Source organism: Poecilia latipinna, unplaced genomic scaffold (assembly GCF_001443285.1).
Source record: "Poecilia latipinna isolate Pla-1442-1.1 unplaced genomic scaffold, P_latipinna-1.0 Scaffold197, whole genome shotgun sequence".
Taxonomy (NCBI): domain Eukaryota; kingdom Metazoa; phylum Chordata; class Actinopteri; order Cyprinodontiformes; family Poeciliidae; genus Poecilia; species Poecilia latipinna.
Genome location: NW_015112813.1, coordinates 780,029 through 852,117, shown reverse-complemented (window position 1 = coordinate 852,117; position 72,089 = coordinate 780,029). Strand labels below are relative to the sequence as shown.

The window sequence follows — 72,089 nt, the reverse complement described above, 5'->3', positions numbered from 1 at the left end:
CTACACCCTCAGAGTCAGTCATCTCCTGTGCTGTCTAGGAAGGACTGAGTAAGAAAAATGTTTGAATCAGAGTTCACTGCCGCAGAAATGCAGACATGACAGAAGAACGGCCAGCGAGTGTTCAGGAGTAATTACTATAAATGAAGTTTAAGTTATTAAAAGCAATCATCCCTTGAAGTGTTTTAGCTACAAACTGGTATCTAAATCACCTGAATCATTAGGCTTCCTTATCCATCGTATCAGGAGAGGGAAAAACAGACACACACAACCGTTAAGAAGAGCTACTTGCTGGCAGGAAGCTTGTGACAGCAGTTCAACAGCAATTATAAAGGTCACACATCCGATAACGTGGTTGCGACGTACTCCTTCTCTTCAACTTGATGGATCCTGGTTGTGGCAGGTGTGCAAGTTACTGAAGTATAATTCTGCAGAGTACCAGCTGGCCCGTTGGGTTTTTTTTTTTTTTTTTTTTTTTAAAAACAACATCCCGACATAAACAAATCTTTACCTCCTGCTCTCTGCAGAGAATCAGCGTTTTAACCGAGTCGTCTTACAGAAAAGTATTAAAAGTCGAGAGAAATGTGCAGCTTTTCCCAGGGTTATAAAAACCTATTTCACGAGCTGGGCTGGCATCGCAGCCCTGCTCCAGATCTGGGCTTTAGGGGTCAATAGGCAATCAATGAATTTCATTTTCTGACTTCAAAGCTCTGCAACAGAAACTGACCACAATTTATGAGCTCGGATAAGAACTGAGCAGATATAGTTGTTATTGATACAAATGTGTTTTTAAGGCAGTGGAGCTCATCACTCTGTACGCTTGTTTACGTGGAGGACCTCAGACATCTGTGGCTGGAGACGGGCAGTGAAATGTGCAAGAGTCTCTCGCATTAGCGTTGCACTTCGTTGAGCTTTCCACCGACTTGCAAAACTCTGCTACGCTTGGGATGCGCTGGCCTAAATCTCAATCATATCTTTACAGGGATTCAACCAAAAGGTTAAAATTTATTTAAAGTAACTTAACTTGCTGTTAGAAACTAGAAGAAAATATCTTTTTTGGTCGTTTCTCTAATGCTTGATGCTTATGTCTTATGTCAAGACGTCCACTCCAGGAAAAATGTGCAAGTCACTTGAAAAGTTTTCCAAAAGCAAACAATCTTTTCACTGTATGTCTATATACATTTAATCCAGGGAACATCGACATTCATCGCCCTTTTTATCACTTATTCTAAAAGCACATTACAGCGTTATGGTAGACTGAGCAGACTCACTCACGGGGCAGCCAATATCAGCATAGCTTATAAAACAGTGGTGTGCAAAATGAGATGCATATGTGAGGTGAGAACATACACAGACCACAGGGAAGTCCTGTTGCTTCATTTAGGATCTCAGCTTTTGCTGTAATTGTCCAACAACCCAAACTGAGCTAATCTTCCCTTGGTGTTGTACTACACATAATTAGGAAGTCTAATAATCACTTTATTTTCTAAAGGCTGCACATTTAGATCAAAGGCAAAGGGGAAAAAAAAAAAAAAACTTAATCTGCTGCCCTAGTTAAAGAAACTCGTATAAGCCCGCTGCCATTTCAAGCTGAAGGCATTGGCCGTCTTTGCACATAAAAAACAAACAAAAAAACCTTTTGAACTCCTCTCCTCCTCTTTATTTAACAGCTTCATTCAGGCAGCCAGAGAATCTATTTTAGCATGTTCCAGCTTGTGTTGTTCACACACAGCGAGCACATTGATCGCTTTGTTAGAGGACGTGTAATTGTAGGCCAGTGGTGAGCTCTGATTGCTTCTGGACTTCTTCAGGACCAATTTGTCTGCATGTCACTTGGGGCGGTGAGGCTCTGAGCTCTACGTGGGGCACGGAGAGGAGGAGACTAATGGGAAATGTGATCTCCTTCTGACGTGTGAAGTACTCTCTCTTTGTTTGTGAAGGTTTGTTTGCCGAGTCTATTATGTGTATATCTAGGCCCTCACGCCGGCTAGAGAGATCTCTTTGTTTGAGTTTCTGTTTGAAGAGTTGCACAGCATAGGGTAGGAATCAGGCTGCCAGGCATAAAAATTTCACTGTATATTATACATACGTATATATCCAGCTAATTATTTATACTTTAGAATGAACATTACATAATATCAGATTTTCACAACAGACAGCTCGAGATAATGGACGATGTTCTCGCACACAGAGCAGCTTCGACTCCATCAAGTACTCACTTCGCATCCGACCACAATATGTTTATTGGATTAGTCAGGACTCGGCCATTAGAAGACATTGATTTCTTCTTTAACAACTTCTTGGTGCAACAATGTGGCTTTTTAGGCTCATGTCCACACATTTTCCACTAACGACTTGTTGTTTAAAGTCCCGCTTCCTTCATTAACGATTCAAAGACATCCTGGTCGAGATGTGGCAGAAGAAACCAAAACTATGATACAACTATAACCCCCCCCCCAAGAGGCTGATATTTTTATGTTAAAATGCATCATTTATTATTTTTTTTTTATGCATGTTGATGAAAAGAAATAAAATAATTAAGTCTTTCAGAAGTTGAAAGACAACAGTTGTCACAAAGTGAACTGGTGGATCCGAAACTCTTTACAAATCGTTTGATGGCCATTTGATTCCTGAATGGCTACAGAAATGTGATTTTTAAATCTAGAAATTGTTGTTCTTTTCCATGAAGGTCAACATGAATGAAAATGGAAAATTAAAGCAGGAAATACCAACGCTACAAACGACTGGAGCTCCAAACTTCACACGTCATACTAAGAAAAACACATTCTTCCAGAGAAAAAGGTTACGCATTTGCAGATTAAAGGTCAGATCTAGAATAAAACATAAGGTAGACATAAGGTTGCCATTTATCTAAGCTTTGTTCAGACTCATTTGTGAATAATCCTCCCCTATAGTGGTATGATGGAGTTAAAATTTGGCAGAAATTCTCTTATAAAACTTCCCTGACTGACTGGCAACAGTCCTTAAATAATGATCATGTAATTTTAGAAGTACGAGAGTAAAGAGTCAATAGACTCTTCCTCAGTTTATTTTATTTATAGTCAGTAATCAACACAGATTGCAAACCTCACACCTCATCCAAACAAATAATCTGCATCAAACCAGCAGAGTCTTCTAAAAGTATCCGTCAATATGCCGATGCCAACCTTGCACTTCTGCACCGTGAAAAATCCATAAAGAGCTCATCTTTTGCAGGATAAATTAAATTTCGCACAGCCCATTGGTCTTTCTGTCCAATAAGAAACAACAACATTTAGAGGGGGTAATTTTCAGCGTGGCGGCACCTGAAAACGCATTCTTACAAAGGCTCATCCGAAAATACTGGGCAGTATCTTCAGGAGGGAAATCATCACCTCGGCTCTGCTGCATCGTGACTCTTAAGAGCATCTTGTGTGGCTGCTCCAGGGCCTGGATTTATCCAGCCATTATAGCACAGGGGCCATTTTTCATCTGTAATAGGGTCCTCCATTAAACATGAGCCTGGAGGTACTATCATTTAGCTTGGCGCCATCGCTTCCACAAACCAGCAGCAGATGTTGCAAAAGATACGGCCTCTGTGGAAATTTATGGCAAAAGGGTAAAGTTGCATTCTAAGAAAAAAAATAAATAAAAGCTTGAATAAAATGGCTGCTTATATTAAATCACAAGTATTTTACAGTGTTAGGCCCCAAAGCTGTGAAAGCAGTCAAGCTCGTATATTAGAACCGGTTTAACCAAAGACATCTTAAAACCTTACTGTAAAGGGAATTAAGAAACTGGATGGGCGCAACTTCTGAAGACAAACTAAAAACTAGGGATGCACCGATCCAGATATTTATTTTTTTTGTCACTCATAAAGACCAGGTTCATAAAGCTTAAGCAGCTACTAATTGAGTCTGTCTTAAACCTTTTGCTAAACGTTAGATCTGTTCAGCCTTGCAGTGATTGCATATAAATGCTCCGCAGCACAAGTTCAATGCTGTGCAACCTGCTATGATCGCTGCCTGCACAAGGATCAAGCCTCTGCCTTTGTTAGATCAAGGACCAAGGAGTAACAGGTCAGAGGTGGAAATCCAGATATCCCTCCTCTCTCCAGCTAGAAAGGATAAGATGTCTCCAGTCCGGTCCCAGTGAGGTGACCCTTAAAAACCTTTATAGGGAGGAACAGAGGTACATGCAGGCGGTTCGAGACATTTGTACTCAGCACCATATCTGGTTTTCAAAGCATTTGCACTTTTTTTTTTTTTGTAAAGCAACTATTGATGTATCTTATATGTTCATTGAAACTTACTTTGAAGTTAGCAGAACAGAGAACGTTAACATAAAAAAAAAAAAAAGAAAGAAAGGTACTGCTGCGTTTTTAAAATTACAATGCAGGAAACTCCAAGGTTTCAACTTGGGCTCAGATTATAAAAACAAGTCACCATAATTATGGTAACTTAGATAATACACACAGCTCCACATTAAAATCTCACCAATAATTGTTGAAAAGATGGACATGTGCCGTAATTTTTTCTTCAGTTTGCTGTGCGACAGCGTGTGGGAGTAAAACCTGACATTTGTCTGACGTATCCAGCAGGCATCTGTTTTGATTCACCTCAAGTACCCACGGACCTACGCAGTGTGAAGTAGAATGATATTAGACTTCAAGTAACTTCAAGAGATTATATAAAGCTTAAATTAGGCCTTTTAAATCAGACAATTTATTATTTCCCCCCCCCCTCCAAAATAGCAGCTTCTATATCCCTATGAACATTTCTAAAATATATCAAAGCTGGGTAGATATACTGAATATCACCATGAGGTCAAGCCGTCATACGTAACGTTAAACGTAAACTCATAATCGACAATGCCAATGTCCGACATGAAGTCCAGTCTCATTCTGTCCCATGATGAAATCGTACATCTTTGCCTCTCTCTCTCTCCATAACAGACAATATCAGCGGCCCTCAAGAGGACTTAATGCACTTCCCATCATCACAGTGTTTCAGCTCCAGCCAATGAAAGAACATCAGCATTTAATATGTGCTTTTTATGTATGAAGTCATCGCCCATCAGTCAGCCAGTGACAGACACTAAATCAAAAATCTAATCAAAGCGTGAAAAAAAAAAGAACTAATAAAAATTCATAAAAGGCTAATCTGCAGCCAGAGAAGTTAAAAGTGGGAAAGTAATGCTAACGTGATTGAAGCACCTTAATATATAATTTAAATTTAAAGTATTGTTCATTATTCTGCCGAGTAATAGCGGAGTCAGTCAAGTGCTTACATCAGACACATGCATAAACACGTGCAGTACTCTACATTATGGGCATTTATCATCAAGCAGCGTCAGGTAGGATTACTGGTATTCAAAAAAAAGAAATGTTATAACACAATATGTGACATGCAAACTTTGGGACAGATGGACACGGCATTATAAAGAAGGTTAATATCTAAAGTCACCAAGCCGCTGCACCCAAACTGAGACTTTGCTCCTGTTTATTTCTCAGTTAATATTGACCTTTTCATAGATAAATATTTATTCACTGAACAAATCAAGAAATGTGTCAAGCTCAGTTATTTAGGTGAAATGAACACAATTTTAGGACCTACTATAGTGCCAACATTTTCTTTAACATGACAAAAAAAGTTTGACAAAATCATATAATTTAGCAAAAAGGGGAAGATTCAAATCAAACAGAGAAATAATTAGTTAAAATGAGGGTTAGAAAAACAGGGAAGAAATTTAAATTACTTAAGCTCTTAAAATAAAACTATATCTAAACAAAATGCATCATCAACTAACCTGAACGCTGCCAGTGGTGCAGAGTTTTTAATTCCTGTTTTTGTAATGTATGTTCATTTTCCACTGTTGTGTATTACTAGCAGGTTGAAATTACCATAGAGTATTTTTAATTTCCTCTATAAAGTTACCGCTCCAATCTCCTCCTCACAGACAAGATATATCCAGTCTTCTGTAATTACCTCATAAATGTTTAATTTATGAACTCAAATCAAAGCTGGACACCTTCTTGGGTAAACATCGTTCTCTGCTTTGACACCAGAGGTTTGTGTTTCAAACAAAATGTCATCCCTTCTTGAACTTTTGATTGCTTTCTTGCCGTCTTTGTGCTGGTGTTTTTCCCCCCCCCTCACTTGTTTACATTTCACACATTTTCAAAATGTAACTATTTGCAGCCTGAAGATTTATAGAGGATCTTACAAACCTTCTAGATTCTGCTCTATATGAAACGTTATGTAGGATGTGAAACTTGTTTAAAAATGCTTTCAGTTTTATCTTTTTCTAGTTTGGCATTTATTAAATTATCTTTGGACCGTCCTTCCATCACTGCTTCTGTCTCCAAGGACTTTCTGCCATTATTAAATATCAGGATATCACATGAGACCCTATACTCAACTGTTAACTTTACAAAAAGAAACGGATGCCTGCTACTACAAAAGGGCAACTCTGAAAACAGCCTGCTGCCTCACACTGGTGAAACGAAACATTTCACAAAAAGAACAAGAACGGAAATAAAGGCTTTGCCTGTGTTTCTGCTTTTTCCACTCCAGTGATTCCATTCTGTTTACTCCAACAAAGCTCATTTACTCATTTCCCTCTTTTTTTTTTTACCATACATCTTTTTGTTCAATAACCACGTTGTCTCAGCACTTGTCTGTAAGAGATTAGAAGAATTTCCAAGGAAAATGCGATTCTCCACTAAATATGATATTTATCACTGTGGAGCATTTACCAGAGATGTTCTCCAAGTTCAATTTCCATCAGTTTCTTAGACTTCAGTCGTAACGAGCTGCCAAATTTGTTTTTGTCATTTTAGCTGTAATGTAGCATTTTGCCATTCAATTGGTTCATGGAGTCTCTAGCGTAAGCATGAAGCTATAGACCCGTCTACCAGGAATACCAAGGTTTTAAAATGTTTAGTCATTCTGTTCTTACAGTTCAAAGTTTGTCGTCCTACATTTTTATATAAAAAGATAGAAAAATATTCAAACAAAACCAAACTGAGCTTAGATTTGTCACACTTAAGCCCACAGAAGTGCATTTTGTACGTAAAATCATTTTTTTTTTCTTTTCTTCTTTTTATATCTCACCTATAGTGGTTAAATAATGCGGCCCATTGCACAGCACGTTTGACCTGCAAGTGATTTTGATCCAAGATTCTTGGATTCTTCATCATGCAGCTATAAGAACTGGTATTTTGAACTACAAAATTATGTTGATGCATTAAACAACTTGTGTTGCATGGATGTAAATGTAAAGAAATGAAGGCATTTTTGAGGACCTTAAGTTTGTGTCTCGAAAAAGTGAGATAAAAAAAAAAACATTTCTAGCTGAAGAGAAAGTTAGGACACTGTACTACCTAATTCTTGTAACTGCCTACTGGACTCTGACATCCATCAGAGGAAAGTTTTACTTTGGCAGTGAGATGTTTGATTTCTTTTCAGGTACAGCCCTTTTTATGTTACTGCACTAAATCTCAATGATCAAGATTTTCCATTCCTCACCTTTCATCTGGTCTTTGTGGACTCACCGGTACGTTTCTGGGCCGTTGTCATATTACAGTGTCCAGTTTAATAATAATTTCCTTATTGGATCATTGTCACACGGCGTGTTCGACCTTCAGCGCTCATGTGGCATTTTAATAAAACATCCACTCTAACCTTGCTTTGGTCTCAAATACATAATAAATTGACAGCTGAGTCTCATTTTGCTTCCTTCATGCGGCAATGAAATGTAAGGCAGATACACTACAGTGTGACAGGAATATAATCTCGCTGCTGAATCGCTGAACAAAACAAAAATCACTCCACCATCGTTCCTACTCATGGTATGAGAAGAAGTCAACAGTGGGCCATTTCTACAAAACTGCATTTTACTGCTTAACTAAAAAGTGATGGAGCAACTCCCAAACTGAACCAGACGTGTTTTGGTCGAGGTGACACATCACACTGTTTAGTTTTTGTCAAAGATCTCATTACAAAATTTCACACCACCTTCACACTGACCTGACCTGACCTGCAAGACTGTGGTCTAATCTGATGTGACAACAGCAATATGCAATGAAAGAAGACTTGCTGCTTACAGCTTCTTGCTTCAGGTGTTCAGGTGTGCCAATCCCACATGCAAAGACAGGTGAAAAGAATAAAAGATGGAGCAAAAGCCATGGATTTCCTTTGGAGGCACCATTTAATCACAGAATATGTCAGACAGAAAAATAGGCTGAGACACCTGAAAGGAAGAAGAAAACCGAAAGGGTGATCCATCCTTATTAGGTCGAGATCTATTATATTGAGCAGCAAGTCGGAGGCAATTGACTGGTCAGGGTGATCTGTGGTATGGTATAAAAGCAGATGGACATTTTCTATATGGGCCAAAGCTTGGCGGATTGCTGAGGCAGACCTACTGTAAATGACAAAAAAAAACAAAAAACTCCTGCTCTGTTGCTTTGCATTTAAATTGAATCTGCGATGGTTGCAGCGGTGCATAAAAAACAGCGTAGATAAAATTTCAAATGATACCTTGCTTCCATGGTGGATGCACTGCTGCTGCTCAGAGCATGACGCATCACTTCCAGTCCTCGTCGCTACATTAACGGCTTCAATCTGTTTTAAAATTATTTTCCCACCGTCATGCCCCGAGGGAGGCAGCTTGGCATCCTGCGGTACCAGCAAGATTGAGTGAAGAAGCAAAACAAGCAAAAGGTTTTGCACATTCTGAATTTAGGAGCAAACGTGGATTGATCTACAGCTTCGTACGGCATTCGGAGGACCAAATATTAAATGTTAAGTTGAACGCAATGCCAGGAGACAATACATTGTCTCTCTGATGGAACAGTCTGAGCAACACAGTGCAAGACAGATTCATTTCCTATAAAGAAATACAAATCATGAAAATGTATATCTATAGAAGCAATAAGGCAGATTTTTAGATACAGCAAATGTAAGCAATGCAACCTCAACTTTTTTTCGACTTAAAACCCACCTGTTCAGAGTTGCTTATGGCTAAATAAGGGTTAGAGTCCCAGTTAAACGGCGTTTCAACTAAAGTCCTAAGGGTTAGAGTCCCAGTTAAACGGCGTTTCAACTAAAGTCCTAAGGGTTAGAGTCCCAGTTAAACGGCGTTTCAACTAAAGTCCTAAGGGTTAGAGTCCCAGTTAAACGGCGTTTCAACTAAAGTCCTAAGGGTTAGAGTCCCAGTTAAACGGCGTTTCAACTAAAGTCCTAAAGAGTAGAAAAGAGGTGTGGGTTTTACTGTACTTTTATTATTGTTTATTCAATGTGATATGACTATGTTTTTGTTTTTAATGATGTAAAGCACTTTGAAATGCCTTGCTGCTGAAATGTGCTATACAAATAAAATTTGATTTTGAATTTGATAAGGAGTTCAAATCTGGATAATAGTGTTAGGAAGGGCACCAGACGTAAAACTTCAAAAATAACAAATATGCAAATTACAAAATAAACACCAGACCTCATTGGATGTATCCCGGGTTAAAAACAAACAGCACAACTATTGTTATTCGGCAGAGGAGAGATGGAAGGTGTGGAAAAGACAGGAAGTAGAACTGGAAGTTGTACAGTGTAAGATGTTGAGGTTCTTTGTGATGAGGATAAATGGATGAGAAATTAGTTAATTTGCATTGTTTTAATTAAGGCATTTGTGCTTCTGTAATAGGCTTCCACACTGACCGCAGATGATTCCCTCAGCGTTTACCTCCCTGGTGTGATGCGCAGAGCCAGCCATGTAAGAGATGAGGCCAAGGGTCGATGTGTGGAGAAATGGAGCTTTATTTCCCACACAGCCATTCAGGACAACCTCTGCAGGAGAGCGCGGGAGATTACACTGGTTTATAGCAAAGGTGTGAGGAGATGATGTTGTGCAGAAACATACTCCTGCAAATATGAGCCTACAGGGTTTTAGCGTCCTTGACTTAAAGCTTAAAATGTGGAGATCACGGATCAACCGAGAGAGGGTAGGAAGAAATATTCTGTTCACACAATTTATTTGCTTCACCCTCTCTCGGAGAGATAGCGCAATCAAACGGTTACATAGGGAGTTTATTTTCTCTGTTTGACCTCCGGAGCAGCTGCGGTTACTCAAATGCGATTACAATCAAGAGAATCATTTAATTACCGAGAGCAGAGTCGCACCTAAGCTAAAACACAAGGCAAGGCGCGACAAGAAAATCTATGCGCACATTCAAAATCTGAGATTACATTAGATCTTAACAGAACTGACACAGGGAGGAGCACACATGCTCCGTTTGTGACCAGCCTGCAAATCAAAACCGTTTCGCAGCATTTGGGTTCAGCTGCTTTCACTCTCATCCCTCCAAAATAAAATTTGGAGCGGCAAATTGTGTTCAGAAGACGTCCGATTTCATTCTGTGTCTAATTTGATCTCAGTATAACTCCGGCTGTTCTGTGAAGGCACCCTGAGGTTGGTTAGAGAATGCTAAATGCATTAACAAATAGCATCACGAAGAGCAAGGAGCACAGCAGACATGTCAGAGATGAAGTTGTGGAGACGTTTAAGGCAGGGCTAGATTTACAATCAATATCTCAAGCTTTGAACATAAATGCTGTTCAAGGCGTCATCATAAAGTTTAACAGGCACAGCACAACTCCAAAATCTACAAAGACATCCACCTGGCTTCTGGCAGTGTAGGCGTTCATTAGAGAAGCAGCCAAGAGGCCCTGCAGTAACTCTGGAGAAGCTGCAGAGATCCACAGATTAGATGGCAGAATCTACGCTGAACACCCTATCCCCACGGTGAAACAAGGTGGCGGAAGGATCATGCTGTGGGGATGCTGTTTCATAGCACAGAGGAAAGCTGGCAGAGGTGGTGTGAAGATGGATGGAGGTAAATACAAAGAAGAATGGACAAAAAACTGTTCATATTTACCAGGCTGGTAGAGACATAACCAGAAACAATAAAGCTGTAATTGCAGCAAAATGTGGTTTTAGTGCCAACTGAGGGGTTAATAAAAGAAATGCTAACTTATTTGTAAAGCTTTGAGAAATATTTAGGATTTTCCTTACACTTAAAACGTGGACTACTTTCTGCTGGTTTGTCAACTGAAACCCCAGTAAATTTCATTGAAGATTGCGAAAATAATATATTTCAAAGGTTATGAATACCTTTGTAAGGGAGCCTTAACCTGCATTTTGCAGGTTCTTGTAAAATAAAGTCTTGGCCTTAAACATCATTTCCTGGCTACAGCTTTAGTCATTGTGTCAAAGCGACAGCGCGGCATGGCTTAAATGTCAAAATGTCTCATATGAGGAAATAACAGCCTGTCATTTATATCCACCTCTTGTCCATCTCTTCATTCAAGATGTTTATCCAACCGTATGACATTTCGTCACAAAGCCCCTCCTTTTCTTTTAAGGAAGATTGATCTTTTAGAAATTTTCAATCTGCAAACAATCACCGAGGACATGGAAACCATTTTCAGAGCAGTCATTTTCATCCACGGATCCAAGCGGTGCCCAAGGAAAATAAAATATGAAAGAAGAAAAAGGAAATACAGAAGCCAGAGTTCTTGTTGGACTGCAGCAAGAAAAGTGTTTCAATAAAACATTGGATGTTCAATATCATTTTCAACAAATATTTCTGATTGTGTTTCTGAACTTTATTAATAAAACTGCCAAGAAAGTGCAGCAGCTATGCATGAGTAAATTACCACAAACTGGCAAAACTCGATGTCCACGTGGAAATACAATCGACGGCAGGGTACACCGGGCACACACAGACCTGAAAACGATTGTATGAGAACGGGAACAATATTAAGCTGTGGACTAAGAGTGAGAATGCAAACTGCAATAATGAACCAAGAAGCAATCCGCAGTTTTATTCACATTTTTCAGTTAGATTAAGGCCTACCTAGCTGTCTTGAACAGAGCAGAGACCTGGTGTACTGGTTAATGAATCAATGAATACAAAGGTGCAATATGTATCGATTCAAGTATTTTTTTAAAGGAAATGCATGTAAACAAGGCTGGTTAATGGTTAAAACCTCAAATTTTATCCAGAAATCAGTCGAGAGTGATTTCTTTGAACACCAGAGCTCACATCTCAGCAGATGAACACCCGACTAAAAATAACTCCGCCATTCCTTCCACTCAGAGGGACTCTCGTTTACAAACATTAGAGCAAATGGGAAAACTGATTATGTGCCCCGGCCAGGGATGATTTAAATGGACAGTGAAAAAAAATAAATAAATAAAAAGAGAGAGACAACCCCACAGGCTGGGGATGAATGCAAAAGTGCAGAGATGCCACCAAGGGTATCTGAAGGATCGCTGGGAGCTGTGGCGGTGACATGGAGCCAATTGATACAAGCGCAAACAAACACGACTCCTGTGGCTGAGTACCTGTGCAGCCACAGCCCCCTCATTCATTTCAATAAGATCAGTTTGACAGCACAGTGGGCTCGGAGCACAACCATGAGAAAGAAAGAAAAAAAAAAGGGAAAAAAATGGAAAAAGATGCGAGAAAAATTCAGCCAAACCAAAACAAGACGGCAGATTTGGAGAGCGAAGAGAAGGGCATTCATTTCAGCAACTGCTGTGTTAATGTACGAGACTGTACTGTACACAAATTTCCTGAGAGGAGTCTCCCTGGATGTGTAAAACTGTAATCACCCTTTTCAATTTTGATGGTGACACTTAAGTGACAAGCTAATCATTAGCTAATTGCTTCTGGTAATTAATAAGGTTTATAATTAGAGGGCTGCTGAAGGACGCAAAACTTCTGCAATAGAAAAAGAGTTTGACTGCGGCAGAGAAAATAGTGTTAGACGGACAATTAAATAGATGATCGTGGTTTTTCTTCTATTTCCGTTTGATACAGCACAATAACAAATGTATTTAAGCCAGCATGAGAACCAGTGGTTCAGACAAAGCAACCGCCGCGTGGACGTTTGGTTTCTAAGCTAAATCAGCTGCAAGTTTCAATAAAACCTGCAATGCAGCCGAGTGGAGGAGAGCTAAAGAATCTGTGCAGAATCTGGTTTGGAAGCAGAAACCAGGGAGGCTGAAACAGAGACGGCGAGCGAACCTGTGAAGAGGCCAATACAGTTACACACATCACAGTCGTCATTCTGCGGCCGACAAAGACGGTCAAGCTGGAAAAGGGAGTCATAGTGAAAGGTTAAAGGGGGGGGGGGGGGGCGGAAACAATGCTGTTTCCAGTTGACACCGATACTTGCCCTTTTTTCCATTTTGCAAGAGACTCTCAACAGCTGCACTTTGTCGCAGATTGGCACCTGAAATCTTTATTTTCTCTGCAGCGCCTCTGGAGTTGACTTCTTCTCTGATTAATGCTATCCTTGCCTTCAATAGCTAGATTCTTACTATGTTTAATATCATTTATGTGAATCAATTAATTGATTCACATAAAATCCCCCCAAAATACTCTAAAGGTTGTGGCTGCACCATGACAGAATGTAAAAATGCTACTTTTGCAAGGCTCTACATTTGATTTATTTGGGGATAGTTTCAGAGTCATGGGTTTACTTAAAACAGATTGCAGGAGCCCAAACATTTAACTTCTGATCTTAATATACTCAGATCAGGGTATATCACAGGAAGTGGGGAAGATCCGATCTTGGTACACTGAACTAGAAAGGAAATGTTACGCAACACAGATTACCATCTGCTGCAGTTTTGCTTATCCAAGCAAGAGAAGAGAAAAGTTCAGGTGTCACACAGAGATGCGCTGGTTTATTACACGGCATTAAAAGCGATTTTTACATTATATTTTAATCAAAGGTCTTAAGGTTCTATGAAATAATTTATGTATATGGATTGTGAAGAACGGCTCAAATTAAATCGCTGAGTACAATGCCTTACTGCTGATTGAATGAATCAATATTCACAGACTCTGTACTAAAAGAACAATCTACCTATAAACCACTGGCCATAAATGCTGTGTGAGGCATAAAACCGCACAGAAAGAAGGTACTGTTTGGCAGACTTGACTGCCAACCTTAGCTGCCTCCAGGTATCAAATATTCAGTGTTTGGCCGGGGATTGTGGGCTTTGAACGTGCTGTCCTCGTGGGACAGGTGGAACATGAACTGCTAATAGCCATCAGGAAACCAAAGAGAGGGAAACAAAGACGGGCTCGCGCGTCATTGTGCACAAGTTTGCACACACAGACGCTCACAAGTGCTGCCTGAGGAGTAAGTGAATGTTTTTTTTTTTATATGACGGTATACTGGATGAGTAACTTGATGTGTCACGGCACTAAAAGCACAAGTCTACTTTCTCACAGCAGGCAGAAAGATTTCACAATTTCATAATGTGACAAAGTTCAGTTTCTAAGAAGATTTACCAAACAAAGTTGAAAACATAGTTGACGATATTTTTCAAAGACTTTGAACACATACCGTCAAGGATATAAGAAAACGTCCTGTTGTAGACGGTTAATGAAGGTAGCCCTTCATTTAACAAGCAAATAGAAGTTAAAGTGGAAACATGTTTCTTCGCAAGTTGCTTCTTGGTGTACCTGGATTAAAACATTTAAAAACTTTATATTTGCAATGGAACAAGAAACAGTATTGGAAACCCAATTTTAGAGGCAAAAATGAAAGCTTGAGGTTTCTCTAGCTACCTTTAGCAGCCATTCAGAAATGCCTTAGCGCCTGCTCATACTTGCACTTTAAACCTGGTTTATTTGGGGCAATTTTGTGCAGGGAAGCATTGCACATTTTCCAGTGTTGCCGTTTGTTGGCTTTAGAAGAGAAAGTCAGGTTTGTAAGAGACACACGGTTACCGATAGAAATATTTGTGCAACCGACCATTTTTCTGAAGCATTATCAAGACACTTTAATTTATAAGCTGTTGATGTACAACCTCTTTTCTCTTAGGAAATTATTTTTGCAGATACTTCGAGCTCCGTCTTAGCACATAAGGAACATCAAGCAGCTGAGCTGTCAATTAACTCACGGACAGATGGATTTTAGAAAAAACAACAACAACAAGCAGTATGTGGAAACGAAATCCAATTGAGCTGACGTGGCAATAAAGCATCTTGAGAAAAAGCAGTGTGAAAAAGTTGCTTAGGATTTACTGCGGGCCATTGCACCCGATATGCAGGCATTTGAATGCTTATAAGCATTGTAATAGTCCGACGTTGTTTAATTATGAAGAACACAGCCAACAAATTATTCAGCTGCAGTGAACTCCAAACAAAGACAAGTTGAATGAAACAGGATCAATGCAGGCTTTAAAGGCTTAGCAAAGCTTAGTAAGTGCAGCAACAACAAACTTTCACTAGTTTTTTTTTTATTTTAAAACGAGTAATGGATACATTTAGGAGGGCAAGCCCTGTTATCTAAAATAGTTTGCCTGTACAAGTGTGCACACTGGTCCTGATTAAAGGAGAAGAATGATGCATTGCAGATGTTTAGGCGTTTGACAGCCAGGCTCCTGGGGGAGGAAGAAAAGCGTAAAGAGGTGGTGAAAGATTTAAAGAAAAGAATCCTATTGACCCAGAGTAAATGACGTACTTAAGCAGTGAAGAAATGTTTGAAAGCATCGCATTGAACAACCGAAAGGAATTGATTGAATCACAAACTGACGCTGAAAAGGGTCTTAAGACAGCCAAGCTTCACGAGATCGACATGATCTCGACGGATGCCAGCAGCTCCAGCTGCTCATGTGTCATGGTGGCCATACTGCAGATGTCGGAGGAGATGAAGATTCGTCTTGGTGCGTGCGGCCAACAGCTTTCTGCTTTTCAAAAGGGTTGAAAATGTGCTGACACTGCTGTTTGGATTTATAACCTGGAAAAATGCGCATCTGTAATTTGTTTCCCCCACTCCTCGACGTTCAAAAACGTCAAGGTCCGCCTGTGCCGCAGCAGTGGGATGAATACCAATGAAGGCCTAATGTAGTCTTTATTAATCGGCTTTTCTGTAAATCTGTTTTCATCATTAAGTCATTTCCTGTGCTCAGTGAAGATATCTGATGAATTCCTCCTATTGATTTTATATCAACCCCAGGATGACGACCGAGCACACGAGAATAACAATGACAGGAGCAAACATTTAACATGCATGTTGTTCATATGTGTTTAAGTACAAGGAGGAGACGTGGCGGCACAAATGTGACAGAAACTAAATCTGGTCATGAATGTGAACACTAATTGATCAATGACAGTAATAGAGATGTTCTAGGACAGTGGACACTGTAATTTACCCCCCACCCAGTCTGGTAACCGACTTCATCCATTATTCTTCTCCTTTGGTCACCCAGATACAACCGTTCCTGCTTCACTCTGGTCAAACTCCATTTATATCAATCTTTACACTCAAAAAACTGTTTTATAGATTAATGAAACTACCTTCATGGAGACCATAAACTAAATGAGAGGTTCTGGGTTTGATGGGGTTTTTTTACCCCACAGAAATGTTTTTTTAAACATCTTTACAGCGAGAATCACATTGGACTCTATGTACTTGAATATGACTATATTATTAAAATAAGATTAACTATATCTTTTGGTTGCCTTAAAAATCAAATGGTTAAATAAAGGGATAAATAAAGGGCCCTAATATTTTTGCAGTAAATGAACAGAGTCAGAAGTGGCTAAATGATGCCACATTAGTCCTGAATGCCCCATTAGTCCTGGATGCCCCATTCCCTCTGGGAATGGGGCATCCAGTCTACTGTAAAACCACAACTTAAATTAAATATTGATCTTGCGTTTGGATATTAATTGGAACCAGTTATCATGTAAAGTCCATTGAAATCAAATTAGTTTTAATTTGGTGCTATATAAACTGAATCTAAGTGAGAGAGATTCAACTTTTATTAAAACTGTTTAGTCAAAATGTAAATATGCACCAAAATAGATCAGAATTTTTTTAATTATGGGCACACATGTAAACCCATAGATGAATGTATTAGTCTTTAAAGTTTGGTACTTTGGGACACAATCAACTTTGACAGATATTTGATTATTTTAGAGAAATACAACCCCCCAGAAGGAAGTATATTTTTCTGACTCATGCCTTGAACAGCATTAGTCCCAGGGGAAATGTTGTCCAGTCTCATAAGTTACAAGATCAATAATTAATATCCAATGAAACTTCCAAGAGAACACAGAATTACACAAAAGGAGAACAAACTAATTTCACAACAGGAGGTTTGAAATGATCCATATAAATTAGTGCAGAACACGAACAATTATTTATCTGTTGGGACTTTCAATATGACTCAAATTGACCTGCTGATATCCATGAAAACAAGCTATGAGTGATACTTAGTGAACAATTTATTTTGAGCATTACATTAATATGATTGGAGACCTTGTATTCATTTTGTCAGACTGTCCACTTGTGGGAACTTATTTCATCCTCTGCTATTTCTTCCCTTCTCCGAGATCAAGGAGACTTAAGAAAATAGGCCACAGCTGAGTTCAAGAAACCTGACTCACTTTAGATTAGTTCTGCAACCAAAACAGTGTTGATGGAGGAGGCAGCCTTAGATAAAACTCTTTTAAATCTCTGCATCCAACGTAAGCAAAACCACATTTTAATTTGGTTCAGTTTATTTAGCGCTAAACTACAACAAATGTACTCTCAAACATCTTTTCAGACAAGTACAATTCGTATACATGATGCAATTGAGAAGAGATGCAACAAGAACTACCAGGTTGTGTTAAAAACACTCTTCAGTGTAGAAGATGTTACAGTGTGACAAGTTACTCTATGTGCAGTATCGGGACAACATTTAAAATAAATAAATTTTATACAGAAGAATGTTGGGGCTTTTCACTGAAACAACAGTCGGATGGGTTACTGGATTCTGGTCATTTTGTTCCACACTTTTTGTAAAAAGAAAAAGCTGTGTGTCACAAAAAAAATTGATATGCAATCTCTAGACAAGTTCTGAAGACAGCAAGGTGAACATTTTAGAGCAAAGCGGTTCTGCTTTAAAATATGTGTTGTTATATTGGCAGCTTGAAAATTAAGGGATGGACCTACATTCTCTGCATGGACTATAAACACAGACTGATCTCGTAATGCTAACCATGTTAAATGTGCGACACACTTTAGAAAGCGTCAATTTAAAATGATACTGTCTTTAAAAACAGAAAAGCAATGTTTCACGGTGATGTGGCGGGACAAGGCCACACCAGAATGACTAGAAGTAAATTTTTTGAATGCCCTCAGTTACCCCTGTTAGAGAGAAATGCGAGTTGGGTAAAAGTGAGACAGGTCAAAGTAAATAAAATTCAAGATGATGGAAATTTGGCCACAAAACTCTGATCACATCTTTGTAATATTGTCCAAAGTCAACTTGGATAAAAAAAACAAAACAACAACAAAAAAAACTAAATGGCAAGACGAAGGCCACATATGTAGCATCTCAGGAATACAAAATCCCACAATAAGAAGCAATAAATCACTTTCTGTATGTCCAGTATAAGAATAAGGGGTTGCGGCAAACTTAATGCACAATGTTCAATAACTAATATGAACTGTAGCTCAGTAGCTGTTGACCTTTATTCTTTATTGAAACCAATCTACCTTTAATCCCCCATAATCCAAGGCTTATTTTTAAGGCTATTGATTCACTGCATGTCTTATTAGAAAAACCCCAATGTCTCTTACAGTTTGCTGCATCAGACCAACACACATTTTATGACTGGGAACTTTCTCATCAGGGATTGGTTGAAAATGATTGTTCATATCAGTTGCCTATTTCACACCAGATGCATTCAATTGTGTTTTAACAATCTGGCTGCTAAATAAGTTATCAAACTTGATCCACCTCTGCTGCTCTCTGATAAAGGGCAGGCTGATAATCACTGATAATCACCTTTACCTTAATTCCAGAGAAACGGAAAACGATTGCAGCCCCAGCTGAAACACACTCCAACATTAGCCAAGGATTTGTATCCTCCTCTAAATCCACTTAGTGTTTATTAATTTGGAGTCATTTTTATTCCAACTCTGGATTCATATGTAACATCCATCACACTGTTTGAAATATGTTTAGCAACGTATCCAATGAATTAAAAGAAAAACTAACTTTGAAAGGTGAAACTATATTTTATACAGGTAAAAATATGTTGACTCATCAATTTTATCAGAAACTTTCTCTGTTAATCGTCTTGTGCATGTTCTTATCCAGGCGGCAGTTTTAGGTTGTGGTGTTTGGTATTGACTGATTCAACATCAACTAGTTTCCTAAAATTTTTCCTATCGTATTTGCAGACATTTAACATTATAAGAGATACAATTTGTCTATGCCTTTTGTATTTTCTAAAGAAACTGTTGAAAATATATAAAACACTCAATACAGCAGGTTTTTGATAAAAATTGCCAACTTTGTTGAAGACGTAGAGGTCTTAAATATTTAAATAAATTATACTCTTTGCTTCATTAAGGACCAAGATTTTGTCAGGTATTTTGTATTAGCATTAGTACTTATACATTATATTCATCTTCTTATGCAGGGTGCCAACTATACTGTCACAGTTGTGGGGATCAAACTGTTCAACACAACACTGCTCTGCACTGGTGCAGCAGCTGATTCTGACTCCTATTTTCTAATGTTGTCTAACTTGATCAAGTTTCAATAATTAAGGAGAAAACAACTTTTTATTCTTATTTATGACCTTTTTCTCATTTTGTTCTGAACTTTTAACATGATACAACACACTAAAAATATACAAAAAAGTGAAAACTTTTACGTCTGTAGATATTTTGAAACGCCAATACCTTGATTACTGTAAATGAGATGTGTAGTATGTTTCATGACATGTCTAGATCTCAAAGTCTTCTACAATACATCCCGAGTCGTAAATCCAGCTCTGGAAATCTTCAAAGTTCACAAGCAGACTTTGCAGGCACGCACATCTGGAATCTCGTTCAAGACTGATGAACTTGGGCAAAACCTCAGCAGATCTAATGAAAGAACAGCAACACAAAGTCTTACCGGTGTTGAGCGTGCCTGTGATAAGTCTGAACAGGTACTGTGCGAACTTGAAGATCTCACGCTTGCACCGTTTCCTGCAGCTCATCTTTGCTCCTAGAGGAAGGGGGACGCTTGAAGGGGCCAGCACAAAAACCAGAACTCAGCCGTCAAGTGGAAAGGAGGGAATTATCCAGGGAGAGACTAGTTGCCACAAAGGGGCAAGTGTCCACTTCTGTCCTCCAGACTTCTGGCTGTGTCAGTGTGGCCCCCCAAGTCCGCCTGCAGCTGGAGAGATGCTCATCGGTGAGTGGAGGGCAGCGGGTGGTGCGGGCTCGGGTGTAAAGGTGTCCGAGTTCAGCTCCACGGTATGCCTAGCTGATCAACACCGTGAAGCAGTGTTGTCTTTTGTCAGGTCATTAATGTTTGCTTTTCCAGCTCTTTACCCGTCAGAAGATTAAAAAGAAGATTCTCTCTTTTCTTTTCCTCCAAAACTCTCACCTCCTCTTCACACTCCCCCCCCCCTGCTCAAACAAGAAACTACCCCGTTGGCTTTACAACACAGTGGGTCTCTCCCCTTGCCGTCTCTCACATACAAATACACACACCCACACTTGATCTCGTAGTGAGCCTGCTGCTCGCTCTACTCAACACCATCTGTGGATGTTTTACCCTCGCTGACGGTTGCCATGGAGGTGTGGCCTGATTGGCTCAAGCTGGAAAGGAGGAGGAGGAGAAGGGGAAGGGAGAGATAGAAGGTACGCCAGGAGACAGAGAGAAATAAAGGAGAATTAAGGGGAAAGTGTCCACTTCAATGAATCAGCACTGTCAGTACATTATATACCCTGTTGTGTGATGTGTAACTGGATGTTTTTTCAATGGGTGACAGTAATGGACAATTGTAACGGCACAGCAGGGACTCTAGTGACACTCAAACGATGAGGAACTGTGTCCATAAATTTAAAAGTCAGGAGACGGATAGAATGAAGCAGCGAGGTTTTAGAGCCCCTGCCTTCCAACATGAAGGTCAGTCTAAGTAATGACTGACAGGCCATGCCTAACATCTGTGATGGCTCTAGGAAGAGCCAAGAGCATCATCATCATCGCCACTAATTAGTCTACACTGCCCCTCAGTTGTGCTCATCCATCAATGCCAAGCTCTCCCAGCTGAAATGATGGTCATTAAGGGGAGTCCTTAAGTGTTGGGTGAAGTGAAGCTATTGCAGAAACAAAGAGTGAAACATCATCTCGGTATATGAAGACGCTCACGGTTCTTACAACAACTGAGAAAGTTAGGTGAATATAAAGAAAACTACAAAATGGAAAAAATATTTTTATTTTCTGAAAAGTTGAAACCAAACATTCAATCATCAGTCTTTCCATCCAAGGTTTTGTCCAGAGTCCATCCAATCATCAATGTATCAGTTTATTCCTCTGGAACTGTGCATCCATCTCTCCATCCATTTCCAGATCATGCAGCAACTGATCCACTCACTGGTCCATCTATTCATTTATCCATCAACCAAGTGTTGTTCACTTGTCCACCACCTCCAGCTGTTCATGCATCCATCCATCCGTTTGTCCCTCATACATTCATACTGTGGTCCAGCCATCCATTTCTCTATCAGTTTGTTCTTCCAGCCATTTGGTGCATCATCCTCCATCTATCCATCCCTCCCTCTCATTGGTTCATTTGTCATCTGAAAATGTAGCTATCCATCTATCAGTTTGTCCGCTGTCTTCCACCAGTGGTTTCCCAAGTGTTCATCCACCCATTTGTCAGAGATTCGTTCAATTATTCACTTATTTATCCACCTGTAATAATTGGATTATTTACACTAAGAATAGGCTGATAATTTAAATCCAGAAATGAATGAAATTTTGACATGTAAGGCATGAAGGATCTCTTTACTTAGCTATGAGATTTTTTGAGCCCAAACATCTGGTAAAATGGGTCTAAGACCCAACGGGTCACCAGACAGAGACATTGTTCTACTTTGGTGTAAAGACTCTGCACAGACTCTGACCTTGGAGTTTTTCTTGGTGTGTGTTTGTAACTGCACACATTTTCCAGGCCCAAAACGAGCAGCAAGGGATTATCGCCATAGGCAGGAGTAAAAAAAAAAAAAGAGTGAATGCGTGCTTGGAGAAAAATAAAGATTTCAAGGACTTGAAATAATGTATGAAACTTTTTTGCTGGGCCAGAGTGCCACAGGAAAGTAGTACAATGTCTCCACTGGGTGAATAATTTACGAAGTACCTGTGGCGAGACGCAGAGTTTTTGGTGGTTGAACTTATTTTAATTGACATAAGGAAATGGCACTGATATGAAAAAGGATATATAATATATACATATATCTTTCATAAAAGATCCTCATCTTTCACTTGATTTTATTTTGAAAGTCAATGAAATTTTAACTCCTCAATGCCATGTTTCTGAAATATAGTAAGAGGTGTTGCAGCTATTTTCCAGAAGACTAATTTCATAATCCAGAGAGTTTAGACAGTGATAATTAACAAGCCAAACTTTAAATTATTATCTATAATCCAACAAACCAGATGCACCAAATATTGTAGAACTTTTTCATTAGTCTGAACATAAAGTAATGTTAAGGTTTGAGAAGTTACGCAGCTTTTGTATTACTATGCCACCTCAGAAAGTAAATTAAACTCAAGTCAGCTTCTGGCTTAAAATGTGCCATTGTTTTAGAAAGTTTAGGAATCCAGGTTTACTGTCTTTTAATCAACATTGTCGCAATTAATTTTTCTTAGTAAGATTTAAGATAGTCAAGAGTTTTCCCACACCTCTGCCCCTATTTACAGAATATTGATCTCTAAATCAATGTGTTTCTGTGATTTGTTTCATCTTGTTTTATATTTTCAACAGTTTGTTAATTTATATGACCATTTACTGCTAATTCCAACCCCTTACATGCTTACTGGTCTCCCTGTAAGTGTTTTATTGCAGAACCACACCATTTCTACCCAAGTATAAGCTGCTGTTTTGTCATGACCAAAAATGTATTCATCTCCTAAAGTTTGTTTCTCAGTATTTCAGCCATTTTATGTTTTCCAGTTTCCCTTTGCAAGGAGTTAAATGAGAGTAAAAGCAGAATATTCTGCAAAGTAACCTGCATTACTTCAGAAGGAGCTAAACAATTAATAAAATTACAATATTTCTCTCAATTTAATTATGCCAACTCCTACAACTGCATAGTAGGACTAATTAAAAACCACATTTTACACCATTTTATAAATTTCAGCTTCCATGCAGTAAAACTTTGCTTCCAATAACTTGTATTGCTTCTTGGATCGATTTTTACTGTCCTTTATACCCACAACTGCTGTAGATCACAGTGACTCAAAGCCTAGGGAGAGTATTGAGGACTGAAAAGAGAGGCTACTAAGGAAAAAGGTGGGTTAATTGTAATTAATATCATGCTGCAAAATCCAGCAACAATATTTAAATGCCCCACTTCCCTAACGTAGTGCAGCTCTACTGCAAAAGTGTAATTATCATTATCATACATTTACTCTTGTATTCTGTGTCACTACTAAATCAATGTTTTAACTCATTCTTTCATTGCCAGACATCAGCTTGCATCTGATTTCAGCCCACCCACCTATTAGCCCCAGGGAAAATAAAAACCTAATTTTAATATCTGAGCAAGTCCATCACCTGTCACACAGTCCCCTAGACTCCATTTCCATCCGCGTTCCCATTAAACACACACATCCCCGGAGTCTCTAATGTCCACAGAGACGCTCTGCAGCAGCAACACCGAAGCATTTTCAGGTCAAACAATGAGAATAATAAAAAAAAAACACCAAATGTGTTCATGACAAATTGAGTTCAGTGAGGTTTGTCGCCTCACTATTTCTGAGCTGAACAGATGGCCTGGGGGCACTGCAGTGGCAAACACACACACTCTGACCAAAACACAGCGTTCAGGTACACTATGTTGCTGGCAAACACTCTACTTAAACCAAAAAGTGTGTTATTCTCCAAGTCTAAAGGTAACTCGTAGCTCTCTCTCAAGGCCTCCTTATTGGGTGGGAAGTGTTAAGTGTGGAATAAATCACAGCATTCCAAGCCCAAATATAGTCATGAAGAAAAACTCAGTGGGGATCCTCTTCGGATTAATAAGCAGGGTCGGAATAAAAAGTGACATCAAAGTTTTGAAGCTGATAGATTCTGAGTTCTAAAGGCAAAAACTGCGATTGTCTCAGCTTATGTTTAAAAATATTTGCTTACAGGAACTGGATCTCAGTGAAATCAAGTCAAGCAGACCATCTGGAGACGACCCCAACTCTGAATCACAATGGATGCGCATTGCTTTTAATGGGTGAGAAATCTTCCTATTGCTTTGTGGGTGATCCACAAACATTAACATGACAGTCAGTTGAAATCTGAGACTGGTTAAGGTTTGTTTCAAGGCTTTTTCAATTTCAAACCTAGTATATAAAAAAAAAGGTTCCATCTCTTTGCGTAAGACCCTCTGTGCTTTAATAAAATCTGTGATCCTGAGGACATTCAAAGTGCTTTTATTAGAAAACTTTATCTTTGAGGTGTGATCACGTATGGCTGTGAGGCATTTAGATAAATGGACAGAAACACCAAAGCCAGATCATTTCCCCTTCGTGTTAGGAGAACTGATGTTCCTATGACACTGTATGAAGTGGTGCGTGTAAAGAAAACTCTGCAGTTCCCAGGTTACAGTGTGATTTGCCACATTTGTCACAAATCAATTTGATCAAAAGAATCTGAATTGTTTGTCAGTGAAATTGAAAACTCAACTGCCCTCTAAACCATATCAGTATTTTAAAAAAATAGCCTCATCTTCAGTTTTGCTACATACGCAGCCTTCGGGGCTCTGCTCAAACATACCGTCTTCAGTTTAAGATAACCACTTTTAATTTCAGCTGTATAGACAGATACAGCTAGTGAAGTGTATCTGATTGCTGACATAACAGAACACGGAGTCAGAAAAATGCCTTTAAGCGGCGTTTAACAACTCTCCTGATGGAATCAAGTGGAATGATGTTTCTATTCCTGCAGAAAATAACCTAATGTAAAAGTTGTTTTGCATATCTAACATTAACTATATCAGTGCGTCTTTGCCTGTTCTTTGAAGCGAGATAAAAGAGGAGAATGAAATGATTACTTTAATTGTTCCGCACCGCTCAAAAATCAAATAATCTTTATGAAGCCCAAAAGAAACCTATTTCCTGCAGACTTGTGAGACATGAGGCTTCAGCATTGCACTCTGCAGCAGCGACTGAACGAACATAAAGTAGGTGCCATTCAAGGAGAACTTGACAGATATATTGATCCACCCAGAAAACCCAAACTGCAGGTGCCCTGCGGTGGCAACCATGATTACCACAGAGGCTTTTGTTTCTGCCACTATGTCATAGCAGCTTACCTTCCTGGAAAACACTGCAGTGAGTAGCTTGTCATGCGGCGCGTTACCTCAGCTCAGAGCCACAGATGCTCGACCTTAAATTATTTTAAAGGCAATAAAGAGGAAAACTGCTCATGAAATGGCTAAATGGTACACAATATAAATTCAGAACCGGAAGGAAACAGGTAAATTTAGGTAAAGTGGCCAGTAAAACTGACCATTAGGAATGACAGTGCATTGAGTTAAGTAGGAAATCTATCACCAAGTGGGACTTAATGAGCTTGGAAAACGGCTCCACCTGTTCACCAGGTTTGCCTGGCAATAGCACAAAAAATGCTTCTAAGCCCTGATCTCATATGCAACAGATATTCAGAGTAGACATCTTCCAGATTAAAGATGGAGGGTCAAAAACATGGTATGTAAACAGAAATATTACAAAACTGAAAATCTTTACTTCAGATTCCTAAACTACTGTAGAATTTTTTTTACACCATCTGCAAATAACATTTGCAACACTACTAGATATGAAAAATGGAGACAATTCAATTTTTCTTCCAGGAAACCTCCCAGAAAAGCTAAACTCAACCCTGCAGCAACAATAAGTGCAGGCTGTCACTGGACAGGGATCAAGCCTAAAGTCTTCCAGCTCCTGAACCTATCGCACAACACCAGATTGCTGAAAAAGAAAAATGTCTTCTGTTCAGTCAGTGCTGCAGCTCAGAAAAGCCGAGTTTTGATAAACAAGGTGAACGCCAACATGCCAACAGCAGAAAACAAAAATCTGGGAAACAACTGGATGGCAAAGTATTCACAGACAAACATGCTCAAATCTTCATGCAAACTTTTAACTGTATTCCAGGAGAGATGTATCAAGCGTTTCACAAATGTCCTAAAAGAACTTGTCAAAAAAACAAACAAACAAAAAAAAAACATTTAGACCTTTTTGTGGTCTTAAGCTCCTAAACTCAGAATCTTGTGAAGGTTTCCCACAATAAAACCTAGTGTCATTTTGTGAGGCTTTTTCTTCAGGAGGCACAGGGAAGCTGGTCAGAGTTAAATGGCAGATAGATGGAAATAGATTCAGGAGGCATTCATCCTCTTTTCCCCGATACTGCTAAATACAATCCAACCTTTAAAAGTCACCTAAACGGTACAAGCATACCTCAACCTTTGGTATTCTGCTGCGTACACAAGGGCTGGAAATCTGCACTTGCACTTCCTTTCTGTTTTATTTCAGAGCAAATCATCAGACCTGTCTGCAGACAATTTCAGTGCTAAAAGAGGAAAAATATGACTGGACAGAGTGGATATACTGTAGTCCCCAGGTGATTCATTCAGTTCCTAATAGAACAGTTGGGTCTGGGCTTCCTGCCCAGATGTGCTTACTGAGTACATATCATTTTAAAAATAAGGTGGTTATATGATGCATCATCACCAGACACACAATGACAGTAAAACAAGAAAAATGATATCCTCCCAGCCCTGCACTGCACAGTCGTACACGCACACACACACAACATAACCTCTCCGACATCAATGCAATCAAACGTTTAGAAACTATAATTCAACCATATCTCTGATTATACAACCGAGAAAAAAAAAATTACATTAGATGAAAGGTTGTGAGGTGCTCTGACGTTAAAGTACATACGCCGTTATTAGCATCGCTACTGCAGCACAGATACGCTTCAATTTAATAGTCAATGATCCAAGCTGCAATGCATTGCAGCATGCAAGGCTTAACTCACTTTATACTCACCGCTTGCACTGCACAAACAAGAAAATACAGACAAATATAAAAGCATCCTTCCAAGCGCAGCGAAAAAGGAACACGACTGATTCACTTTGTTAAAATGTGATTAGGGGGAGAAAAAAGATTAGTCAATTTGTTTATGCATATTAAGAAGAAAGATGGGCTTCAGAATATAAACAGTCAAATAAAACAAGATTACTTGCTGCTGAATATATTGCTGCTTAACACCTTCAGGGGATTCACTTGAAGGCAACTATGACAAAACAGACCAGGTGGTAAACAGAGTGGAAGTAAATCACTGAGCAATGATTCATGACAAATAATTGTTGCCCTTTATCGCATAACACAAAACAGAAAAATTATTTGACTCAATATTTTTAATACAAGACGGACAGCATCTTCCATCCTTACAGTTTTCTTCTTTAAATTTGAAAAGCCAAAGTAAAAATAAATAAAAAAAAAAAGCTATGTTTTTTTGTCTGAGTAATATTTTCAACTGCATGATTTATGAAAGCGGGAGCCTCAGAATACATCATCAGGGAGAGAATCCTGCCACTTTTAAATACAAATGCCCGCAAAAATGGCCACATGCTGAGGTGGTGATTCATCCATTTGATTCAGTTGCATTGGACCAGATATCCATCTACCAGCCACCAAGTACTGAAGTTTAAAACCCCTGCAGCAACGGGTTGGAGGCCTGAGCATCTGAAACAGAAGCATCCAACACATTCTCAAAGCTTTTGCAGGGAAACAAGCGAGAATTAAATTGCATTACCAAGTGGCCTTCATCTCTGTGCTGTGAAGCAGTCGAGTAACACATACATCTTACTTTTCATGCATTTCAAGAAATGTTTACCTCATTTATCTTTATTTAAGCAAAAAGTTTGAAATGATCAAAGAGCATGTTTGTTTGTGTGAAACATTTAGTCTCCTGAAAACTGGCAGAATAAAACACAAAGGAACATCTAAAAAGAAGAGAGTGTGCCTTCATTGTATAAATCTTCACTTTCAATGGCATCTTTGACATTCTTGAAAATAAAAAAAAGTAAAATCCTATTCCTACTGTTGACTATTGAGACGAAGAATTTAATATTGATAGAACATTTCAACAGATGGTGCTTCTTCACATAGGTTATAGTAAGTTAACCAAGTTTGCATCTGGGTATAAATAAACCTGTCATTACAAATAAACACAATTCAGGTACTCCAAACACAGTCTGCTGCAGTCAAGCTAAGGGCAAAGACCTGAGTGTACTAGTGATGAAAAAAAATGTGCATGGAGCACATTTTCACTCTGGTGTTTTCTATTTATTTAAGAGGAGTAAAATATAATGAAAGTTTTGGCAGCCACCATGGTGGTGATGGATCCAAGTTTAAATACAATGAGACCAGAGGGGATGTCTTGATTATTGAGCAATCCCACTTCTCAACGTTCGTGAGAAAATAAATGTATGCTGAAAATCAGATTACAAATTACTTTCAAAGTTTGGCTCCAGGAGGAACAAGTCATAGATACAGTTGTACAAAGTAAGACGTCTTGTCTGAGAATCTCGAGTTTCAATCCTGGCTTTTGAAGAGATGTTTTTCAAAAGGTTCAAAACGACAAAAGCATTCCCTTTCCTCAATGATGTACAAGTACAGTTACAAATGTGATGCTGTTTGACACAGTAAGAGGTTTTTGTTTTGGTTTAGTGGGGGGACTCCAATTTGCTAGTTGGGATGTGGATTTCACTGCAGGAACCATGTTATCCGTCTTTCCCTCTTATCCATGCTGGGTTGCTCACCTATGGTGAACTTAATATAATCCTCATTATTGATTTTGTCAATGGGAAACTGATGGAGCACATACCCAATGCAAAAACTGTGAAAGTGTAACCATTACCAGAAGGTCCACTGCAATCTTCATTAATCATGTGTAAAACATGAAGAACTGGCCTTGAAGAGTAAAGCACAGAGTTTATCAAAACAAGAACAGATGTAAGACTTAAATGAACGAGTTTCCCTTAAGCCAGTCCAATGGATAGTGACAATTCATTTAAAAAACGGCAGCTAATGTGAATAAATTCACCTCCAGGAAACCCTGAAGTCATTTATAAGTGTTGAACACATCCATTTGTAGCTTTTCCTGTACAAAAGGTTAACAGTAGCAGTGAAAATGCAGAACGTTTCAGGAGATAAGAGCCTGGTCGATATCTGAAGACGGTAATGAATTGCTTATGACATCAGCGTACTAATGTTAGCCTGACTGCTCCTTTCGGCGTCAGTGAAAAGCTTATGACATGCCCCTTTACTTTCCTATTATAACTTCACAAAAACACTAACCGCATGCATTCTGCTTTAGGAATGCTACATTATCGTTATAAATGAATGACGGCTTAAAAAAAACGCTTCACCAGTGTGTCTTCATTGGCATTCATGGCCATTCTTTTAGACTCGAGTTTGCTTTTAAAAAGGTCATTATGGGAACCTAATGTAATCCCCTTCATTATAAATCTGCTGATGGGATACTCAGAACGGCACCTGAAACCTGAAATGCTATCTCCACTTCGTTCCAGTGAGAACACGCTGCTGTATATCTGTCATTACTACTCAGACTCACAGCAGACATTTTATCTACACTGTGATATCTTTCAGGGCTATTTGGGGAGATGAAGGCCCTTGAACGAGACGCTGATAACGGTGACTTGCTTTGTACGTTGTGTCCCCTCACACAGAGCTTTAAAAAAAAAAAAAAAGGAGTCTGACTGGAAAACTCTTCCATTCAGAGAAACTTCAGCCCAGAACAGGATAAGACACCTCTTTAAAGATGAATGCTTTATTTCCTCCTGCTGGCATTTTGATTGGCTTTGAAAAGGCAAAATTTACTTTCTGCTCTTTTCCAAGGGGCATTAGGTCTTATATTATTGGGCTGCTGACAAAAGCTACTTTTTGCACTGCGAGGCTTAATGCCCAATTCTCATTCACTGTTGGGATCACATTTTTCCATTACACACACTGTGAACTCAGCATACTAGCCAGTAGGGCTTGCGAGGGTTAGATGTGCAATATCAACCAGCAATTTTTCTTTTGTTGAGTACAAACCCGAAGGCTCTTAAAATATGCAGAAACACTGAAACCACTTTCACCTTTGTTCCATTTCTTTTCATAGTTTTCAAAATACCGGGCAGTCAAAATTAAGCTCCTCTGGATTGTGCTTGAAGGCTTACTGAGGATTCTTTCAACACTCTGCTAACCCTCCTTCTGTAAGCCTTTCACTCTTTGTTGTTCTACTAGATATGTCTACATTTTAGGAGACCACAATTTAGGTAAGACTTAGCACCAACAAAGATTTCAAGCAGACAGAAAAATTTTACTCAGGTGTCATAATAAACATGAAAGTTTTGGTGATGGTGGGCAGGTGTGTCTAGTCAATACAAAGCTGCTCATATCTCTGATGGCTGCCCTTCAACAAGAAAGGGATGCAATGTCTCAGCAAAAAAATAAGACTTGCGAACAGCATGAGACGTCGTCGTCAAACTGGAACGGATGTGGCAGCCACTGTTAGCTTTTGTTTTACCCAAACTCCAAATATCCCTAACTTTCTGTGAACAGTGTATGCAAATAAGAGAAAGAAAAAAACCAATGACCACCCCTGGGTTGGTGTCTGGCGTTGGACAATAACTCTTGCGAGTGTGAATGGTCATTATCACCCAAGGTTTGCCTTTTACAGAATATCTCACCAATAACACAGACTGTGAGGAGCCGCCTCTCTTGAGATCTTTTCAGATCTTCGTTCCAAAATAAACGGGGAAAAAAATCCATTAAAAATCCAGATTTATGGATTACTTCGTTCTTTAACATCACAGAAGTTGACCGGTCAAAAGCATGGCCCATGTGTGCTTTCACAGCATGTTGCAGAGCCTGCAGAAACAAAGACTTACAACTCATTGCATTCAGCAAAGCAGAAGGAGAAACACGTTGCCTAATGATCCCCATGAAAGCTTTTCAAATTCGCTCAGTGCCTAAAATACAAACAAAGTTGTTTGCACTACTAGCATGCTATCTGCAGAGCAACAGATCAGCTGGACTCTGGTGGATCATAATGTGCCTCTGCTCTGTGCGCACTATGTACTTTATCTACTTCTGCAGCCATTTATCACTAGATCTCACAAGTTTGTGGGCATCTCCTGAGCATAGTAACAACTTCTACCCCCATTCTTTATCAGGGTAAAAAAAAAAAAAAAAAAAAAAAAACAAAGTGAAAAAAAACAAGCAAAAACAAAAACACATGGATCTCAGATTAAAGAATGACCTGAAAGGCACGGTTAGAGGTCAAGAGTCTGGGTTTGCTTAAGGGATTTGATCAGGGAAAGTTTCTGGTCAAATCCAAATATTAGTGTTCAACACAACAGAAGCCCCACTCTAGAACAAAGTTTAGTTATCAAAATCTCTAGCACAAACAATGCTGCAGAGGTTTTGAATAAACTGTTGAGGAAACCTAACCACGGCAGCACAGGGTGAAGTAACTGGATCACAAACCGTCAGCCTTTCCTCTGAGAGGTGATCTGTCAGTGTTACTTAGATTAAGTGTATAGCAAGAAGAGAAACCCAAGTGTAAAGGAGAGGTGACTGCGTCTGCTACATTATTTACAAGTGAAGAGCACCTAGAACAATTCTCAGTTTTACAAAAAAGTTACACTGGGTTTTCAGCTTTCCAAAAAATACTGCTGCGTATCAATCTTCATTTTACTTGGTGGGATTTGTTTGTGGTGCAAACGAAAGGATTTAAGTGAGAAAACCTGCAATAATTCATTGACGAACTAATAAACTTCAACCTCCTTTTCACAATCTCACTCATTCTGACTGTGCATGTCAACAGTGATCCTAAAACTGTCAGCACCCCATGTTTACAGAGCTGATGCCCACCACCTCTTTAGATAGGCAAACCAAAAAGAGAAACATTTGCAATTTTCAAAGGACATTCAGAGACACAATGGGGCGAAAAGGACACCAGGTAAATGCAAATGGCATTTAAATTTAAGGGCTTTATGCTGCTGCTGCTTCTGCTTTTATCTGAAATGAGGATGATGCATTAGGTTTGCCCTTCACTGACAGCACAATCAATTATGATGCATAGGAAAACAGCTTAATCTCAGTATTTTTTTATTTACAGCCCAGGAAAGTTCAAAATGTTGCTGCGTGTGTGGATTTAAGTGGAAACATGTCCAAATATAGGATGTGAATAAAATTAAAGATTTTCTAGGGCATTGATCTCGATATTCTGGCCAAGGAAACTGCTCAGGGAGGTTGAACTCAATATCGTTTTTATAGGAGAAAAATACTTCTGTCCTTTAGGACCGAATTAACATGTTTCATATCTTCCTACTATTAAGTAAAGAAAAACGAATAATTTCACAGTTTTATAACAGAGTCCGTTATGTGATGGAACTGATTAGAAGTGAATTGGTCTTACTTAAACTCTCCAGAGCTCTGAATGTGGGGCAAAACGGAGCCTTTTTGTTAAGAAAGTGGTCTTATGTGGATGAACGCCTGTAAAAATACAACAGTACATCCACAGAATGCATATTGGTACAACAGCCAGGAAAGTGCTGCATCTTCCCATTGCTGCATAGCAAGGAAGAGATGTGTTGTCAGAGGTGTTTGTGTGTTTGTCAGCAAGATAACGCAGAAGAAAAAAAAAAAAAAGCTTCAGTCCCGAACCACATTTCACAGCTGGGAGGAAGGCGAGTGGAGGGGGAGAAGTGCAGAGGTGGAGCAAGCAGAACCAAATTACATTTTGGTTCAGATTCAGATCAGTCTCTAAAACTGGAAGACGAGGCACTGGCCTTGGTGAAGGACTGCATGCTCCAAGCAGCTTTTGTTTATAGCGACATTTTCCTCCTTGTATGGCCTTTAACAACAGATTTCCTGCAAAGCTGGGAGTCACTGAAGCACAGGACAGATTGGGCATTAGGCTTGAATGAGAACATTAATCCTAAAACTCTTAAATCATTGATAAGAGCTATTGTCTGCTGGAGCAAACTCACCAAGGCCACCTTTTGGATGGCTCTCTAATAATGTAGCAGACGCAGCCTGGAGCCTTGACAGAGAGGAGAAAAGAGAACAAAGCTGAAGGTTTACCGCTTCACAGCTACGCCTCAAGAGCCAACTCATCATTTTCTTATTTTCATTTATGTGTTGCGTGTCTCTTAACATTTTCTTAGCAAGTGTGGGAATTAAATGTCTTATTGACAGATTGTTGAGTTTTTATAAATTTAAATAAAATGTGGACGTCACGTTGCCATAACAGTAATTTTTTGCGTGATTTTGAGTGATTAAAGAAATGAACAATTTCAAACTTTTGCACCCTGTTCTTGTTTATAAATCACACATTACTGGTCATTACATCCATATTTATGACACTTGTCACCGGAAACTTGCATGACAAAACTCAAACCTTAATTTTTTTTTTTTTTTTTTGCTAAAACATCAAATCTAACTATTCTCAAACATTTTAAAAAAACATTTAATCTGATGTATGTCGACACTTGTGCATAGTTTCTTCAGATGTGTACGTACACGTCTGCTTTTTATTTCACACACTACAGCATTCAGCCCCATCTGAGGAATAAATGTGTTCTTAATATTTACAGTAAGGGTGGTGAAACAACCTTGCATAATAAAAGTCTGGAGGTCCCCAGGGAACAACTAGGATTTGGTGAATGGTCCCTTTTATAATTAACCAGCCCAGAGCAAAAGGAGCTACACAGTGTTCTAATACAGAGACAAAATTACTTTACGCTGCAAGAGAAGAAAGAAGATATTTTCTTTTTGCCCCACTTTGGAAAAAATTTAAGAATAAACCCCCTCACATGTAGCAACTCCATTTTCTTCATCCTTTATTGCTTTGAAGAAGAAAAACACTTTCCACTGCAGCTCAAAGTCTTTTTTTTGTTTTTTATGAAATTATCAATAAGAGCATGCCTGGAATAATTAACTCATGGAAGAATGGATAAAAATCAGGATGTTGTTCATTAACTCCTTCAAACTCACAACAGTTGTTTAAACCTTGTGTTGGACCTAAAGTTAATTTAAAGATATTGTTGAATCAAAGAGAGTGAATTATATATTTTCTACTTAAAGTTTTAAGAGATTTTTTTTTCCACCAAATGAAAAGAACCAAAATGTCACAAAGGACTGTGTTAGCATCTTGGAGCAAACAAGAAAATGTTTTTGTCCATGTTTTTCAAATCATCCTCCTCTCTTTTTTTCAACCCTGGATGAATGGTATACATGATAAAACTAACATTACACAGAAATAAGCAGACGTGCAAACAAAAATTGTCTTTTATGCACCCTTAAAAATAAAATAAAAGGATTTTCAAATGTTATGTCCAAAACAAATGACACAATGTAAACTTAACATATGATGGAAGCTCCTACAAACACAAATGAGAACATATTTTTTTAAGTCATTGCCCCAACAAGTATCAGGAATAGCTGTTTGAAATTTTCTCTGAACGAGGGACTTATTGCGTTACTTTACTCATTGACGTGATTGTGGCCAGTTTGTTAGCTTCTTGCTTAGACTATACTGTATTTATTGAAACCACCAGGTGTGGTGCAATGCAATGAACACAGCAACCGTGACAAGATCTGTACATCCAGTTTGGGAGTGATCACTGGCATGATGCCGCTGTGACCAGTGCTGCTCTTTATTCTGCTCTTCTACCATAACATCACCATTTATGTTTTCTTCAAAACGTTAAAAATTGTAGGAGCGTCACAGCCCATAACATGTAAGGGAAGAGTGCGTCCTTTGAGAAGTCTTCTAGGGAAGACCCTGCATTTTCCCTTACTTTCTGTGGAGTGATAAAATAGTAATGAAAATATAAGCTACATGAGTTTTGATATTAGCTCAATTTTTAAACACATTGTTATTTTGAGCATAGCAGTAGAGCAAGATAGTCAAACTACAGTCGATTAGCTACGCAAGTGTTTGAGGGAACATAAAAACAAAGAACAGGTCGATTAATTCCTCATAGCAATACGTCTTGCTTGCAACAGTTTTATCTGCATAGTGTTACACAGTAGAATTGCCTGAGTGAGTGTGAAGGAAGTAAACATTTCTGATTACACGACACGTCTGTAAAATGGTGGCCCGCAGCCTCTCTCTGCCAGATGTGGCCCTGTACCCATCTGTGGCTATTTATAGATAAGCATGAGCCCAGACGTGGGTGTAGCAGACCGTAAATACTCTCCAGCCGCACCTCTACCAAGAGGAACACTTAACTCCCAACAAATCAATTTGATCCTTTCTTGAAACATAAAGCTGACTCGACTTGTTTTCGTCCACCACTTTAACATCTGCAGCTGGGCAGCAGTGTTCAGCAGCTATTTTAGGCATAGTGAGCCATTTGCTCTAATAATAATGTATGCATGCTCTTAGGTATGTAGAGGGAATTTGTAGTGAGAGAGGCTTACTATTTGATTAAAGGGTAATATTACAGCTTATTTACTTGCAGGCCACCATATTAGCACTGAAGGAGAAATGGGTCAGACATTTCCTTATTTATTTGATGATCCAATTTATAGCTGGAAGCAATGCAGCTGCTGTTCATACTATCTAGTCTCAAAAAACATAAAGTAACCCTAATTTGGATTGCGGCTCCCAGTTGTAGTCAGACACACATCCCACCAACAAACTTTTAATTCACTGCAGCCACTTCCAAAGTGCTTTCTTTGAACCCTTCTGTCACTTTAGGGCAGAACTCTAATTTCTCATCCAAAGGGCTATTTACTGAATGACTGCCTTCAAGATGAGAAAAATAAAATAACTTAGTTGCCGCCAAGGGAATGGTCAAATTACACCCGCCACCATGCAGTACAAATGATCATTAGTGGTATAATTACTGGGGGGCCATCATGTTCGAAATTCATCTGTAGGAGTGTACTGCCAGTAACACTCTTAAGAACTAGAAGGAAACGCTTAGATATGTGGTGGGCTAATGTGCTACCAAGCGCACATTTAGCTGCTATAACACCGTGCCTTGTAAACAGCATTAGTAATTTCAGTTTCACTGTGATATGTAAAGGTTGTCATGTGTAACACAGCCATTCGCTCAACGAAGAGACGCTTAGAGACTCAACTCGTGGCTTGTGTACTTTACTCTGGGCATAATGAGGAAGTATTAGTATTCTATAATAGCTATTGTTATTTTAAGAGGTCTAACAATGTCAAACACAAAGAGAACTCATAGGCAATTTATTCTGGTGAGCCGTCGTGTTAGTGCTGAGATGGACTTAACTGTCATAACAAAGAATATATTGTGCCATGCTAAAAAGCTCCGCAGGCCAACAGGGAATTGTCTCTTTTCCATGACCTCATTTTGTTTGGTGTCCCGCAGCAGCCCTGGTGTGGTCTGTTGACCTAATTTCAACAGGGCTCACTTCTGCTACAGACAGACATGCACAAGCCACAATGGTTACTTGAGAAAGATGGGCCTTGCCTGCTGGGAGCACCGGCGCTCCTGGTTTCCCCCTCAAGAGAAAGAAAATGGGATAGGTGGCGTTAACAGAGCAGAAACAGATGGAGGACGTCCTTACTGTGTCGTTGCATTAATGAAAAGCTGCTATGTTTCATGTGAAGCTGAAGAGTGTCTTTGGAAATGGTGAAGTTGAACAAGTGGAAAGTAAAAAAAAAAAAAAAAAGTTTCAACAGCTATAGTACAGAATCTGAAAGGGATCTAGTGAAGAGATTTATACAACAAGAAGTCCACTTGATCATCTCCTGCAACCCAACCCTGGTCCTCAAGCCACACTGCCCTGCATGTCCGAGGCGATTCCCTGCTTCTTCACACCCAATTTCAATTGATGGGTGATTAACGGGATTTTGACTGAAGTGTAATCATCTGAATCAGGTGTGTTAAAGCAGGAAAACATCTGAAACATGCAGAGCTGTGTGCCTTGACGACCAAAGTTGGAATGCACCAACCTGCTGTATGCCAAGTTTTCGGCCAATAGGTATTTGGGAATCATCCAATTTCCCCTGTTAAAATGTCACTTTCCTGCCCCACTTTGGACAGAGCATCCACCTTCAGCCATCTGTCTCTTTTTACACTGTATGCTCTCCTTCATTATCCAATCCGCCCTCTCCTCCTACTTACTCAACACTTCCTCTCATCCTCTCCATTGTCGTCCTTTAAGTCTTCTATTCTTTTTTCTGTATCATGTGATGCCTCACATGTCTTTCTCTGCTGCAGCGGTCAACATGGAGATGAGAACATCAATTTTTTTACTGCAGGATACTGGCACATACAGAGAATACTGAAACAATAAAATATTTATACTTAATCTGATGTTTTGAGACATGAGTACAGGACGAAGAGCATGAACTGACATAATAAAACAAAAGCTCCTCTTTCAGAATAAAAAAAAATCAATATCATTAATATTTTAACCTCAGTGTGATTGCATTTAGGACTTCATTTAAAACCAAAATCAATTCATTTTACTGAGACCATGTTGGTTTTAGAAACCATCTTTGGTACTTAATTCTGAATAATTTATCTAATCTCTTCTCAAACATAAATCTGGCAGATTTGCTTGCAACTAACAAAAATCTCACACTTAAACATGAAATCTCTGTCAGAGACCAACAGACTCAGTGACTTCCTTTAAAAGTAATCTAAAAACAGCTTTATAAATCTGCTTATGTTTCATGCATCTTGGGTTTATATTACCTGGTTGTTGAGGTACTTAATGATTTTTATCTTAAAATGTTCTATATTAATAAAGTTTTGCTTAGTTACTTTACGTGTGATGATGCATGGTCTGCCATTACAAGAGAAACGCGTCACTTATTTCCTGATGTGAAGCAGATAACATGTCGTGCGCTAAAAACGAGAGCAGTAAAAACCGACGTGGATTTATAAATGAGCTGCAGCAGGATGCACCACTAATCATGTGATCATGTATGCTCGGCTAAACGTGTGGGTGTGATTTGCCTTGTAATCGTATCCCGCGCAACAGTCATACGATATTTAGAGCAGATCACCTAACCCTCATCCTGAAATACCTAATTACCATTAGCCAGGAATGCTCATCAACAGTGTTGCACATTAAATACATCACACCATCTCAGGGGGGGAAAAAAACAAAAAAACAAAAAAAAAAAAACCCGACCAGGTCGGAGGGGGAAGCAACCCGCTCTCTGAGGCCTGGTGGTGAACCTGGGCCTGCTGCTGCGCTAGTGCCTGACCAGAGCAATGGAAATAAATTAGGCCGCAATAGCGACAGGTGTTTTACAGCAGAGTGATGCATGGAGACGAAAGTCAGTTTTGCCCTGCAGCAACCAAAGTCTTGCATGGTTTCACTGTGCCTGGAACTAATCAGGAGAGTCTATTTATAGCTGGCCCAGGACGGCGCTACGAAAAGTTGACTGAAGTAGGTTAACGGCAAAAGACTTTATCACCTGTAGAAATGTGGAAAAGAGAGTCGCTAGGTTTATATTAAGTTCTTCTTAAGCAGCTGATGATTAATGGGATTTAGCTTAGTACCAATTTCCCTAGATTCTTGCAGTCTCTAAATAGATGTAAAACTTTCATATCTCAGAAGATTTTGTGTTGTTCCACTTAATGAATTAATAGTTTACTGAGAAAATGAACCTTTTTTCCCCCCAAATTATTTTAAGTTTTATCATATGATTTTTTGGGTTAGAGCTCGACTTGCAATGGTGTAATATAACTGATATTTATTATTTCAAGTCAGAAAGCCAGATTCACATTTATAACCATTTTCAGTATTTTAAATGGCAACTTAAAGGCTATTTAAGAAAACAAAGAACCTACAAAGCACTAATTGCCCACTCTTTGAATTGAACAAAACCAGGTTTGTGCAAAATAAGCAGCGTGTGACAGGAAATGCATCTTTAATGATTAACAGTGAGCTCCTCAAATGACCTGGACAAAAGAACCCAGATTGGTTTCAGCCAATGCCAGTGGACCGTCTATGTTGAAAAGAGAAGCATCTCAGTTTCTAAACTCAATCGACAGGATAAAGTGTGAGAGTTTTCGTCTGTCAACATGCTAGTTCAGGTGCCAAACAAAGCAAATAGTTGCCCATTCCCTGCTAATCCCTGGCTATTGGATGCTAATCCCCGTTTATGAACAGAAATGTGAAGGTTGTAGGTGATGCTAGTCGAGAATCAAAGGGCTCATTCATGTGCAACTTTGTTCAAAGTCCTTCTTGAATCCTGAATTTTGTAGCTTCTACATGGTGTTCGTTTGTAAAGTTTTAAGAGAGAGTATCAGTGGAATCAAACCATTGCTGGCAATTATTTTCTAGAATAACCCATAATAAATGCCAAATATTTCTCATTTTATAAATTAAACCACAATAAATAAATTCAAAACTTGTCTTTCTCCTTTAATGACTGTGACATCTACTTTTTGCAAATCAACAAAAAAAAAAAAAAAAAAGGTTTGTATTGGAGCCATTTAAAGAAATGAGACCAAGTTTTATAAGTCTAAACTTAAATCTGAACGGTTGTTAAAAATAGGTTTTTAAAACAACAGCGGATCAGTTGATTGACATTTATGCATCTCTGGACACAAGAATGCAGAGACGGTATTTCAACAACTTTATTTCTTTTCCTCACCGATGTAACATCCCATCTCTGGCTATTAACTGCATAAGCCAGCTCTATAAATGACACCAACATCAGAGAAAAAGTATCACCTTTGGATCCCCTTTATTCTTTCCCCAGATGTAATTTTTCCCAACACATGAATCAAATGACAGCCTGACATGTGTGCGTCTCGGCCGGCCAGCGGTCCCCCATGGCAATCGCTCTCTTTCTCCTACGCTCCAAACTGAGAGGCTGCATGCTGCCTCAACTTCTCCTCCAATCCATCATTGCCTCTTTCAATTTCCACCTTGGCCCTACAGAGGCCTGGACTCTTGACCAAGTGGGAAAAAGATTAAAATGGAAAAATGTTGCTTCGCTGCAGCAAGAGATTTGCTTTTCCGGTTTGTGGGTCTCCCTCACTCCCACTGTGTCAGTCTTTTAATAAAGGCTTACAGGTTCTGCATAATGTAGCATTAGATATCAAGGTTCAAGGGTCTTTGTAGGAAACTGATATTCCAACTTCTGGATGGGGCTGTAAATTCTCCACAGCTCATTTCAACTTATTCTCAGGTAACTGTGGGATTTGAATTGGACAATACTGAAGATATTAAGAGCACCACATGTACTTTCTCATGTGGATTCATTAGCCTCAAATTGGTTGAAGCAGAAATAAATCAATTTGGCCATTCCCCCTGCTCCCTGAAGGACACGACCCTCAGCCGCAGCCTGAAGGTGAATGTATTCTGCAGCACACTGGTCCAGAGTGAACTACAGCCTGCACATGCTTTGTGTCTGCAGAACAGCGTGTCAAAGCCTGCACCTCTGAAGTGTTTTATTGATCTGTGTAACACTGGCCACATTGTTTAAAAGGTGAAAAAGCTATAAAAAATTCAAGAAATAAATATAAAAAAGTGGGATTAAGATGCACCATGAATAAATTGATTTTTTAAAGCATGTTAAATAAATTTTTTAAAGCATGTTAGGCAAACCGTGTTTTACTATGCTGAATCCTCCATAAAGCAGTTGATAAGTACCATGAATCAAAGCTAATGGACCTTTGTTATGGGTGTCCAGGCATAGCAGAATGCAGAAAAATATCCTTATTTGCATCTCCTGATCTTCATATTAAAAATCCGGGCTGTATCACTATTCACTGCAACAGGGGGAGCTTTTAGAGCCACCGAGTTACTGGTGCAGTGCAGCGACGTAGAAAATTTATGATGGTTTCAGAACCAGACTGTTGGAGGGGCTGTTATGATATTGGGGTGGGTCTCATCCTGCAGAGCTGGTGAATTAAATTTTGTTAAACAGCAATGATATTGATATTCTATCCACAGTCATTCCATGTGGACACAAACATATACATAATGCATACTTGGTGAGTTTTAAATTCTGTTTTTATATTTTGCGCTTCTGCAGCAAATTACAGACATATGTAACAATTACGCTATATTATTCTTTATGAGTTAAATTAGCAAATTAGGCTGGCAATCAATTCTGAATGCAGTTACTGGCAAAATCACATGTGCTCTGCTGCCATCTGCTGGCAGCTGAGATTATGAGCATGAATGTATATCTACACTGACGGCAATGAAAGAGTCTCAAATGTACAGTCACACAGAAACATAATTTTTCACAAGATTTGCAGTTTTATAACAGCCTGATCTTTTCTAGAAGGTTCTATGGAATAATGAAGTTCCATAATAATTTCACAGGCTTTAATTTTGAAATGTTTCTGTGAAGAATAAATATTCATAGTGTTGACCTTTCCATTTTGAGACTTCTGCAGTTTTCCCAGGGAACATTTCTCAAGGGTCTGGGTTTTGTTGTGTAACTGTTTTCTGGGGACAAACCACAGTTTCTTTATGCTTTCAAGATGTGGGAAGTTTTCAGACTGTAAAAATTTAAATATTGATCCCTGAGCCACTTGCTTGTCATTTTGCCTTAAGACACGCCACTCAATGTTAAAAAAAAACCCCTCAAGTTCTTAATAACTTGATAAATGGTTTAATGGGTTGAAATTAAAGTCACTTTTCAATATTTTTGAATTGAGGAAAACAATTATTTCAAGCACCACTCCATCTTAAAGCAACTTCAATTCAGCCAGAATGCAAAGTAAATTAACCTGACCTATCATCACAGTAAATTCATTGAAGTAATCTGGACTAAAAGAAGTTGAAAGTTGTTTTTCCTATCATCTTTCATTGCATTTGAGTAAATTTGAATAAATTGCATTTTATCTGATAATTATTCACAGAAATACATGTATATATGCAAAATATCTAACATTGAAAAACAATTTTTACCAGAGTTTTAATCACCACTGCACTGCACTGTGCAACCGTTTCATTTCAAATGAAAAGAAAAAGTTTTTGATTTTAGGTTAACTCTAATAAGTATACAGTTCTTGTGATGTCACACATGAATATCAGCATTAAGACAGTTTTCAACCCAAGATATTACAGTTCTTATGCAAGCCTGCATTGAAGTGACAGCAGTGATTCATTAAATCTCCTCTTCAAGCACGAGAAAGCAACATGGGGTTTGCTTATTCCTGGACGCTCTACTGAGCATGGCCATGTTTGGGAGCCTGAACGTCCAGAGGGTACTACTGCCACCTGGCAGGTTTATAGCATGATCATTTGCATGCCGAGAGGTTATTTTGAGCGACACAGGAGGGAAGATATCATTAATATAAGACACCACCTAATGAGAAGAGACAAGAGACCCATATGTTGTGCGAATAAGCGGGAAAATGGTGAGGTGCAACTCAAAAACATGTCTATTACATGAAAAACTGGAGAAGAAAATTCACTATACAATGATTTCACAGTGACCTGTGGAAAAATAAAGTGTTTGTATCCCTTAAATCCTTGAATTACAAACATAAACTTTGGTTTCTTTGAATAGAACAACACAAAATAGTGAATATTCTGATCATTAAACTNGNAAATAATAAGAAAAATGTTTAATAAATTCCCTACAAATAAAAATCTGTAGTGTGGATTTATGTACAGCCTTCCAAGTTAATGCAGAATCACTTTTCACTGCAGCTGCAACATTCTTCTGTAACAGTTCAAGCTCAGTCAGACCGAATGAAAAGGTAAACATTGATTTTCAAGATCATGATGCTGTTTGTTCAACAAACCTGGGAGACTTTCACCAAACGGTCAAATATATGTTTACTAATTAGGTGATTTCTGAAGACAATTGGCTGCACCAAATATTAATCAAGGGCATCATATCATAGGTGGCTGATTATGAATGCACACCCCACAATTAAAATTAAGTTCAAAATAAAAACTGCAGAAACAAATAACCATTTATTATTTTCTTTCTCCTTTTACACTTATTTGCCTCTTTGTGTCGGGTTGGTCATAAAGCACAGTAAAATGCATTAAGCTTTACGGCAGCTTTATGGTATGAATACCTTTGGCAAAAGTTGCAGTGGTTTGTCAGTTTCATGCAGCTACCTATAACTTCAGCAGCATGGCACAGTCAAAGAAAAGCAGCCTGCTTTGGGATAGAAGAATTAATTTCCAATAAGAAAGAAAAGAAAGTCTAATATCAATGAAGCCATCAGCAACACCTGGACCCTGCTGCAGCTCCAGGTGCCTGACTAATATGAATAGAAATATAGATTCAAATGACAACCTCACAGCTACACACACAAAAATGGAGTGTATACACAACAACAAGAAAAGTTGGATTATTTGATCTACAAACTGCACCTGCCCTTTTGACATAAACCTAATCAGCACCAACTACAAATAATCAAGACAAGAAAATGGCTTTTTGTCATTTTTCTTCCTCTGCAGGGAAACAAATAATCACAGATGTGCTTTAGGATTCCCTACAGTAATATTCATCACAGTCTATTAGCATGCTAAATTAAAGCCAAACTCAACTCGTTTATCATAACAACTGACAAGGCAGAACAGAATTGGAGAACATCTGTCTCCACGTTTTATGGTAATGTCAGAAATGCAGCTGAGATACACAGCAAATCCAAAGAAGCGACTAGATAGAGAAGGACAAAACTGCCTTCTCCAACCATCCATGTTTTTCTGACTACACTAGGGGCCTTTTAGGAGAGAAATAAATCTGCATACATCAATAAAATCTTTTTGGGTTTAATGCTAGGGTAATAATTTGATTTGGATTGTTTAAAAAGTAATGCATCTACAATTGTCAGTGAATGAAACAACTCATAAATACAAATCAATTTATAAAATGGACTTTTAAAAACAATACCACAGCAAGAGAGATTTGTCTTTTTCTTTATAAGAGAGAAAGGCTTTATTTCTGTGCTGAAGGGTTTCTTTATAATAAACCTCTTTCTGCAGAAAAATGTCAGAGGTCTGTTGAGATTATACATCCTGGCAAGGAATCAATACAGAATGAGATACAAACAAAAGTAATTCACGGGACCTGTTCAAGGCATCATCAGTTGTGGTCATATTTCACAGGTGATCCTTTATGATCCAACAATATAAGGTTACTGCACTTTAAACTGTGCAGAGGGATTTTTTATTTAGATTTAGCTGTTGGATCTTTGAAATTCTGTTGCTGTTAATTTCAGGTAAAAACGCTCCATAAATAAACTACTTTATACTAATGATTTCTTTGCTAATGCCAGCCAATAGTGTGTCAAACAGCATTGTGTCCAGGTTGTTTCATTTTGCTCTAACAAAACATCTGTAAATTGGCAAATTTCTGTAACTTGATGTTCTACAGAAAAATCCAAGAACATAAAACTGCAAATAGGTTAATTACCAAAAAGGTTTTCAGATTTTTGCATCTATATGGTCATTCTTATCTCGACTAGCTTGCTGCTATGGTACCTTTAGGGTGTGGAGAGGCCCAGGTTACAATGCGGCGCACCAACCAACAGTTAAGTAGGACTTTCTTGGAGAAGCCATGGTTTTTATGCAAGTGCAGCTGGTCTTCCATCCACTGGGTTCCCTTGGTTGGTGAACACATGCCTCACAGCTCACTAATGTATCAGTGGAAAAAAAACATAACTTGATATAAAAAGGATGGCAAAAATGCATTCAAGCAGATTTCTGTGACTTTTCTGCAAAAAAAAGTAATATCAGAAAGCTTAATCAAACGTTTACCCATTTGCACTGGCTAACAAAAACACAAACGGTCCCTACCAAGGTGGTGTCCAAAAATAGTTACAAGTTAAAGTACCAGTACTATGCCTGGTACTTTAAGTATCCCTTGACACCAATGGTGTTACAAGATCTCATACCTCAACATCGTGAATTATTAAAACAGCCTGATATTCTTTTGTCAAAATGAAGTCTGTCCCACAAAGCTAATGGTTAACCAGTAGCATCTCTTTTGGACCTGTTTGTTAATGCTAAATTAAAGGCTTAGCACTAATTCCAGACTAATAGGAGATTCTTTTGAATACAGTATAAGATTTATAAAACATTTTCTATTTATGGAAAATAAAAAGGAGCATTTTAAAATTAGTTGAGTCAGAAGCCATATCAGATAGTTTTTAAGCATGGTGAATATGCAAACCTGGCTAACAGTTAGCTACTGATGCTAAAAATAGAATCTGTTTGTAACATTAAAATGTCAACACAATTAACTCCTAAATCAGAGACAATTATAACAGTTATGTTATCATAACATCGTGATATGTTTTGCATCACGATGTGTAAAACATATCACGGGTTTTCTTAATACAGTGCAGCCTTCCATTGGAGCACTTTTTGTAATCAGTGCTAATCTAAAAGGCTATTGACTAGTTAAATATATATATATTCCCTTTTACTATTCAGAATTTCAACAAGGAACTGGATCATCAGATATAAAAAAACAGTTTGAAATTGATTAAATCTCTTTTCCAATTTATTCATGCAAAACACAAAAAGGATCAGCTAATGTTTTTGAGCCACTTTTTATTGGTTTTTGTAATGTTTGGCAAACCATAAGCTGCTAATGATGATAAAGTTGGCATCGGTTTTTTGGTTTTTATTGGATGTCAAAACAGTCAGGATTGTAAATAAGAGCTTTTCCACAGTTTTTAATGAGTCCAGCTTGCATTTAATCATCTTTAGATCAGAAACTAAAATGCTTAAACTGATAAAACCTGAACTGGATTATTCTCTGAACAGATTTGGCACACTGTTTGCAATCCATGAAATTTTGTTCTAGCTATAAAAGCATAAAAAAGAAAAATTTCAATCATTGTTTTGACAAAACTGACGAAACTAAAGTTAGGGCATGGTTTGAAGGTTTATAGTGACACTAAACTAAAGGACCATTTCACAGCTTTAAGTAATTGACTGCATTTGAGGATATTTGGTTAAATACTTATATAAATCCAAATGGATAATTTTGTGCTGAATAGATATACTTTAAAACACAGTTTGAGATTCACTAATTATTTGTTTTTGTGAAAATACAAAACAAGGAGCATGTTCAGAGTTTGTTCTACTCCAAAATTAGACAAGAATCTACAATATGTGACATGTCCACAATTCTTTTACACCCCTTATTTAAGGTTCCTCAAAGCCAGTTTATGATTTGTAAAGATTTACACTACACAAACCAAAACATTAGGTTTTCCCCAAAATAGTTAAAATCTCATTTCACCAAATTCTCCTGAGCCAGATGTGTCTCTACTGGGAGAGATGCTAATTTTAGGATGCTTCACCCTCCAGTTATACACAAGCATAATAAAGTGGAAAACATTGCAGTGTGCCCTTTCTGAGAAAAATAATTCCTTATTTCATGTGTACTGAGCTGCAGCTTCAAGAAGATAAATTTTTATTTTAATGCCGTTTTTACATTGGGTTTGAAGACATAAATAAAGCAAGCAATACCCTCTTGCTTACTTCTTGCTTAACAATATCCGATTTTGAAATGACAGCAGCAAATATGTTTGACGTGATCAGAAGGAAGAGAAACAATACATCAAGAATGAAAACAATGCTAAATAAAACACGATCAAATGACACCCAGCCTTGGATGAGCCACGAATGCATCACCCTGAAGGTCCAATTATACAAACAGAAGTTAAATCCAAATATCACTGATCACTCAGCTGCTCCAACTGCAGAGCTTTTTGTTCTGTTGCCTCAGATCAGAGATTAGCATCATCCTATGCAAAGAAATTTAGATCAAGCAACCATCAGCTGTTCCTTCAGGCATTTCCTTACCTTGAGGTAAAAGAGAGAGGGTGTGCTTCTTCTGCTTTCTTAGGTCTGCAAGTGATCCTCAGGTTTCACACAAGCTTTTTCCCTTTCCTGAGCTGATCAACAGAGTGTAAAGTGGGTGGTAGGAGGAGGAGGAGAAAGAGGAGAGTGGGGGCTGCACAATAAAGCAGCATCAATGAATGGAAGAGAGACTGATACACTTCCTAAAGGACACTGTGGCTACAAGTTAGAGGACGGATTTAGAGGTGATATTCAGAGTCTCTGGAAGCTCCATTGACAGGAAAAGTCTTTGAAAAAAAGTCTCTCTTGAGTCCCTGAGCTCCCTCCAATACATTAGTGTCACAAAATTGTAAATTTTACTGAGGCAGATCAGCAATGGTCTGTGGTTTATTCTTCAACGGAACACAGATGTTTTTTTTATGCCAAAATACTTTCAATTCTATGCAACTAATTTGTTTGCCAATTTAACTGTGTTAATTTAATGAAACAGTTTTACAGAATTAAGGCTATATAAACATCAGGAACTGTGTTTATCTGCAGGACTCTCCTGGTCACACTTGTCAGATTGTACAAAATAGCATCACATTTCTGAAATAAATATTTTTCTTGGCATAAACCTTTTTTTTTTCTTTTTTCTTTTTTTGCACCTCGGTAGTATTTGTACAACTAATTTTTGGGAGTTCCCCAGTTGTTTTTGAGCAATCACAAAACTTCTGTAGCAAGGCAGGTGGTTTGTTATTGGGTTGGCAGCATACCGAGGAGAGTGGCATCGATTTCAATGTCAATGTCTATTGTATTTATATAACACTTTATAACAACAAGGGCTACACCAAGGTGATTTACAGCAAGAAATACAGATGGCAAAGAGGAGACAATAAAGGATCAAGAGACTCTGAAATACATTAAAACACAGGAAAGGTTGAAAAGCAGAATCCGGTTATCAATATTAACTAGGGTTCAAAGTCAACATGGTCTTTGAGAGTTTCTTAAAGTGGTTAATGCCCTGAACAAATTAATGTGAAGAGGTAGGTTGGCATGGAGAACAGTGCCAGCTACTGCAAATAAATGTGGTTATTTGACTTTAGGGTTCTGGATGCAGATTGTTAAAGGTCACAGTGAAAAGATGGTTCCAGACCAAAGAGTCTTGAAGACTAAGAGAATCTTGAAATAATCCTGGTAAAAAGCTAACAACGGTGTTATTAGCTTACATTTTCGCCTTCCCTCAAGGAGCAAAATGCAGCATTTCTAACAACCTGTAAACGATGGAAGGACTGATCAAAAACCCTTAGAAGTGCAATATTCTGAAGTGTGTAATAGTAAAAGTATGGAAGTATGGGTCCTTCGGGAGAAAGTATAATCTTACTTTCACTAAAAGTCACAGCTGAAAGAAACATCATTGACAGTGGCACCAAACAAAGTGAGTCACTGAAGCTAGACAACCAGTTTCCAGAATACGTATAACAGGTCTTAAAAACCTGATTTGAAAACCAATATTCTACCACATCCTTTCTTTAAAATATTTTAATGATAAACCAATGAAGTGATCGAGTAACCAGTTTTCTCGCATTCTTTTTCTTGCTTGTAAGAAATACAATTATGACTCTTTGATGGCATTAACTCATGTATACGAATTCACAAACATCAGATCCTGTGCCTAACTGATAAATAGTTAAGCTTAACAGGATACAGCAGGATCCTCTAATTGCTTCCACTGAGTGGATCAAGGGATGTTCTGTACCTGAGAAGACGGCAGGGGGGAACCTGAACAGGGAACCGGGAATGCAGCCACGGTTTCTCAGCAGGACAAGACACGCTCACGGCTGAACAGATTGATCCCTTGTTGTGGGATGACAAATGTATGTATGTAGAGATATTTTGTTCATTGTGTTGTAACGTGTAAGATAAACTGGCACTGAAAAGGCCTGGACAGCTTAGTGCCAACTGCTGAATTATTTATGTACAAGCATCAGCTGATCTCAGCTCACTGATATTTAAGACCACCCAACCTCACAACATATCAACTGTAAACCAGGTATCTTTTACTCTCAAGTCCAGACATTCAAACTCAACAATAGCAATGCCATTTTCTTCTATGCAAAGTAATGTTTAGTAAAGTTTATTTGGAATGCGCAGTGCTGGCCCGTGGGTTGTAGCTGTGTCTACGTTTCGACAACTTTAAAATTGTCCTAACATGAAGCTGCAAAATGTTATACAATGCTTCTCTTGGTTTCTCATTTCCAACAATGGATTTAGTGAATTTCTTTAAACTATGCGAAAGGTTCATTGTAGATTGATCTAGTGTTAGTAGCAATTATTAGATCAATATTTCTTTCAACTTTTGGGAATAAACTGAATTACCTTTTATTAGAGGCAACTGCCATTTCAAAATGCCACAACTTTTCTCATCAAAAGTTAGGTCTCCCTCATTAGGAGATATGCATTTGCTGTCCACATGTGACTTCATGTGGTGCAGGAAGCAGTTCACCAAAAGGGGGCAGGGAAGAGGACAGGGTCCTGGAATAATCATGAAAACTCCTAAATATTTCCTATACTCCACACCGGTAATCAAATCATGCCATATGCATGGTCCTTATGTATAAATTTGAGAAAAAAGAAAGAAATAACCCATTTTGAATGCATGTCAATAATTCCTGGCTCCACTTAAAAATTTAAATTATACCAGAATCACATATTCAGATCAAAAATTAAGTGACAAAGGACTACAAAATTACCAAAAGCATTTAATGCCTACAAAATTTAAATAATTTTTACATTTGAAAAAAAAAAAATCTTAGTGATTATTAGTTTATTATTTTATGAAATTGACTTAAAACATATCTGAACAACACTACTAGTTTTTAATGCTGCATACCAGTAATAGTCATGGGCTTTGTCTGCCCACAACTCAAAACTTTCTGGGAAGCCCTGAGGGTGAATCTAAACCGTTATTATGGGCTCAGGGTATGAAGGCGAGAGCTTTCAGCCTGGCATCATGTTACATCCACATGTGAAACTCCTATTTTGAGGTAAAACAGGAAGTAGTTTATGGGTCGCTTTGTTGGGAAGCAGTAAACTACTATATCTTAGCCAACAGTACATTCTTACAAAAAGCATTAAAGAAGTCCAAATTAAATAATTTATCTAGCAACATCTTGGGCATCTGGCAGGGAAAACAAAGACATTTGAAACTGTAAACCACCAATGATGCTATTATTTATTGTTTTATTTTTATGAGTGTGTGTTTGATCATCTCTAGTTTGCACTGGGCTTAGAAAAAAGTAAATATTTAAACAATTAGTAATATCAGAAAAGAGAGCATTTTCAAATCCTTTTGTATGAGACATTCATAAAGACAGTAATAGACCAGTCAAGCCTAAATTTGATTATTCTACATCAGCTATGGATTTTATGCACAAATGAGTGATTTTTAAACTTCAACTCAAACTGTAAAAATCTAAAATAAGGCATTGCTAAAATGTAATTTTCTTATTGTGCATCATATCTTTCTGTAAGCTGGATGCATCTTTACACCTCTACTATTTAAAGACATGCATTTTGTATTCAAATGAAATCAAGGGTGATGTACTTAGAATACATCTTTTCAACACAAATGGAGATAATTGGTGCCAACACAGACTTATCAGTGAGCACCTAAACCACAGGACAGCTGTGGAAATTACACTCTCAGTAATAAAACTTGTTAACTCCAACAAGATAATAAGTGGTAAACAATCACCAGAGCCTGCTGCCAAAATGATGCCATTAACAACTCAACAGAATGCCATCAGTGCAAAGATGAGTTTTAAAACCAGGCTTTGTTGAAAGATTACATCCTGTCAGGCAAACCACAGCATATTTCATGCAGACTACAAATATGTAAGCGGGGTGGAGCCCTAATCACAAGTCATCCTCTCAGATTTGATTATCTGTCCTGCTCAAGATGCCCAATGAAAAACTCCTGAAATATAATCCACATACATTAGATGCTAACAGAAGCCCTTAAGGTGCTTTGTGGTATGCGTAAGAGAAATAAGAGTGAAGCTTCAGATCTCCTCCACACTTTTCCACTGCCTCTCTAATACAGACACCCACCTACAAGATTTATCCTAAAATCAATTCATGCAGCTCATGTGGAATGGAAATGTTTGTGTTCTGTTATCAAAGCTCTTGCTATATCTGTGTATAAACAACAGGGAACGTAGGGGGGGGGGGGATCTAGCACACTTTCTATGCTGATTGAAACTGCAGCTCACCTTGTTAAAAAGCATTCTCAGATGTACTGAGGAAATGCATCAACACTAGAAACATCTTCCAGAAGAAACAAGTTTGTTTAAAGTAGCATCGTACTACGAGTCTTGTTATACTTCTTTCTTTTAACCTCTAACTCTTTGTGAGGACTTAAAGGGATTCTAAACCTCAGAATCTACAGATGGATTTGGAGAATAATAATGTAGCATATTGTAAGGAATTGAAAATGCAGATAAAAGACAAAAGGATTTGTTTAAAACAAGCAGAGCATTTCTAGAGAGTCATCCAGGATAAAGAACAGGCTCATTACAGAGGCCATTACCGGCTGAAAAAGAGGTTTGAAACCAAAGAGTGTCCACTGAATTAAACACGCTCACCTCCATTATCTTTAACGACCACTGAAAACTTTACTGAACATAGTTAGCTTCTTTTACTCATTATCTAAATAGTAAGAAATTTTATGAATCATTGAAACAAAATGTTTGGGTTTTTGGAAGTAAACTTTTATTTTGGCCAAATAAAAATTCCTAGAAGATTTAATTTTCCAGAAAGTTGAAATAAGATTGGGTTGGATATAAATATAGATGTATTTTCCTTGGCTTGTGTCAGTGCATCTGTGGTGCTCAATTTACTAACAAGCTGAGTTTTTCTTAATGTTCCTCGTCAAACGTTTGTACTGCTTCAGTAATAGTAGGCTAATATATGACCCATCCAGTAAACTGCACAGATATTTGTCTTTGAAATAACTTTCAGTCTGAGCAGACTGAAAGTTGCTTTCTAGGCGTCGTTGCCAGATTAGAGGATCAGCTGGGTCAAAATTTCTATCAGTGTCTCTCTGATTAGACCTCGGGTCTAATTTCTTAATACCTGAAGATCAAGCTGCTCCACCTCCATCTGATGCTCCTATTAACATCTGCTCTCGGTCAGAAACAACCAATCAGAGCAAGGAGAAGGATCAGCACTGTCAATCATGCTTATGTACTTGCTGCTCAATGTCCTAATGGCGACAACTTACCTTTATGGGAAAAATGTAAAGGCAGGCAGAAGAGCTTGATTTTTTCCAAAGATTATTTTTCTTTCATACAGTCACGACATAGAAAACAGACAATATGTAAAAAAAACAACACACACACAAAAAAAACATATTGTTTATAAAAGCTACCTACTGGAGCTTTAAACTTTTTGCTCTCTGCAATGTAAACTGACAACATCTGACAGAACAGATGAACAAGTAATGAATTGTTTGCAAACTTTTGAAAAACTGCTGCCTTATCTTTCCAAGCCTTTTATAAACTTATAAAGATGCACATGAATTACACAGCCACTGCAGAACACCCAGCACAGTTGGGAGCCATAAACCAGAGCGCTCGTTATTCTCTACTACAATTACTTGAAGCAAGCTGCTCCTTTCTATGCCACTTCCTAGTTCCAATGTGAAGGTGGGTAGAGCCCCTGGTGGTTCAGAGTTACTGGGTCAGCTAGCAGTCAGAGAAAGATATTTCAGCAAACACACACCTGTTTCTTCCTGATTTCTCACACACTGACCCTGCCCTTGTCCTATGAAGTTGAAGCTAAAATTAGAATTCATGAGGGAGGCAGCCTGAGGGATTAAAGAAACTGCAATGCAGCAGTTCAGAGAAGGGACCTTCAGTTGGTAAATATACTGTTATGTACTGGTAGTTTATTGTGATTTCAATTTAAAAATTGACTTGATGGCATTCAAAACTCAGTCCATCTTCTTTTGAATTAAAAATCTGCATTTTGGGGGAGCAAACATAGATTTATTTAATTTCTTCTGCAATTACAAATAGCCAAATTTTGGTATATTATACCAAATATTCTAATACTACAGCAAATGTAACAACCTAATGTAAACCAAATAAAAGAGTTGTACATAAAGCACAAATATTAAAGTGAAATGGTGACATGTATGCAAAGTGTGTGCAGATTTCTCTATAAAAAAAAGAAGTGTTTGAATGCCTCCATTAGTTATTGAACCACAGCATCTGCCATCTGAAGATAACAGTGGGTCTTTATCGGTCAGCGTGTTCACAGACTATACAAGCGTCCAGAGGGAATCGAGGACACTTTCTGTGAAAGGATGCGTGTCAGTGTGGTAGCCAAGCAGACAAAAGGACCTATCGTATCCAGAGGTTTATGTTGTAAGGTCACTTTCATTTTCTCAGGAGATGCACTTCATTTTCAGGTCATTAAACAAAAGGGGCGAGTTGTTTCTCACTGCGTAGCTAATGCAGGCTTATCAGGATAGTTGCCTAACATTTCTAATTGCTTGGAGAACCATAAAGCACTATACAAGCAACTAATGCAGAATTTCAAATTTATTTAATTTGCTTAAATACCAACTCAACAAAGCAAAGTTGAAAGTGTAAAGTTACAGTAAAAAGTAATTGTGTTTTGATGTATTGAATTAAAGTCTGTGCACTCTAAAATCCATTTTGGTTTTCTACTAATCGAGATCAGCTCACTTCGGTAACAATAGGCCAACAAAACCACATCATCTAGAGATGCAAAGATTACAATATTGTGATCATTTTCTAATGAGACAACATTGGAATAGTATTCATTCAAACCGTTCTGCCACAAATGGTGATTAAAAAGACAAAGTCAAACTATCTGTGCAAACGTGCTGTAAAACAGGGTTTAAATGATTCAATCAATGATAAAAGGCTGACATTTTAAACTCTCTTGCATCTTACATTGGGGACTAGCATAGTAAGAATTACTAAAACAGCATCATCTGTATTTTAGATTAATGAAATGTTGCCAAAACCAGCGTGGTTTTTGACAGACATTTTATAAAATCCAACTGATAAAATGGATTTTATCAGCTTTTTTTTGCATCTAAAGTCTCGCTCACTCCGACTCTCCTTCAGCAACAATACATTTCAGATGTCAACTTCTTATATCTTGTCTCTTAGTCCAACTTATTTTTCAAGCACCTGACTGATACTGTAATGGCAGACAAAGAGTCATCTCTACTTAGTAACTGCACCCATTCTCTAAAGTATTTTGACCAGTTAAACATGGTAGTAGATATATATATTGCTAATTTGATAAAAATCTGATTTTTGAATGTCAGACCAATTGCTAAGTCTGATTGTCTGATTCTGCCCACCAGCTGATTTCTTGGTGTATAATGTAAAGAAAAGAAAAAAAAAAAAGCTCAGGACGTGTACAGTCCCAAACCATACACCCTCTAAATAAATCCAGTACACAAACACCACAAACGGCATCTGGCATAACAGAAAGCCTTGGCTGCTTCACAGTGCAGTCAAACGTACCCTACCTTAGCCTAAAGCACTTCTTCCCTGTTCAGAGAGATGAACTGGGAGAAAATAATAAACTACAATGGCTGAACATAACTCTATATTGCGTTTCAAAATTAAACCAGTTTTAAATAATTAATTTCAGCTTGATTTTACATAAAAGCCAATGCAAACAACAATCATAACAAATGACAAAGCTAATTAGAAGTTGAGATGGTTATTTTTGAATCCCAAGATGCTTTCTTTATCAGATATCATGTCAGTGAATTACCTACAATTTTGAAGATATACAAAAAACATAAGAAGCTCTTGGTGAGAGAATCCATAAAAGTATTGCATTGTATTTCCACAATCAGCCACATGGTGGGACCCTTGCACACTGAATAGAAGAAATATACAGCAGATAATTCTTTACTTTGCTTTTTTACCAGGTTTTGTTTTCACAGATATTATTTAGACTACTGATGGTGTAAAGAAATTGTATTTGAGTTTCATCAACTGATGTATTTTGCTGCTTTTCTTCTGAGTTATTTTTAGACTAACCCTAATTATTAAGGCAGACTCATTATGACTGCACATGTTTGTGTGCTCCACATGTCATAATCTCCAGATGGATTCAAAGATATGTTTATTATTGTGTTGTTGGCCATCTATATTAAGCACTGGCAGCCAACTTGTAGGACATGGACTTTGGGAGGAACCAGTTTCCAGAAAAGGCTTATGAGCCACCCGCCTACTGGGACGAGACAGACGGACCCTTCAGTTGGCCACTTATGACTCCACATATGGCCTGCATGATGTTCAGCAATGACACCATTTCATTTCATGAAGGAATTCTTGGTCAAGTTGTTCTATTGGTTTGAAAATGTAAAAAACTAGGATGATCTACAAACAAATTTCCTCGTCAAAAGGCTAAATCAAAGCCAATTTCTGCTTTTTTATGTTAACAGCAGGCTACACTTTTGTCTTTTCACAGATAAAACAAAAAATCTGCTTTCCAGCAGAAGACCAGCAAATATCAAATAATTTGAAATAAGATGACAAAGCACCAGTCAGCACTGACAAGTACTTTTTATTCTTGATGCACACAAGTTAGAAAAACCCACTTTAGTTAGAAATAGCTTAGTAGAAGTATAATTTAATATTTAAAATAGACCCATCGACTTATTTACATCAGGGCTCCAACACCTTTAACATTTCCATCCAACTAGTGAGCTCCTTTTTAGAATATGTACAGTTTATACATTCCTCTAACACAGAGCACCATTTCTCTTATCCACACTTTAAACTACAAAAGACAAAAGAACATGATTTTCCAATGAGTCAAATGCATTGATCCAAGAAATTCAGGAATCAGCTACCAGGAAATAGCTGTTTGACTAAACACACATATTTGAAGTCAGAGCAAAAATTAAAAAAACTTAATATCGGAAACTATGAAAAAGAAAGCTGGGTGACGACCCAAGTTTTTCTTGACACCATGAGTATTGAGAAAGATTGCAACGAATCTGAAAAAATAAAAGACGCCTTTCTGTTAGACCAATCATATTACAACTAATGTGGGCAGCCTGAAATGGAAGGGTATGGAGTTTTTTAAAAACTAATATCTATATTTTAAGAAATAGCTCTCTAGTTTTAGAGATGCCTACTGGTTGAAGGGAGAAAAATAAATGGGTAACAATGTGTTATGCTTCTTTTTTTTTGTCCTAAGTGAATGTAGTCCATCTATAGCGTGACCTTGGTAACAGAAAAGAAACACATTTTCCAGCTGCGTCCAAGCATTTCTACCCGGTTGGCACCAACTGCTTGGCACTCTATACAAAGACGGCAAATAGAGTGGATCTGTGGCATAAACAAGCCAGTGGGTGGAAACATAAACATTTGAGATTGCCCACTTTTTTCAGTGTTCACACATCTCAGAGCATTTATAGCAACAAAAATCGCCGTGATGTCTCTCGCAGATCTGTTCTACATCCCAGTCACCCAGCTTGTGTTCATATATCCAGCTCCATGTCTCCCTTTCTTGTCTCCGCGTCCACCCTCTTTACTTTGGACTACTTATTCCCTTATTATTTTCTGGCTTGATTCCCAAGGCAGATGGTCCTTACAAGCAGATGCTCCCCACCCAATCCACATGAAGGAACAAACAAAGGCTGGAAGCAAAGCAAACAAAATCTGCTTCCCAGCAGAAGACCAGCAAGTATCAAAGAAACACTTTGAAATAAGATGACAAAGCATCTTTAGTGTAAAATGGACAAGATTAACAACAGAAAAGAGAATTATCAATGAAAATACATTGAAATGATACAAAAAGTGTAGTGACCATTTGTATTAGGCCCCCTTTATTGTGTTACAACAAATCCACTGCAGCCAATTTCCTTCAAAAGTCCTTTAATTAGTCAGCAGCCGAAAGTTCACCTGTGTGTAATTAAGGTTTATGAAAACATGAATGGAAAAGACACGGGACAGAGGCAGAGGTCCACCATTCAACAGGATAACTACCATAAATAAAGCAAAACCTGGTGCCCATCTCCAGCAACCATCAGGTGAGACCCAGGCTTCACTCTGGACAGGTCACCAATTAATCGCAGGGCAACACAGAGACACAAAGAACTGAACTATGAACACAGACAATTTAAAGAGATCAATTAACCTTGGTCATGTTTTCTGAACTGCTGGAGGAAGACGGAGTACATGGAGAGAACCCATGGATGCATAAGGAGAACCTACAAACTCCATCCAGAAAGACCGTTCAAAACCAAGACCTTCTTGCCAACTGCACCACTGTGCAGCTCAGTTTGCCAACACAAACTTTTCAATTAAAGGACATTAAAGCTACAAGTCAAGCAAAAAAAGGAAATATTTATGTGTAAAGAAAGTCACTGATGACAGTTTGCCATGAAAGGCAGAATGAAAAGAAAGGGAAACGAATGCAAAGATGTTACGGAAGTTACGATAACGATTTAAAAGAGTGTCAATGTAAAGAACTGTTGCACTAAGGAAGCAGCTGTTAGGAACAAACCTCATGGCTCAGTAGATCAACAATAATCTTAATAGGTGGTTGTAAAGCATAAAACAAATTCTCCGATTACACCATGTGGGACTTAGTGAAGAGTAAATGGTAAGGAACTGAGGAATCACAATGATTTAGAAAAGAAAATGCAAACATCTGCTCATGTTTTTAAACCCTAAGTTTGCAGTGCTCATGATATTCCTCCCCACCTAAATTATAAGAAACGAAAATAGAATAAAGCAAAAAGCAATGTAGACCATACTACTGGAGGCAAACTTTGTAATAATGACTACACATATTCAAGTGGGGAAAAAAAGCTTGGATATTCATAAATTCACCCAAAATATATTTAACCACAACAAACGACAAAACATCTTCATTTCCTCCAACTGTGTGATCCTACTTGTGCACATTTACAGTCTGGATTGTTTATCCCTTCATGACTAATGCATTCGTTTGTAGAGCTTTACTCCTTAACGGCACTTAGATCTGTGCATGCAATGAGCATTGTTTCTCATTTTTACAACATGTATGGAAATTGCTGGTAACGAGAACACACCATTTTCCTAATAATGACTCTGAAAAAGACCTAAGAGCACAAAATAAATGTCAAATCGGGTACAAATGCAGAATCTGTAATTCTTATCTTTAACACGAGATAATGAGAAGTCAGTTAGGTGAGCAAATAAACATTTTCCTGAGTCAGGCATAATGGGTAGTTAACTACCTTCTGGCTTATGTGAAACAATTGAGGAGCCTGAGGGGAAGCTATGGACTCTAACCGAGCCATCATTTTTCTGAATGAAAGCCAAAGTACTGCAGAGAGGGGAAACCATCAGAGAATTAATGCAAATTATGTGTGCACATATTCAGAAAAAGTACTTTAAAACTCGTTTATATCCAAATAATTTGCTGAGATTAGAAGACAGTCAAATTATATAAAACATAATGTTAAAATATGAAACTAGGATGTTTTATATGACATAGTATGTCATTATTGAGTTGCAATAGCAAATAAATATGAAACAAACAACATTCTTTTGCCGTTTAGCGTTGCTTTCGATTATCGTAGAGAACCACAGTAGTTTTAATATTAAAGCTGAATTTTACCCAAAAAGAATGGGTTCTGCTGCTGTGCCGTTTTTTTTTTTTTTTTTTTTTTACATTAATGAGTTTCTGGGACACTGTGGACCCATCTCTGCATTTTATTATGCAAACAAAAGAAAATGCAGACACAGAGATGTTGTTTATGAAGCTATGTAAATAAACAGACCCAGTTCTGTCACTTGATTGTGAACTAAAATGAGGCTTTATGAGGATTATAATTTCTTCTAATTCACAATTTTCATTTACGTTTCTATTTCTACTCATATTCCACTTTACTTAAACGCGTTCCCTCAATAAAAACTTCAAGATGTCTCTTAAATACAAAGGAACCAAACGTCATTTGTACACACCTGAGATATTAATTACAGCAAAACTACAACTGTCATATGATTAGTTGTATTTTTGAAGTAGGATTTTGTGGGGTAGTTACTAGCAGTCAGTGTCCTACCTGCAGCAGATCACGGCCTGAGCACCTTAGTTTATATCAGGGGTCTCAAACTCCAGTACTCAAGGGCAGCTGCCCTGCAGCTTCTAGATGTGCCACAGGTACCAAACACTGGAATGAACTGGTTTAATTACCTCCTCCTTGTGTAGATCAGTTCTCTGTTGCTAATGACCTAATTATTCTATTCAGGTGTGGTGCAGCAGAGGCACATCTAAAAGTTGCAGAACAGTAGCCCTAGAGGACTGGAGTTTGAGACCCCTGGTTTAAATAAACAGACATAAATACTTTTTTTCTGTTGTAAAATAAGCAACTGGATCATGCATCAGTGCTACGGCACGATAAAAAATACATCTGTAGTATTCTTCCATGAGTTATAACAAAAATACTAAAGTACTACAGCCTATGGTTTCATACAACATAAAAAGGTTGTATGACAGCTTGTAGAATAGAAATATAGGATATGTCTATTCTATTTACAAGAAATACAGGAATTAAGATTTCAATAGATTTTTAACCCATTAAGATTCATCTATAAGACCAAATATGGGTCTACTTAACAGACACATACCATAATATCCTATTTAAGCATATAATTATGTGAAAAATATTGTTGTGTAAGCACACTGAGTGTTAGCTTATGTGTGTTGGTGAACCATTATGGCTCCTCCAATCAAGCTGCTCATATTGTTGGCGCGTCATCTCCTGATTAACGTTATTACTTACACCTGTGTCCTCCCCTCTTCAACCCAACTCCCAACGAGTTTTTTTTTTTTAAAGTCAGTTCATGAAGCTTCATAAATTTAACATGCGTCATTGCCTATTTATTTCTGCAGAGAAGGCAAAAGTCCAGACATGACAGAAACTTATTGAAAAAAGAAAATAAACCGAAATTTAGGAAGCAAACCTGAGCAAAACATAAAACAAATAGGTCAATTCAACATTGCCTGTCAGAAAATAAAAGAAAGTTAACTGATATTATTAACATGTAAATGAGTTTATAAATTCCAATTCTTTAAAAAATAAATTGGCGAAAAAAAAAAAAAAACTTTCCCACAATGAATCTTCTTACACGAGGCAATATTAAAGTGACTGGTGTCTGACAGGCGTTTATGTCAAACCAGCTGCATGCCTAGAGCCAGCAGACGGATAATAAATTAATAAATAATATTCACAACAATGGCAAAGAGGCTAAAACATGCCACATCTGTCCTACCAGTTGATGAAACCGCAGCATCCACGCGGGCAGAAACTGTCACCACTCTCTTTGCATCCATTCCAGAGAGGAGAGGAACTGGCTCCAGTCTTAAATGTTTTGTTTCTAAGCCACGGGAGCTTTAACCAAGCTGAAAGTGAGGGAGCGGATGAGAGACGAGGACTTGCTGCTCGTTCTTAACTCAAGTTTCGTTGAGGGGCGCAGGTTTGTGCACGCGGTTCTCTCAGACACGAGCGAGAGCAGGCAGGCGCGTACACCGGAAGGTGATGACGTTGACGTTGGTCGGACCGTAGATTCGCGTTCTTAGTCAACTGTGAGGTGGAAACGTCGTAAAACCATTTTTAACCTCAAGTTACAGGCGCAAGAGAAGTATGTCTACCAGCTCTCGACATCTAGAAACTAAAAAGTTCCTAATTTGCAAGATAGATGAAGCTCAGTCTCGTATGAAGACGTCGATTTTCAAGCATTGACTATTAACTCATGAATAAGAGGGTTCAAAGTGTGGGTCGTGAACCATTTGTAGCTCCTGAACTGATTCTCCTGGGTCCAGTTCCAAAATGACACAAATTTGACCCACCAGCACAAATTGATCCAGATGGAAGCTTTTAATATTTTCCATAATGGAAAAGTATTTGTGTTTTTATAGCCAAGTGTTTATTGTAAGTAGCTCCACATATCCACAAAACTTCACTCAAAAGCAGACTTCAGTCCACCCAAATCTACCTTTTATTAAAGCATTCTTAAATAGTTATCAAAATTCTGTAACTATTGTTATGAAAAGGCTAAATTTGTTGCTATTTCACCCTCACACTCAATAAATTATGGATAAAAAAAAACAAAAAAACAATTTTTTGATCTGTGAGTGCTTTGCTTGACAACCTTGGCACCTGTGACAAAAGTTTTGGACAGTTCCAGATTTTGCCACATTGACCAAAATCATCCAAGTACTGGCTGGAATGTCAGACATGTTTGTCTTAAAATAAATAAAATCTAAACTTTTTGGGTCCCCTGTTCTCAATTTTCTTAGTCTTGGGTCATTATTTAGTCAATTATAAGAACTGACACAGGTCACATCTTTTTTTTCCCAAACCCCCAACATCTGACAAATCTTTAGAAGCCCTTTCGAGATACCACTAGTTTCGAGGGTTATGTAATTCTGCACCAAACAATTCCTCTGTGTGCCGCCTATCGAAGAGGGGATTCTGCATAACAGTTGCTACAGGTCATGCACAGTCAGTGCTTAGTAATCTCACTTGCTGTTGTTTTTTTTTCTTGTATACACACACACACACACACACACACACACACACACACACAGTGTTATAAGTAACAAATTACATAAGTTGATGGAAAGAAGACTTAACATCTGCTCGAAACAGCACAGAATAAAACGTTACTATAGGAAGATGAGCCTGGCATGCTTCTTGGTAAATCAGCTGTTCTAATGATCAAAATGTTTTTCATGAACACTTCACATATCCGTCTTGGCAGCCAAAAACAGCAAATGCAAATGATCGTCTAGCTCCGTCTCCCCAGAGTACCACAGAACAAGAGAGGTTTCCGTCAGACGGTAATACTTACTCTTTTCAATTAAACACACGCAGACGGATTTGGACAAACGGGAAGCTGTTTATTCAGCAGATCGGACTGGAAATGGCTGACGTTTCTAAAATAAAATCATAAAACTGTAGCCTCATCTTTGTTCTGGCCTTGATGTGCCTTTCAGCCTCTGAAAGTAATTTTTAGACATTTATTTCTGGAATATGCTCTCCCATATGCAGGTAAGAGAATGTGAAGTGTGCCTCTAGAACTCATTTGCTTCATATAATCAGGCGAGTAAAGAAGCATCTTTATTTGCAGACCAATACATTTGGCGATTTGTAATTACCTTGATGAAAAAAAAACACAAAACCAAAGATGATCTGCAAATAAATAAAGCTCTCGTTGCTGGAATCTTTGACCCTTTGGTGTTAAAGAAGGCCATGAAGTGACTTTTTTTTTCTCTCTTTTTTTTTTTTTACACTTAAGATAAAACATTTCAGATGAGGAGACCTAATTTAAAGAGACAGCTTTCAGTTTATTGAATATGTGTCGATGAGAAAGGGATATTATTGTCTGCAGCCGTCACCCGTGTTTCTGTTGAGATGGCTATAAATATCTGAGCACCTGGACAGAAAAATGAAGCCAAACATCTCCAGACAGACTGGCACAGGTAGAATAATGGCAATAGAAGGACATTAATGAGGACACATGGAGATGAGAGATTAGCAGATGGCTTCATGTCATAATTTCAAGGCTGCATGTGTGTGTGCGTGTGTATTTGGGTTACACTTGCACTTGAAAGTGAACTTTAATGCAATAAAAACAGCTCACCTATTTAGGTCAAGTGAAAATTTTGGAGACTATTTTTGTAGCGAAGTGCTTCTTTTAGCCGTCTCACTGTAAACAATTTGCATTTAAAATGTCCTGGACTTCACAAGCATAATTTTGATCTAATGACCGTACCAGAAGCAGAACCCCCTCCTGCGAGATCACCAAATGAGCATCTATTCCCGTCCTCAGCTGTGACGGCGTCCTAAGTTTAATCATGATGTATTTAGGCTTGCACAAGGTCTCTGCAGTGCATTTAATGAGGAGATGGCGCCGATATTAGCACGGATAACTTTGATTCATCACAGAGCACAGATAGAATAGGAACCCAAAGTGGCTTTATGAAAAGTTTTCGGGGGAAAAAAATAAATAAATAAGTTCCGGCATTAGATTGGAGGAAAGGCCATGATAAGGTGATTTTACGGTCAGGCATGACGGATGATCGGAGGAGACGCGATTTACAACCGAAGCCTGGAAGATTCCATTACTCAACGTGGCACTTAAAGACAGCTTTCCTGCTAATAAGTCCTTCTGACGAATTAATCAGCCTGAATGGAATCAGACAAGACGGTTAAGGCATTAATCTCATAAGAGCTCACAGCTGAGAGCGATCATAGAAGCCATTTGTACTGTCGTAATGCAGGGAACGTCCTCCGCAAGTAAAGTCAAGGTAAAAAGAAAGCACGCCGATTCATTTCTAAGGTTTTTACATATCAAGGCATAAACTACCAGGTTCTAAAATGATTCAATTCTAACTTGATTTAGTTTTGTCGGAGGAGATGCGACAAAATTAAATTTGGTCGCCCATTAGTCTGCGAGGGGTTTGATTGTTTGAAGTCCATCAATCTGCAGTGAGAGGGATTATTGACAAGCATGAAACATTAAATCGACATTGATCGGAAATCATTGTGAAGGTGGACTGGCCAAAGGAACTGCAAAACAGCAAACAAACTACCTCTCCGTAGTGGTGGTGGTGGGGTAGTGATGTGGGATCATTTTTGCAGTCATTAAGTCGAACACAAGCTCCAAACTTGGTTGAATCTGGATCATGCAATTAGTGAAAATACAGAACAACAAAAAGAGAACAAAAAAAATCATCAACACTTTTGGTTTATAGCTGCTAATGGTGTTTTTCCCCTATAAGAAAGTGAATCACAAAGACGGTGTGATGAGGTTAGATTAAAATGTTTTTTTTAGAATCAGTTTAAAGCCAGATAACCTTCCACATAGGTAAAGTCAGATTTAAGAGATGTACTTTCATTATGGTTAAAGGTTTTTCTTTATCCCACGCATCCGCCTATGAAATTCAACAAACAACTTTTGAGAAGCACCTTTGACACAAACACAATAGAGTATGAGCTGGGAAATGTCCATTTCTGAATAACTTGATTCCATTACATTCTCCTTGGCGCCACCATTAGAAAAATAACTTAGAAACAATGTTACTCTCTGAATGCTCGAATATATTTGGTCATTTCTCCTGGGTCCATTTCTGGAGAAAACCAAAAGCAGCTTTTCACCACAAACACCTCACATGCACTGTCGAACACAAACCGGGACGATTCTGAATTATCCATCTCTGAAAAATGAAGCACGCTTATTTCCCACTTTAAATGCTTCCACCCCTTCATGAGGAAGACATTAGTGTGAAAAATTGTATTTCACAATGTTTTCCTCCCTACTTGAAGGCATACAAATCCAGTTTGAAGTCGGATATTACCACGCGTTTTAAGTCTTGTGGTTAAATGTTTGAAAAAGCCTTTGCCTAATTTGCAAATAAACCCTCCCCGTCTGAAAACTCACCAATTATCTCAGCAGACGGTCGCTTAAAAGTCCGCAAACACTGAAAGCTAATTAAAAGCTTTACTCCATATGTCAGTTCTGTGAGCTCTACTTTCTCTCCCTCGTTAACACAGATGAAACTAAAAATAGCGGGTATGTCCTGGAGACATAGAGCTCCCCACAGTTACAATCTGCAGCGTGAGATTCATGTTCTTCCTTGCAGAAGTTTATTTCTACATCAAAGACACATGTTGCCTCCAGACATCATGACCAGAATGCAGGTAACTGTATTCATCTCAGTGCCTTAAAAAAAAAAAAAAAGTACAAGTTTGTTGAAATTTAACTTCTTCACAAACCAATTTTCCCCACTAATCCCAGAATTCCAAGTGATTATTTTATCAGATGATCTCAACAAGGTCTTTCACTACTTTTTGGCACAAAAGCCTCCAGGTTGTCATGGCCTCTTTACTGTCAAGCTTCGGACAAACGCAACAGATGGTGGAGCGTCAGACTCCTGGCGATAATTTGAAGAGCGCTCCTCGATGCCCAGAGGGAATCAACGAGGCCGTCACTAACCAAGGCGTCAACAGCGCTTTCCATAATTCACAAGTCTTATTATGGCGTGTCGCGTCCAGGATGGCTGGGCGATAAATCTTTGCCAGGGTGAAATATGTGTTTTATTAATATGTCGTCGATGAAAAATTGAAGCTACAGGAGCCGTGACGTGTTTGCGCGTACGCTGTGAGTAAAATCAACAGATGAAGATCATCAGCCTGACCTTTGACTCTTGGGCTAGGAGGCTGATGAGAATTTGGTCAAAAGTAAGAATATGTCTAGACTTTTAGGGAGTCTTTTAGATCTAGTCAAGTTTTTCCGACAAGGTGGAAGTCATCTTTGGGTGATCTATCAGCCGAGAAATTAGTATTTCTTTCAAGAACTAAAGACATTAAGGAATTTTGGCAGTTCTGTTTTCTTTACGCCGATATGTTCAGTCCTGGACAATGTCTCTCACCCTCCCATGCAAGAAGCTGTTGCAGAACTGTTACATCCTATGTGCACAAAGCAGCATAATCAAAGATCCCTCCTCCCAGCTGCTGCTAGGATCACCACTGCTCACAACTTAACTCTTCACATATCTGCTGTTATTTGCAGTGTTTTCCCCCATTTTTTCTAGTCTTTCGGTTTTTAAGCACAAATATACATATAAACATTTTGCATGTTTTTCTAAATGGTCCTACTCATCCTGGTCTTATATTGTGCATCTGCCCTTACTCTTATTGATATTTTTGCCTTCATGTGAATCTTCCATTTGCCTGGTACCTGAACTTTCCCCACTAATGGACAATAAAGACTATATCTTGATTTTCTTCTATTCTATATAATTTCCACAACAGAACGGCGCAGTAAAGAATGTTTTGACCAGTCCTGTCAATTTTGTTTTAGTGCAATTACATTTGTAGTCTCATTAAATATTTGGTGACCAATCAAAAGACCAAAAAAAGTTTGATTTTCTGTTTTTAGTTCCACCAAAAATTGAAAAGGCACAATTGGCATTTACAAAAAAAAAAAAAAAAGAAAGAAAAAGAAAAACAACCAGTTTAGCTGAGTTTTTCAAACTTCACTGATTGACAAGCACTTGAGTTCCAGCATTTTCCAGTTTCGATCAGCAAAAGCCTTGGTGGTCATTACCCAGGTCATGTGAGAGAGACGGTTTGGTTCATAAGGCTGAACCACTGCCACCATGACATCGGCTAACAGGTGGTCGGCCCTCCCTCTGTCTAGGACGGCCAGAACAAAGTCAGCTGACCTCAAGTGGTGTTGAAAATCAAATCAGCTCAAGGGTCTCCTGTCAGAAAAAACAACCAGTTTAGCTGGAATAATGCCACAGGTTGTTAATCACTCTACCCTGGAAAACAAAACCGTTCAAATAAATGCTGAAAATCATAAAACCGATGGCATTCATCCCTTAAATTTATGCATTCAACCGCCTGACCAGAACTGGCTATAGCCAGCGTGAGATTTAAATTAGCTGCTGTTGGAACAGTAAATCAGAAACGCTGCACTCCCACAGCAAAAAGTGATGCTGAATCCTGTCAAATGCTCTGCTGTGTCTCATTCAAGCGAGCGGGACCCGGGTTCAGCAGCCCTGCTGCTGCGGAGGACACTTGGAATGAGTTGCAGGAGAAGGAAGACAGCTCGTCTCTCATCATCTTCTCTTTTCCCTGCAGCCTTTCCCTACCCCAGAGAGTCAGCTGTCAATCACATCCTGGGGGGAAATGAAGTCGGCTGGAGCCCAGGATGCGCAGCGATCTCATCGGCTACGTCAGCAGGCAGGGAGAAAACTCCTACGGATGGCCAACGTCGCTGCTGGTCGCAATTAAAGTGCTGCATCGGTGCGGAGACGGGAACCCGAGGCCACCTGAAGGTCAGCGAAGGAACCCAATTACCAGGTTGTCATGTCCTGATGGGAGGAAAGCAGAAGAGCTCCGAGGCCCAGAGGGACAAAAGATAAATGTTTGTGATGTTGCAAGAATAAAAAAAAACTTTTAAATAGGTAAATGAAACCGTTTTATTACTAATCTTGGAAGCAAAAAGCATGAGGGGAAAGGCATACAGTCTCACTTACAGAACTCTCAAATTAACAGAACTCAAATTAACAGTGTTGGATTAAAAGTTATAAAAAATAAAACATTTACAAAAGCATATCTACAAGGACAGCTCAGTGGCAGCTTTCCTGCTAATTTCCAATATTTTCTCTGAAAAAAAAAAAGTCACAAAGTCAACATAAAGAGATATTTCACAGTTTCAAAGCATGAGAGTTTTATTTATGCAGTCCTCAGGAGGGAAACTGTTGCTACACAGTAGTTTCATGTTTCCACAGACCTGTTTTTATGCAGGCGCCGTCACCGTTCACTAAAGGCACCGCTTGTCCGTTTTTTTTCAGTGTGCCGCCGTTCTGAGTGACCAGGTTGAGTCCGTACCACTTGCTGCTTTGGTTTTCTGGTTCTGAGCTGCCCGGCGGCGGCACGGCGTCTTTACTGGCAGCAGGTGACCCGGCGGGAGCCGCCTGCTCTGCCTCTATGCTCACGGCGGTCCCGTTCTCGAGCAGAGCGCCGCTTCCTTTCTCCGAGAAGCGGGAGCGGCGCGGCAGGCTGGCGCTGTCGCTGCTGTCCTGCTGCAGCTGGCTCTGATGACGCTCCCTGTAGGCCATGTACGCCGCGCGGCGACTGTTGCGCGCCGCCATGTCGTAGTAGTGGTGCCGCCTACTGGGGGCGCTCTGCACGCTGCCCTCCACGCTGGTGGGCACGTCGTAGGCGTACTCTCGCAGCACAGTCAGCCGGCTCGCCCTGTGCGCTCGCGCTCTGTTCTTCTGATGTCTGCTCGTGCTTCCGTTAGCTGCCGGATTGCTAATGTTGCTCAAAGGGCGGAACTGCACCTCCACCGGTGTGACGTGCATTTTAATTTCATTATCTAACGAATGCTCGGTCAGGCTGTTGTCCAGAACAGCCGTGCCGTTGGCCGTCGCCGGGGCCGAGGCTGCCTTGCACTGAGCCGCCTCCGCGTGCAGGTTGGTCAGCTTGCTGCCATGGCCGGAGTTGCGAACGCTCGGGGCGCTCCTGTTGGTGTATGAAGAATCCGCGCTGCTGTGGCCGCATTTTGCCGACTGGCCATCGGCCTTCTCGGTCGTCGCCGTCGACATCACGGCGATCCCCGTCTGAGGCAGAAGGACCTCCTCCTGCACAGAGTACGCCGGCCTTCCGGAGCAACACACCTGCAACCAGAACCGCCTCATGTCCTGTCTGTTGACGCAGTGGTGCGCCACCATGAACGCCCCGAGCGCCAGCGCGGTCAACCCGAAGAGCCAGGTGAACGCCATGTCGAAAGGGTGATCCTGTGATACCGCCATGGCGCCGAACACCCACAGGCCTGAATACAGACCTAAAGCCCCCACTGCGCCGATCAGCTGAGCGGTGAAGGTGTGCTCGTTCTCCAGGGCCGAGAGGGGCACGGCGTGGGGGGCCGACGCCACGGAGGACGACGCCTTGTTCGGCTGGAGCTGCGCGGTGAGGGGGTGGGAGAGGCTGCCGGGACCCTCGGGGGTGGCCTCGCTGCTGCCTGAAGCCAGATGTTGCTGCTCTTCGCTGGACTCCTTCAGCTCGTAGCGCCGCTCGGGGTGTCGGCGCACCTGCAGCAGGATGCTGAGAAAGTACATGCAGTCCACGAAGACGATGAACCCAGCTGGTCCGTAGAAAGCCCCGATGCTCGGCTCCCAGGCCATCCAGCAACTACAAGGGAAGAAGACCGGCAGGACTTAAGACACCTGTCAATTTCTTTTATTATTATCTAAATACAGAGTGCACATCAAATGAACAAGTTGCCAAAGAAAGTCCAAACTTCAGATCTAACAAATAGTTTAAGTGTTTTTTTTTTTTGTTTTTTTTTCCTGTGCAAGTTTTGCCTCCAACTCTTTGCAGGTATTATCCTGTCAAGTTTAATGACAAGAGCTGAAAATCTTTTGCACGCAAGAAATTAATTAAACTCTAAAGACTCCAGGACAGATTTCTCAATTAGTCAGCCATGGTGCCTGATCGGAACAGCTGCCACAACAGGGAGCAGCGGCGTGTTGCCTGGATGCACATATCATTAACGGGACTCCATAATCGGAACTTTGGGGAATAACGTTCTCCCTCCCTCGTATAAAAATCTGCATTATTCTAAAAAACAATGCAGTCGTGGTTGTCCCAATAATGGACCTCTGGAGGAGTTGTGGTTTGAAGCGCTTCCTTACTAAATGCTGATGTCCAGATTTAATGGCAGCATTTCCATAAGCGCAAGCTGGGAATTTTTAATTGCAGTGTGCGAAATCCTACTCACTATGGTGAATATCTTTGGCTGCCGTAGTTTTTTATGTTCGCTGCCGCAGTAATTCCACAGACAATGATGGGTATTCCTCCACCGATTAGGTAGAACCTGGAAAATGAAGCAAAAAAATATACGCATTTCAGTGTTTGGATTTCCATAACAAGTCAGTTATGTTACAGTTATATAAATTACACTTGTATAAATGCAGTTGGATTACTAAACACATACTCAGGAGCTCTGCACAAGACTCAAATCTAAAATTATTGGCAAATATTCTTCCAAAATGTACATATAAAGAAAAATATTCCCACTGAACTTGTACAGAGGTTTCAGATTTCAACAAAGAACCTGAAATAAACATGAATGAAGAAAAAATGATGGCTGGATAGATGTACGTATATCTATCCATATATGGACAGATGGATTAAAACTTATACGGATGAATGGGTGGAATCCACGGATTGAATGGTTGGATCGAAATATGGATAAATAGACCGACATGGGAAAGGGGAAGAGAGTCTGAAAAACAAAATATTTTTCCAGAACACGAAAATAGTGAAATTCCAGACTTTCCCATCCCGCCCATGAACTCTGCTTTCATCGTTCTCTGGAGGTGGAAACAAACCTGAGCATCGGTCGTGGGGGTGGCGGCGGCTCGTCCAGCTCCTCGTAGCGTTTGGCTTTGCGTGTGAGTTGCTTGTAAATGTTGCGTGCCGTCACGCCCACCCACAGGGCGGTCGCCAGAGTGGAGTAGTGCAACAGAATACCCACCTGGAAGAGATTAGGCTGCAATGTCATGTATGGGCAAAGGAGTTCAGTGAATTTATGACATCACAGTAAATTCCAACAATCAGCGCTTGAACCCTAAATTGAGACAGCAGAATAAGCTCACAATAAAAATTTGAGTGAAATCCAACGTTTAAGTTGAGTTTATTTATTCAGCACAACTTTTATAAGCAATTTAAACTGGGAAAGACAAAAAAAAAACATGTTTAAGTCAGGCAGATTTGTATAGATTTACATTATGTCAATAAAAAGTGACAAGAAAATGACTAATGGCAAAAACTTGCCCATATCTTCATTGGATCTCTGATTCAAAACCTGACCAAACAGAAAAGGTTCAGACGCCTAAAGCTGATGAGCTATTAGTAACAAAGAACTGCTAATAAATACTCTTTTGACAAATAATCTACAAAAACAGAGGAGCCCAGTGAATGTAGGGTATATCAGCTGTATGAATTTGCTTAACAGTCTGCTCTGTTTCATTTTTAGGAGAAGATATATGATTTTGTAGAAGTGAAACAACACACTTTGAAAAGAGATGTAGGCTCACCTCAAGCCAAGAAAACGCATCTCTTACTGAATTCCCCATGTTTCATAAGATCAGTTATCTTAGCCAACGGCATTCCTTTTCCCTCCCAGAAAACATCAAAATCCCTGGTTCTTTTATGACTGTCGAGCACGAAGCTTGAAAGAGGAACACCTGAGAGTTGGAGTCTAAAGTGCGGAGGGAAGGACGATTCCCACTTACTGCTTGGCAGACGCTGGCGTATCGTGTCTGATTGATGCCGCCTACAAAAACTCCACAGGTGAGCGCCATGTGAAAGCAGAGGTTGACCAGCATGTGCCAAAACTTGCGACTCACACGAACAGACCTGCAAAAAAAACAAACAAAAAAACCCCAGAAGCTTCCAATTTTATATGCTCTGAATGTTTGCAATTTTTTTCACATTACACCACAACCTCCAAGTATTTTTGCACAACTAAACTAACCATTACAAACTTATTTTGGTGTTTACCTGTAATGGTAGATGTAACTGAGGATGATTGTGAACAGGCAGAGGAGGAGGATGACACTTGTAGCGTAAATGACTGGATGTAACGGCTGGATGCTTGGAGAGAACTGTTCGATGGTGTTCAAGTCCTAAAACAGAGGAATATGGAGAAGCTTCAGCTTTCATTCACACCGTTTATGAACCCTAGAGGCTATTCTAGCTCTAACTACTAATGGCCACTAGAGGGCGAGACAATTGTATAAAATATGAGTGACTCTGCTCCTTTTAAACATTTAAAACGACATGGGGGCAGCTCCACCTACCATGAGCAGACCGTAGTTGCCCAGAGAGTTGCAGGACATGGTGGTGAAGTTGTCATGGTTCTCCAGGATGCGGCAGCCCTCGCTCCTCCACCCTCCCTGATCGCCAGCCAGGCTGAAATTCCAGCGGGCGGAGACGGCGTCGGAGCCGCGAGCGAAGCGCCGCAGGGTGATGTTGATGGGGGTCTTCAGAGAACGTAGAGCGACGCCGTCTGATGGCAGAGAGATTTACGGGGTCAAAATTGTCTCTTTTAGATGATGCGTGATTTTAAACTTCCCCAAGACTGTATATGCAGGACTTGCCCATCTTTGCCATGATCACAGGCGTGGCCACACTCCTCTTCCTCCCTCCGTCAGCCAGAAGGGAGTTGTTCCCGGTGGAGGGGAAGAACTTCCCGTTGCGGAAGCCGAGCAGGTAGAGCTTGTAAACGTTATCGTCCGTCTGCCCAGGAGTGGCAACCTGACTGAAGAGAGACCGCGGAAGCTGCAGCGAAGCCTCCACTACGGTGCTCTGTTCGGACACAAACGGATTTTACAGAACGCGCCCCGTCCTGGCCGTCTAGGACAACCGACTGGACACACAAACACTATGGACATTTCTGCTGGAAGCTGACCTTGTAGAGGACGGAGGCGAAGGAGCCGGTGGTGTTGCATTTGAACGTGAGCTGGCGGTCGTGGCCCGGCAGCCGCTCCGGGCTGGGCCTCTGGAACAGCATGCAGGTCATGCCGTTCCAGTCGTTGACCCTGACCGTGTGGGCCTCCAGCGCGATGTTGGGGGACGTCTGAGA

The 72,089-nt window shown here is 39.1% G+C and overlaps 1 protein-coding gene and 1 long non-coding RNA gene across 2 annotated transcripts in view; both read right to left on the bottom strand.

Annotated features, from left to right (window-relative positions):
- Positions 1 to 27,532: 27,532 nt before the first annotated feature.
- Positions 27,533 to 60,763, bottom strand: LOC106946588 (uncharacterized). Its single transcript, XR_001424805.1, has 4 exons — positions 60,192 to 60,763; positions 46,882 to 46,968; positions 44,545 to 44,696; positions 27,533 to 27,798 (listed from the first exon to the last, which is right to left on the bottom strand). It is a non-coding gene; the product is annotated as an uncharacterized LOC106946588 (long non-coding RNA).
- A 6,126-nt stretch (positions 60,764 to 66,889) lies between these two features.
- The window catches only part of adgra3 (adhesion G protein-coupled receptor A3), a 32,318-nt gene continuing 27,118 nt past the window's right edge, over positions 66,890 to 72,089 (bottom strand). The window contains exons 12-19 of the mRNA XM_015031015.1: positions 71,916 to 72,083; positions 71,605 to 71,812; positions 71,305 to 71,513; positions 71,006 to 71,130; positions 70,738 to 70,861; positions 69,832 to 69,977; positions 69,219 to 69,314; positions 66,890 to 68,629 (exon numbers count right to left, since the gene is read on the bottom strand). Of these exons, the coding sequence (XP_014886501.1) occupies positions 67,198 to 68,629; positions 69,219 to 69,314; positions 69,832 to 69,977; positions 70,738 to 70,861; positions 71,006 to 71,130; positions 71,305 to 71,513; positions 71,605 to 71,812; positions 71,916 to 72,083 (2,508 nt within the window). The 3' untranslated portion in view covers positions 66,890 to 67,197. The remainder of the gene's footprint in view (positions 68,630 to 69,218; positions 69,315 to 69,831; positions 69,978 to 70,737; positions 70,862 to 71,005; positions 71,131 to 71,304; positions 71,514 to 71,604; positions 71,813 to 71,915; positions 72,084 to 72,089) is intronic.